Source organism: Poromitra crassiceps (genome assembly GCF_964638095.1).
Source record: "Poromitra crassiceps genome assembly, chromosome: 9".
In the NCBI taxonomy this organism is placed as follows: Eukaryota; Metazoa; Chordata; class Actinopteri; order Beryciformes; family Melamphaidae; genus Poromitra; species Poromitra crassiceps.
Genome location: NC_139630.1, coordinates 29,344,256 through 29,416,344, shown reverse-complemented (window position 1 = coordinate 29,416,344; position 72,089 = coordinate 29,344,256). Strand labels below are relative to the sequence as shown.

Genomic DNA, 72,089 nt, shown 5'->3' with positions numbered 1-72,089 from the left:
CCACACCTCCACAATGCTTTTGGGCATAAACACGCCAATACAGAGATGTGTGCCGAGATGACGTGAAGCGCAGCGGGCCGAAACGCCCACAATTAGGGCTTTGCACGGCGCTATTCCAGCGCAAAACGGGCACTAACGCAAAATTACCGCCGTTGGAAAGATAGAGCCCTTAGAGTCAGAAAATTACATCATGTTATTGTAATGCAGCCTTTAAAACCAGGAGAAGACAATATGTCATATCACCATATTACGATATTTAAAATCAAAGGTGATATCTAGATTCATATCATATCGATCGATTCACAGTAGGATGTGAATGTCACATACTGCTGTGTGAATGGACTTTCTATCTAAATAGTTGAATGTGTGTTGCTTTGTTCTCAAACTAAATACACACTTACATTTCTTCAGAGCTGGTCTCGTCCTCTGCACTCCACCATTGTCCACACTGGGGGAATCAACACAGTCAGAGTTGACAAGAGACACTGACCCACACTCGAACCTAAACCCAGGATAGAGTGGTTCAGTGAATGTGGAGTGGAAGATGTGGAGGAGGATCAGTGAGTCACAGGAAACTCTGTAGAAGGACAGAGATCCAGCAGGCCAGTCCAGATACACTGCTAATGTGTGAGAGGAGGAGGGGGAATGTATGACTTTTCCTGTGTTATTGTGGCTGGCAGTGTAACCATCATCAGTGCAGGTCAGACTCCAGGACATTTTATTACATCCAAGGAGACAGTCAGCATGCCTTCCTCTCCTACCAATTCCTCTGTAAGTCACTCCTATCTTAACTCTTCCTTCCCACTCGACCTCCCAGTAACAGTGACTAGTCAGACCATCTCTACACAGCAGCTGAGGCGTGTCGTCAAATCTCTCTGGGTGATCAGGAACTGGCTGCTCCTCTGTCACCCTCATCACCTTTCTGTTGTCTTCAGACAGGAGGAGCTCTCTGTGTGCTGTGTTTTCATCCAGTGTGAGTTCACAGGCATCTGATGGAGAGAACAAGACTCAATACAGCAGCAGTTTATCATCTAATAAACCTGTAGTCTCTCCCCAGACTCAAATATTACATTGAATCACTGCGCTCCGCATACTACATAGTGAGTCTGTGCCACTTCACAGCCACTGCTGGGGTTTGAGGGCACGTCTATAGGGGGTGAAATTGAATGAGTGACAGGTCATAGCACCAATGAGAGAGCGGTTCGAAAAATGCAGCAGAGCAGAGATGCCTTTGGATTTCAACTGTTGTACTTGATCCTCCATTATCGATAACAGCGGACAGACAACTATAAGTATTCCATCAACTGGCCATTTGTTCGAAAAGTAAAGCTTCTGCATTGGCTTAAAATATGTGATATTGTGAATCTGCAATGTTTCTACAAGAACTTCTAATAAAAAACTTTGTTTGGTACGTCCATATTTTGTTAATGACTGATGAGTCTCGTGTTGAGGCTAGTTGTTTGCCGTTTTATTTTCTTATTCGTTGTGTCTGATTCTCAAGTGAACGAGCTGTTTCCGCTGCTTGTTTCCTGTCTAGGGCGGGCTCTAGGCCGGAAACAGGCAGGGTGACAAAATCCCTTGTAAACGGAGGCCAGGCTCTTTCTCGCCGAGAAGAGCCTGGTGACGCGAGGTTAGGGCGAGTGCGAGTACATGCGAGTTGATCGTGTTTTGTGAGAAGGGCGTCTGAGAAAGAGAGAGGGAGCGCAATCGAGCGAGAGGGGGGAGAGAGAGCATGCACTCGTCTGCACACACTGTGGATCGAGAGATGTGGAGGATAACACGGTTAACTTCGCACAGTGCAACCTGAGATGCGTATTCCCAAATCCAACAAGGACAATCGCCTCCACCCCACCTCTCCCCCTCCCCCCGCGAGTTGGGAGCTGGTTCAATGCAACATGCCCAGACAATCTGCCAGAGAGCGTGAGGGGATAATTCTGCCTAGTTTCTCGATGTCTTTCAAACCTACATTTATATACTTTGCAACGTTCATCATCGTTTAAATTGGCTGGTGGCTTATTAACATAGGTTCCTGTAGTGTGATGAACTCAAAATGCTGTTATTTTAGATTTCCAGGGTCTTTAAGTGTATAAAGGCAAATAATAGAACACTTGGGGCCCTATCGTTGTACGGCGCTATCCTTTGCGCTGCGTTTGCGCGCCTCTTATTGCTATCTTCCCAGCGTCTAAGCTATCGTCTGCCTCCACCGTCCAGTTTTGTGCTGTGATGACACAGGTATAGGCGTGGCCCAGGCGTGTCGGTGGGCCTCTAGCCTATCATGTGTCTCGCGCAAGTGTCATTTAGCACTGTGGGGAAGATACCGTCGGTATGTGCCGAGCGCAAAGAGAGGTTTGGGAGTTGCCCGTTCCAAAATAGGCGTTGCAGCGCAATGTGTTCGAAAAAATCGCCTTGGGTGCTCTCAATTTTAACGGCAGGAAATAGCTGCTGGTCTTAGCGCAAACGCAGACGTACGCCTGAGCACAGACAGTCCTTGCTTGGATCCATTTACGCACGGCATGGATGTCACTCTCCACTCGCGCCTGCACACACCCTTCTCTCCTCGGAATGCCACGTTGATTTTCAACTTAGTCTACATTGCAGAAAAAACACACCTTGATTTAAAAATGAGAATTTGTTTCTGATGGGTTTATTAGGCTACATAATTCCCGACCATACAGGTTTGTGGTGTGAGGTAACAATAGATTGCTTTTGAGAAAGTTGTGACGGTGTTGTGCAAGCTGCCTCTCCCCACCCTGGCCGGCCCAAAACACCCAGGGCACCGACCCACACCCACCCCACCACCAAGCCTGCATACCCGTCCAGCTCCCACCTTCTCGGGGGAGACCCCCCTCCAGCACCCGACGCACACAGACTCCCGCCCCGCCAGATGTTCGTTCCCCTAATCCAATTCAAAACACATCCTTTTTTCGCACAACACCTGTGTCCGGCCAGTACAGTAGCCTAACCTCTCCACAGCGCGGATGGCAGCTGAAGTCCCTCTCACCATCAAGCAGACAGTGACGGAAGCATGTGTCTTTATGTGCGCCAAGGGGGAAATGACAGACTAAATTGGTGGGATTCGATGTATATACAGTATATTAATAGAAACGAATAGAAAATAGCTGATTAATAAAATGTGTGCTGGTGGAACGAAATTCAACTTCTTCAAATAGAGCAGCATCACTCATCGTGGCTCTCAGTAGGCTACGCTGCGTAATTACGGATGCAGTATATTACCACAGCGGAGATACGTAGAAGAGAGCCCGAAAAAGGATACAGACGTTTGGGCAGCAGCCCTTTTTCAGAGTGTGAAATGGCAATAATACACAGGTGATCTAGTCCCTCTCAGTGAAGGAGGAAGCTGCTGACGTGACGCTGTGGTTTTATGGGCATGACCACACCTCCACAATGCTTTTGGGCATAAACACGCCTATACAGAGATGTGCGCCGAGATGACGTGAAGCGCAGCGGGCCGAAACGCCCACAATTAGGGCTTTGCACGGCGCTATTCCAGCGCAAAACGGGCATTAACGCAAAATTACCGCCGTTGGAAAGATAGAGCCCTTAGAGTCAGAAAATGACATCATGTTATTGTAATGCAGCTTTGAAAACCAGGAGAAGACAACACTTATGTCATATCACCATATTAGGATATTTAAAATCAAAGGTGATATCTAGATTCATATCATATCCAGGCCCGTAGCCAGGGTTTGAGAAATACCGAGGTCATTTTAGCGCGCGTGGGGGGCCCCGTTAGAAAATTGTGTCTATATTAAAGTAAAATGCTTCAATCTGGTGCACTTTGAAAGCAAAATGAAGAGGCTAGATCTATAAAGAACTACAGACATCATGTTAGATTAATATCCTCTTTACTGTGCTGTTGCTTTAAAATTATACCAAAAATAAATGTCTCCCCATATAATATAATTTATATTCTGCATACAGGTCACATGGCAGAATACTGCTCAATTAAATATAATGGCCCATCTACACAAACATCACTTACAGGGGAGTTACTTACCCATTCACTTCAATAGAACTGTCCCCAAAGTCTAGCCCCAATCTAGCCTCAATGCAAAATCTGAATGTTGTGAGTTATCTCTCTTCCTTCTATAGCACACAGAGAGGAAGCAAATTGTTGCATTTCCGATCAACTGTCGCATTAAAACATCAATGACAGATGAATAGATCTGGGGACCGGAGCTATTTTTCAAAAAAAAAATTCATTTTTTTTTTTTTTGTGTGTGGAAAATACCGAGGTCATGACCTCGGTATCCTCAATGGTAGCTACGGGCCTGATCATATCGATCGATTCACAGTAGGATGTGAATGTCACATACTGCTGTGTGAATGGACTTTCTATCTAAATAGTTGAATGTGTGTTGCTTTGTTCTCAAACTAAATACACACTTACATTTCTTCAGAGCTGGTCTCGTCCTCTGCACTCCACCATGGTCCACACTGGGGGAATCAACACAGTCAGAGTTGACAAGAGACACTGACCCACACTCGAACCTAAACCCAGGATAGAGTGGTTCAGTGAATGTGGAGTGGAAGATGTGGAGGAGGATCAGTGAGTCAGAGGAAACTCTGTAGAAGGACAGAGATCCAGCAGGCCAGTCCAGATACACTGCTACTCTGTGAGAGGAGGAGGGGGAAGGTATCACTTTTCCTCTGATATTGTGGCTGGCAGTGTAACCATCATCAGTGCAGGTCAGACTCCAGGACATTTTATTACATCCAAGCAGACAGTCAGCACGCTCTCCTCTCCTACCAATTCCTCTGTAAGTCACTCCTATCTCAACTCTTCCTTCCCACTCGACCTCCCAGTAACAGCGACTAGTCAGACCATCTCTACACAGCAGCTGAGGCGTGTCGTCAAATCTCTCTGGGTGATCAGGAACTGGCTGCTCCTCTGTCACCCTCATCACCTTTCTGTTGTCTTCAGACAGGAGGAGCTCTCTGTGTGCTGTGTTTTCATCCAGTGTGAGATCACAGGCATCTGATGGAGAGAACAAGACTCAATACAGCAGCAGTTTATCATCTAATAAACCTGTAGTCTCTCCCCAGACTCAAATATTACATTGAATCACTGTGCTCCGCATACTACATAGTGAGTCTGTGCCACTTCACAGCCACTGCTGGGGTTTGAGGGCGCGTCTATAGGGGGTGAAATTGAATGAGTGACAGGTCATAGCACCAATGAGAGAGCGGTTCGAAAAATGCAGCAGAGCAGAGATGCCTTTGGATTTCAACTGTTGTACTTGATCATCCATTATCGATAACAGCGGACAGACAACTATAAGTATTCCATCAACTGGCCATTTGTTTGAAAAGTAAAGCTTCTGTATTGGCTTAAATATGTGATATTGTGAATCTGCAATGTTTCTACAAGAACTTCTAATAAAAAACTTTGTTTGGTACGTCCATATTTTGTTAATGTCTGATGAGTCTCGTGTTGAGGCTAGTTGTTTGCCGTTTTATTTTCTTATTCGTTGTGTCTGATTCTCAAGTTAACGAGCTGTTTCCGCTGCTTGTTTCCAGTCTAGGGCGGGCTCTAGGCCGGAAACAGGCAGGGTGACAAAATCACTTGTAAACGGAGGCCAGGCTCTTTGTCGCCGAGAAGAGCCTGGTGACGCGAGGTTAGGGCGAGTGCGAGTACATGCGAGTTGATCGCTTTCGGTGTGTAGGGGGTCTGAGAAAGAGAGAGGGAGCGCGATCGAGCGAGAGGGGGGAGAGAGAGCATGCACTCGTCTGCACACACTGTGGATCGAGAGATGTGGAGGATAGCACGGTTAACTTCACACAGTGCAACCTGAGATGCGTATTCCCAAAGCCAACAAGGACAATCGCCTCCACCCCACCTCTCCCCCTCCCCCCGCGAGTTGGGAGCTGGTTCAATGCAACATGCTCAGACAATCTGCCAGGGAGCGTGAGGGGATAATTCTGTCTAGTTTCTCCATGTCTTTCAAACCTACATTTATATACTTTGCAACGTTCATCATCGTTTAAATTTGGCTGGTGGCTTATTAACATAGGTTCCTGTGGTGTGATGAACTCAAAATGCTGTTATTTTAGATTTCCAGGGTCTTTACGTGTATAAAGGCAAATAATAGAACACTTGGGGCCCTATCGTTGTACGGCGCTATCGTTTGCGCTGCGTTTGCACGCCTCTTATTGCTATCTTCCCAGCGCCTAAGCTATCGTCTGACCAGTTTTGCGCTGTGATGACACAGGTGTAGGCGTGGCCCAGGCGTGTCGGTGGGCCTCTAGCCTATCATGTGTCTCGCGCAAATGTCATTTAGCGCTGTGGGGAAGATACCGTCGGAATGTGCCGAGCGCAAAGAGAGGTTTGGGAGTTGCCCGTTCCAAAATAGGCGTTGCAGCGCAATGTGTCAGAAAAAAATCACCTTGGGTGCTCTCAATTTTAACGCCAGGAAATAGCTGCTGGTCTTAGCGCAAACGCAGATGTACGCCTGAGCACAGACAGTCCTTGCTTGGATCCATTTACGCACGGCATGGATGGCACTCTCCACTCGCGCCTGCACACACCCTTCTCTCCTCGGAATGCCACGTTGATTTTCAACTATAGTCTACATTGCAAAAAAACACACCTTGATTTAAAAATGAGAATTTGTTTCTGATGGGTTTATTAGGCTACATAATTCCCGACCATACAGGTTTATGGTGTGAGGTAACAATAGATTGCTTTTGAGAAAGTTGTGACGGTGTTGTGCCAAGCTGCCTCTCCCCACCCTGGCCGGCCCAAAACACCCAGGGCACCGACCCACACCCACCCCACCACCAAGCCTGCATACCCGTCCAGCTCCCACCTTCTCGGGGGAGACCCCCCTCCAGCACCCGGCGCACACAGACTCCCGCCCCGCCAGATGTTCGTTCCCCTAATCCAATTCAAAACACATCATTTTTTCGCACAACACCTGTGTCCGGCCAGTACAGTAGCCTAACCTCTCCACAGCGCGGATGGCAGCTGAAGTCCCTCTCGCCATCAAGCAGACAGTGATGGAAGCATGTGTCTTTATGTGCGCCAAGGGGGAAATGACAGACTAAATTGGTGGGATTCGATGTATATACAGTATATTAATAGAAACGAATAGAAAATAGCTGATTAATAAAATGTGTGCTGGTGGAACGAAATTCAACTTCTTCAAATAGAGCACCATCACTCATCGCGGCTCTCAGTAGGCTACGCTGCGTAATTACGGATGCAGTATATTACCACAGGGGAGATACGTAGAAGAGAGCCCGAAAAAGGATACAGACGTTTGGGCAGCAGCCCTTTTTCAGAGTGTGAAATGGCAATAATACACAGGTGATCTAGTCCCTCTCAGTGAAGGAGGAAGCTGCTGACGTGACGCTGTGGTTTTATGGGCATGACCACACCTCCACAATGCTTTTGGGCATAAACACGCCTATACAGAGATGTGCGCCGAGATGACGTGAAGCGCAGCGGGCCGAAACGCCCACAATTAGGGCTTTGCACGGCGCTATTCCAGCGCAAAACGGGCATTAACGCAAAATTACCGCCGTTGGAAAGATAGAGCCCTTAGAGTCAGAAAATGACATCATGTTATTGTAATGCAGCTTTGAAAACCAGGAGAAGACAACACTTATGTCATATCACCATATTAGGATATTTAAAATCAAAGGTGATATCTAGATTCATATCATATCCAGGCCCGTAGCCAGGGTTTGAGAAATACCGAGGTCATTTTAGCGCGCGTGGGGGGCCCCGTTAGAAAATTGTGTCTATATTAAAGTAAAATGCTTCAATCTGGTGCACTTTGAAAGCAAAATGAAGAGGCTAGATCTATAAAGAACTACAGACATCATGTTAGATTAATATCCTCTTTACTGTGCTGTTGCTTTAAAATTATACCAAAAATAAATGTCTCCCCATATAATATAATTTATATTCTGCATACAGGTCACATGGCAGAATACTGCTCAATTAAATATAATGGCCCATCTACACAAACATCACTTACAGGGGAGTTACTTACCCATTCACTTCAATAGAACTGTCCCCAAAGTCTAGCCCCAATCTAGCCTCAATGCAAAATCTGAATGTTGTGAGTTATCTCTCTTCCTTCTATAGCACACAGAGAGGAAGCAAATTGTTGCATTTCCGATCAACTGTCGCATTAAAACATCAATGACAGATGAATAGATCTGGGGACCGGAGCTATTTTTCAAAAAAAAAATTCATTTTTTTTTTTTTTGTGTGTGGAAAATACCGAGGTCATGACCTCGGTATCCTCAATGGTAGCTACGGGCCTGATCATATCGATCGATTCACAGTAGGATGTGAATGTCACATACTGCTGTGTGAATGGACTTTCTATCTAAATAGTTGAATGTGTGTTGCTTTGTTCTCAAACTAAATACACACTTACATTTCTTCAGAGCTGGTCTCGTCCTCTGCACTCCACCATGGTCCACACTGGGGGAATCAACACAGTCAGAGTTGACAAGAGACACTGACCCACACTCGAACCTAAACCCAGGATAGAGTGGTTCAGTGAATGTGGAGTGGAAGATGTGGAGGAGGATCAGTGAGTCAGAGGAAACTCTGTAGAAGGACAGAGATCCAGCAGGCCAGTCCAGATACACTGCTACTCTGTGAGAGGAGGAGGGGGAAGGTATCACTTTTCCTCTGATATTGTGGCTGGCAGTGTAACCATCATCAGTGCAGGTCAGACTCCAGGACATTTTATTACATCCAAGCAGACAGTCAGCACGCTCTCCTCTCCTACCAATTCCTCTGTAAGTCACTCCTATCTCAACTCTTCCTTCCCACTCGACCTCCCAGTAACAGCGACTAGTCAGACCATCTCTACACAGCAGCTGAGGCGTGTCGTCAAATCTCTCTGGGTGATCAGGAACTGGCTGCTCCTCTGTCACCCTCATCACCTTTCTGTTGTCTTCAGACAGGAGGAGCTCTCTGTGTGCTGTGTTTTCATCCAGTGTGAGTTCACAGGCATCTGATGGAGAGAACAAGACTCAATACAGCAGCAGTTTATCATCTAATAAACCTGTAGTCTCTCCCCAGACTCAAATATTACATTGAATCACTGTGCTCCGCATACTACATAGTGAGTCTGTGCCACTTCACAGCCACTGCTGGGGTTTGAGGGCGCGTCTATAGGGGGTGAAATTGAATGAGTGACAGGTCATAGCACCAATGAGAGAGCGGTTCGAAAAATGCAGCAGAGCAGAGATGCCTTTGGATTTCAACTGTTGTACTTGATCATCCATTATCGATAACAGCGGACAGACAACTATAAGTATTCCATCAACTGGCCATTTGTTTGAAAAGTAAAGCTTCTGTATTGGCTTAAATATGTGATATTGTGAATCTGCAATGTTTCTACAAGAACTTCTAATAAAAAACTTTGTTTGGTACGTCCATATTTTGTTAATGTCTGATGAGTCTCGTGTTGAGGCTAGTTGTTTGCCGTTTTATTTTCTTATTCGTTGTGTCTGATTCTCAAGTTAACGAGCTGTTTCCGCTGCTTGTTTCCAGTCTAGGGCGGGCTCTAGGCCGGAAACAGGCAGGGTGACAAAATCACTTGTAAACGGAGGCCAGGCTCTTTGTCGCCGAGAAGAGCCTGGTGACGCGAGGTTAGGGCGAGTGCGAGTACATGCGAGTTGATCGCTTTCGGTGTGTAGGGGGTCTGAGAAAGAGAGAGGGAGCGCGATCGAGCGAGAGGGGGGAGAGAGAGCATGCACTCGTCTGCACACACTGTGGATCGAGAGATGTGGAGGATAGCACGGTTAACTTCACACAGTGCAACCTGAGATGCGTATTCCCAAAGCCAACAAGGACAATCGCCTCCACCCCACCTCTCCCCCTCCCCCCGCGAGTTGGGAGCTGGTTCAATGCAACATGCTCAGACAATCTGCCAGGGAGCGTGAGGGGATAATTCTGTCTAGTTTCTCCATGTCTTTCAAACCTACATTTATATACTTTGCAACGTTCATCATCGTTTAAATTTGGCTGGTGGCTTATTAACATAGGTTCCTGTGGTGTGATGAACTCAAAATGCTGTTATTTTAGATTTCCAGGGTCTTTACGTGTATAAAGGCAAATAATAGAACACTTGGGGCCCTATCGTTGTACGGCGCTATCGTTTGCGCTGCGTTTGCGCGCCTCTTATTGCTATCTTCCCAGCGCCTAAGCTATCGTCTGACCAGTTTTGCGCTGTGATGACACAGGTGTAGGCGTGGCCCAGGCGTGTCGGTGGGCCTCTAGCCTATCATGTGTCTCGCGCAAATGTCATTTAGCGCTGTGGGGAAGATACCGTCGGAATGTGCCGAGCGCAAAGAGAGGTTTGGGAGTTGCCCGTTCCAAAATAGGCGTTGCAGCGCAATGTGTCAGAAAAAAATCACCTTGGGTGCTCTCAATTTTAACGCCAGGAAATAGCTGCTGGTCTTAGCGCAAACGCAGATGTACGCCTGAGCACAGACAGTCCTTGCTTGGATCCATTTACGCACGGCATGGATGGCACTCTCCACTCGCGCCTGCACACACCCTTCTCTCCTCGGAATGCCACGTTGATTTTCAACTATAGTCTACATTGCAAAAAAACACACCTTGATTTAAAAATGAGAATTTGTTTCTGATGGGTTTATTAGGCTACATAATTCCCGACCATACAGGTTTATGGTGTGAGGTAACAATAGATTGCTTTTGAGAAAGTTGTGACGGTGTTGTGCCAAGCTGCCTCTCCCCACCCTGGCCGGCCCAAAACACCCAGGGCACCGACCCACACCCACCCCACCACCAAGCCTGCATACCCGTCCAGCTCCCACCTTCTCGGGGGAGACCCCCCTCCAGCACCCGGCGCACACAGACTCCCGCCCCGCCAGATGTTCGTTCCCCTAATCCAATTCAAAACACATCATTTTTTCGCACAACACCTGTGTCCGGCCAGTACAGTAGCCTAACCTCTCCACAGCGCGGATGGCAGCTGAAGTCCCTCTCGCCATCAAGCAGACAGTGATGGAAGCATGTGTCTTTATGTGCGCCAAGGGGGAAATGACAGACTAAATTGGTGGGATTCGATGTATATACAGTATATTAATAGAAACGAATAGAAAATAGCTGATTAATAAAATGTGTGCTGGTGCAACGAAATTCAACTTCTTCAAATAGAGCACCATCACTCATCGCGGCTCTCAGTAGGCTACGCTGCGTAATTACGGATGCAGTATATTACCACAGGGGAGATACGTAGAAGAGAGCCCGAAAAAGGATACAGACGTTTGGGCAGCAGCCCTTTTTCAGAGTGTGAAATGGCAATAATACACAGGTGATCTAGTCCCTCTCAGTGAAGGAGGAAGCTGCTGACGTGACGCTGTGGTTTTATGGGCATGACCACACCTCCACAATGCTTTTGGGCATAAACACGCCTATACAGAGATGTGCGCCGAGATGACGTGAAGCGCAGCGGGCCGAAACGCCCACAATTAGGGCTTTGCACGGCGCTATTCCAGCGCAAAACGGGCATTAACGCAAAATTACCGCCGTTGGAAAGATAGAGCCCTTAGAGTCAGAAAATGACATCATGTTATTGTAATGCAGCTTTGAAAACCAGGAGAAGACAACACTTATGTCATATCACCATATTAGGATATTTAAAATCAAAGGTGATATCTAGATTCATATCATATCCAGGCCCGTAGCCAGGGTTTGAGAAATACCGAGGTCATTTTAGCGCGCGTGGGGGGCCCCGTTAGAAAATTGTGTCTATATTAAAGTAAAATGCTTCAATCTGGTGCACTTTGAAAGCAAAATGAAGAGGCTAGATCTATAAAGAACTACAGACATCATGTTAGATTAATATCCTCTTTACTGTGCTGTTGCTTTAAAATTATACCAAAAATAAATGTCTCCCCATATAATATAATTTATATTCTGCATACAGGTCACATGGCAGAATACTGCTCAATTAAATATAATGGCCCATCTACACAAACATCACTTACAGGGGAGTTACTTACCCATTCACTTCAATAGAACTGTCCCCAAAGTCTAGCCCCAATCTAGCCTCAATGCAAAATCTGAATGTTGTGAGTTATCTCTCTTCCTTCTATAGCACACAGAGAGGAAGCAAATTGTTGCATTTCCGATCAACTGTCGCATTAAAACATCAATGACAGATGAATAGATCTGGGGACCGGAGCTATTTTTCAAAAAAAAAAATCATTTTTTTTTTTTTTGTGTGTGGAAAATACCGAGGTCATGACCTCGGTATCCTCAATGGTAGCTACGGGCCTGATCATATCGATCGATTCACAGTAGGATGTGAATGTCACATACTGCTGTGTGAATGGACTTTCTATCTAAATAGTTGAATGTGTGTTGCTTTGTTCTCAAACTAAATACACACTTACATTTCTTCAGAGCTGGTCTCGTCCTCTGCACTCCACCATGGTCCACACTGGGGGAATCAACACAGTCAGAGTTGACAAGAGACACTGACCCACACTCGAACCTAAACCCAGGATAGAGTGGTTCAGTGAATGTGGAGTGGAAGATGTGGAGGAGGATCAGTGAGTCAGAGGAAACTCTGTAGAAGGACAGAGATCCAGCAGGCCAGTCCAGATACACTGCTACTCTGTGAGAGGAGGAGGGGGAAGGTATCACTTTTCCTCTGATATTGTGGCTGGCAGTGTAACCATCATCAGTGCAGGTCAGACTCCAGGACATTTTATTACATCCAAGCAGACAGTCAGCACGCTCTCCTCTCCTACCAATTCCTCTGTAAGTCACTCCTATCTCAACTCTTCCTTCCCACTCGACCTCCCAGTAACAGCGACTAGTCAGACCATCTCTACACAGCAGCTGAGGCGTGTCGTCAAATCTCTCTGGGTGATCAGGAACTGGCTGCTCCTCTGTCACCCTCATCACCTTTCTGTTGTCTTCAGACAGGAGGAGCTCTCTGTGTGCTGTGTTTTCATCCAGTGTGAGTTCACAGGCATCTGATGGAGAGAACAAGACTCAATACAGCAGCAGTTTATCATCTAATAAACCTGTAGTCTCTCCCCAGACTCAAATATTACATTGAATCACTGTGCTCCGCATACTACATAGTGAGTCTGTGCCACTTCACAGCCACTGCTGGGGTTTGAGGGCGCGTCTATAGGGGGTGAAATTGAATGAGTGACAGGTCATAGCACCAATGAGAGAGCGGTTCGAAAAATGCAGCAGAGCAGAGATGCCTTTGGATTTCAACTGTTGTACTTGATCATCCATTATCGATAACAGCGGACAGACAACTATAAGTATTCCATCAACTGGCCATTTGTTTGAAAAGTAAAGCTTCTGTATTGGCTTAAATATGTGATATTGTGAATCTGCAATGTTTCTACAAGAACTTCTAATAAAAAACTTTGTTTGGTACGTCCATATTTTGTTAATGTCTGATGAGTCTCGTGTTGAGGCTAGTTGTTTGCCGTTTTATTTTCTTATTCGTTGTGTCTGATTCTCAAGTTAACGAGCTGTTTCCGCTGCTTGTTTCCAGTCTAGGGCGGGCTCTAGGCCGGAAACAGGCAGGGTGACAAAATCACTTGTAAACGGAGGCCAGGCTCTTTGTCGCCGAGAAGAGCCTGGTGACGCGAGGTTAGGGCGAGTGCGAGTACATGCGAGTTGATCGCTTTCGGTGTGTAGGGGGTCTGAGAAAGAGAGAGGGAGCGCGATCGAGCGAGAGGGGGGAGAGAGAGCATGCACTCGTCTGCACACACTGTGGATCGAGAGATGTGGAGGATAGCACGGTTAACTTCACACAGTGCAACCTGAGATGCGTATTCCCAAAGCCAACAAGGACAATCGCCTCCACCCCACCTCTCCCCCTCCCCCCGCGAGTTGGGAGCTGGTTCAATGCAACATGCTCAGACAATCTGCCAGGGAGCGTGAGGGGATAATTCTGTCTAGTTTCTCCATGTCTTTCAAACCTACATTTATATACTTTGCAACGTTCATCATCGTTTAAATTTGGCTGGTGGCTTATTAACATAGGTTCCTGTGGTGTGATGAACTCAAAATGCTGTTATTTTAGATTTCCAGGGTCTTTACGTGTATAAAGGCAAATAATAGAACACTTGGGGCCCTATCGTTGTACGGCGCTATCGTTTGCGCTGCGTTTGCGCGCCTCTTATTGCTATCTTCCCAGCGCCTAAGCTATCGTCTGACCAGTTTTGCGCTGTGATGACACAGGTGTAGGCGTGGCCCAGGCGTGTCGGTGGGCCTCTAGCCTATCATGTGTCTCGCGCAAATGTCATTTAGCGCTGTGGGGAAGATACCGTCGGAATGTGCCGAGCGCAAAGAGAGGTTTGGGAGTTGCCCGTTCCAAAATAGGCGTTGCAGCGCAATGTGTCAGAAAAAAATCACCTTGGGTGCTCTCAATTTTAACGCCAGGAAATAGCTGCTGGTCTTAGCGCAAACGCAGATGTACGCCTGAGCACAGACAGTCCTTGCTTGGATCCATTTACGCACGGCATGGATGGCACTCTCCACTCGCGCCTGCACACACCCTTCTCTCCTCGGAATGCCACGTTGATTTTCAACTATAGTCTACATTGCAAAAAAACACACCTTGATTTAAAAATGAGAATTTGTTTCTGATGGGTTTATTAGGCTACATAATTCCCGACCATACAGGTTTATGGTGTGAGGTAACAATAGATTGCTTTTGAGAAAGTTGTGACGGTGTTGTGCCAAGCTGCCTCTCCCCACCCTGGCCGGCCCAAAACACCCAGGGCACCGACCCACACCCACCCCACCACCAAGCCTGCATACCCGTCCAGCTCCCACCTTCTCGGGGGAGACCCCCCTCCAGCACCCGGCGCACACAGACTCCCGCCCCGCCAGATGTTCGTTCCCCTAATCCAATTCAAAACACATCATTTTTTCGCACAACACCTGTGTCCGGCCAGTACAGTAGCCTAACCTCTCCACAGCGCGGATGGCAGCTGAAGTCCCTCTCGCCATCAAGCAGACAGTGATGGAAGCATGTGTCTTTATGTGCGCCAAGGGGGAAATGACAGACTAAATTGGTGGGATTCGATGTATATACAGTATATTAATAGAAACGAATAGAAAATAGCTGATTAATAAAATGTGTGCTGGTGGAACGAAATTCAACTTCTTCAAATAGAGCACCATCACTCATCGCGGCTCTCAGTAGGCTACGCTGCGTAATTACGGATGCAGTATATTACCACAGGGGAGATACGTAGAAGAGAGCCCGAAAAAGGATACAGACGTTTGGGCAGCAGCCCTTTTTCAGAGTGTGAAATGGCAATAATACACAGGTGATCTAGTCCCTCTCAGTGAAGGAGGAAGCTGCTGACGTGACGCTGTGGTTTTATGGGCATGACCACACCTCCACAATGCTTTTGGGCATAAACACGCCTATACAGAGATGTGCGCCGAGATGACGTGAAGCGCAGCGGGCCGAAACGCCCACAATTAGGGCTTTGCACGGCGCTATTCCAGTGCAAAACGGGCACTAACGCAAATTTACCGCCGTTGGAAAGATAGAGCCCTTAGAGTCAGAAAATGACATCATGTTATTGTAATGCAGCCTTTAAAACCAGGAGAAGACAACACTTATGTCATATCACCATATTACGATATTTAAAATCAAAGGTGATATCTAGATTCATATCATATCGATCGATTCACAGTAGGATGTGAATGTCACATACTGCTGTGTGAATGGACTTTCTATCTAAATAGTTGAATGTGTGTTGCTTTGTTCTAAAACTAAATACACACTTACATTTCTTCAGAGCTGGTCTCGTCCTCTGCACTCCACCATGGTCCACACTGGGGGAATCAACACAGTCAGAGTTGACAAGAGACACTGACCCACACCACAACCCAACCCCAGGATAGAGTGGTTCAGTGAATGTGGAGTGGAAGATGTGGAGGAGGATCAGTGAGTCAGAGGACACTCTGTAGAAGGACAGAGATCCAGCAGGCCAGTCCAGATACACTGCTACTCTGTGAGAGGAGGAGGGGGAATGTATTATGTCTTCTCCTCTGTTATTGTGGCCGGCAGTGTAACCATCATCAGTGCAGATCAGACTCCAGGACTTTTTATTACATCCAAGCAGACAGTCTTCACCCTCTCCTCTCCTACCAATTCCTCTGTAAGTCACTCCTATCTTAACTCTTCCTTCCCACTCGACCTCCCAGTAACAGCGACTAGTCAGACCATCTCTACACAGCAGCTGAGGCGTGTCATCAAATCTCTCTGGGTGATCAGGAAATGGCTGCGCCTCTGTCACCTTCATCACCGTTCTGTTGTCTTCAGACAGGAGGAGCTCTCTGTGTGCTGTGTTTTCATCCAGTGTGAGTTCACAGGCATCTGATGGAGAGAACAAGACTCAATACAGCAGCAGTTTATCATCTAATAAACCTGTAGTCTCTCCCCAGACTCAAATATTACGTTGAACTGCGCTCTGCATACTACATAGTGAGTCTGTGCCACTTCACAGCCACTGCTGGGGTTTGAGGGCGCGTCTATAGGGGGTGAAATTGAATGAGTGACAGGTCATAGCACCAATGAGAGAGCGGTTGGAAAAATGGGCTGCGCCTCCCATGCCGTCACTAATCGCAAAGTCGTGACTGATTGGTGAAGACTGAATCCACCACTGGCCAAGTGAACAGTTCACCTCCGACCCCAGCCGGCTGAGGGCAAGCGTCCCAGACCCAGAGAGAGATCTGCAGCATGCAGTAACGTAGTGCATCAGTGTAAGAACTCTCATGAGTCTGGCATTGAGACTAATAAACCTGTAATGTTTATATTATTTGTTGATTAATTAACAGGTTCACTGTTAATTATTGAACAGTTTAATATGTGTGATTAATATATATTCATTTATTGATCTAAATAAGAGTAGGGCTGGTTGATATGGACCAAGAATCATATCTCGGTATCTTTAGGCTGAATGGTGATACACAATATACAGGTATATCTTGGCATTTTCTATGAAGTGGGCTAAATGTTCAGTTGTAAGAAAGCCACATTTGTATTGCACTTTGCTTGGTAGCAGTGTATTTTGTACTTGTTGTCTCTATACTTTTATTGTTTTTATCTGTGAAGCACTTTGGTCGGCTACTGGTCGTTGTAAATGTGCTCTAAAAATAAAGTTGACTTGACTTGACTTGACATGTAGCCTAGGGTTGGGCAATATGGACAAAATCAAATATCACAAGATTTTTGACCAAATACCTCGAGGAACGTGTTTCGGCTAACGTTAATTAGTCCTTGCAGCCGTGGGCTTCATGTCATTATCACATCCAGGTTCAATTTGGTGACACAGGGCCCTATCTTCATACAGACGATATCCCCTATTAGCGCTTGCGCACCTGTTTGCGCGTGCCTTAACGCAGGCAAGATAACAGTCCGCCTTGCGCATTTGTCCAGGTGGTATGCCGAGTTTTGCACCCCCACCCAGCAGCAAAAAAAACCATCCCCACCTCACGGGAGCCTAATCGTAATGATTCATACAGAAATGTAACTGTTTAAAAGTGAGATAATTGTCTGGTAGACGTGACCTCCCTGATTTCTAAGTTAAAACAGCCCCGAAATATGTTGCGGATGCAATTCTCGGCGGGGATGCGGAAACGTTCACGGCACGTGTCGCAGGCGCAAATTAGAGCCATGCCAAAATCATCTGCGACCCAAAATGCCTGCGCAAACGGGATTTGGGCGGTCTTAACTACCAGACTTATTCACAGGTGTGGCCAGGCAATGCTGGGCATTACGTCAATCAAAACCGATCAGGTTCCCGTCTCGCAATGGCTGTTTGCACGAGGCATGCAATATGCTGTAATTCTCTCCATGCGTAATAGAGTACTCACTCGTGCGAGGACAGAGGGAGCTTATTGACAGATCGTCTGTGGTGCCAACGACCCTCCGGGTTATGAAGCCTATGTCCATTGTCCAACAAGTTTTCTCAATTCATTTCCCTCTTTGCGATGTGATAAACGTTTCTCAGTGAGTTATAGTTGATTGCCTCACTGAATTATCTGCTAATACCCAATTTTAGCAGCATAATTTGATGTTCTGGCGTGGCAAGGCTGTGTGTAATGACATATCCAAAAGTAATTTTACTTTGCACTGCGCTGCGTTGCACGGAGACTATGGTGCGCTCCAGCGCAGCGAGGTATTTAGCGTGTAAGAGGTCCTTTTCAAAGCTCTTAGCGCAAAGTAATTGCGCGCTGCTGACGATAGGATAATGCCATCTATCCCCACATTTTAGCGCTGAAACGCCTGCTTTGGCATGTGGCACGCCTATGCCCAGTACAATTATAACAGGCACGCGCTTGTGCCCGCCCCCAATTTGCATTGCGCACGGCGTTAAACGAGCGCAAACGCTAAATTAGCGTTTTGGGAAGATAAGGCCCACAGTCTTTCACCAGTGCAGGGACATGGTTCAGTCTTCTTGCTGGCCACATTGCACCACAGATTAAGCTGAAAATGAGCTTTCTAACTGCAGGTTGTTTACAGGTAGGCTGCAGTGTAACGTTAGTTTAATGATCTAGAAAATACCGCAAATGCCTCCCGCCCACTTAAAGCCGTGCTATACATGACAGAGAGAGGCTTCACAGCGAATCAGCTGACAATGACTGACACTCGGAAGTCTCAGCACTGCTAAACAATGCTACCTTACAATGCTTACAGTTGTCCATTCTACAAAACCTTCCCCACACTCAGCCCCAAGGCCCCCTCCCCCTGCACCTACCCCTCCCCCTGCCCCTCCCACTCCCCCTCCCCCTCGCCCTCCCCTGCACTCAGCCCGCTGGGACGCTGTCTGAATGGGGCCGGCCGTGTCAGAGTGCTGCTCTGCCAGGCAGCATTTGAGGTCATGACCTCAGGGAGACACATCGCTTTTCTTTAAATGAGTCTGTACATTAAACACATATGCTCATGTTTTTGTATCTGTTGTGAGCTATTTTCGATTTATTTTACATTTATAAAACAGTCAGAATGACGGGCCCTACACACCACACCGCACGCGATAAACTCGCATGTACTCGCACTCGCCCAGTCAGCCCTGCCCCGCTGCTACAGCGTGGTTGGCTGCCTTGCTGTATTTCCGTCTTCAAATGCCCCTCATTCCCTCGCTGCCATCTTGTCGCTCACCAGCTTGCAAAGCATGCTGGGTTACCTGGCGTCAGGACATCGCAGGCGACAACACGAGAGGAGGGGCCAAAACCGAAATAGATCAATTGAAGATGGAAATACAGCAAGGCAGCCAACCAAGCTGCAGCAGCGGGGCAGGGCTGACTGGGCGAGTGCGAGTACATGCGAGTTTATCGCGTATGCTCGCGTTTGGTGAGTAGGGGGTCTGAGGCCATGTTCAGACTAGGAGGCCAAATCTGATTTGTGAACTTTAGTGACCTATTAATGATTCTATCCAGATTGGTTTTATGAGTCTGGACTCTCCAAGTCTGATTTGTGTCACTTGTCCCAAACCACATATGAAGGTCTGGACACACAGATCTGACTTGAAAATCAGATTTGTGGCAGTGCGGACACACTCCCAAATCAGATTTGGGAAACCAATCAAGATAATGATGATTAATGACTTCATCAGCAAATCAGATTTGCCTGTAATGTGAACATGGCCTGAGTCTTTGAGCGAGCGCACTCCACTTTCACTTTTACTGATCAGGGGCTCAGCAGAGCTGGAGAGACCAGGAGAGAAATCAAATTAAATGAAAAGTAGGCGAGTAGCTACACTGACCCATGTTTTGACCACATTTCTTGACCCATGTGGTAAAACTTTGATTTCTAACTTTTCGGTCCCAGTGCAGAGTGCGCACACGATCTGCTGCGGTTTGCCCCGCTCATGATTCAGCCATAATTAGAGGAAGTAGTCAAGCCAGCGAGCCAGCACGGCTTTCAAACATGCTAGGGTGACCAGATGTCCCACTTTGTGCAGGACAGCACAGCATTTTCATAATTTTTCATGCGTCCCACAAATTGAGGATATGTCCTGCATTTTGGGCGAGAGAGAGAGAGAGAGAGAGAGAGAGAGGGCGTGCGATCAGACCGAGGCAGAGAGAGACGGGCCCTGCACACCAACATGGGCGGTGAGCGATGTACTCGCTATCACCCAGTCAGCCCTGCCCCGCTGCTACAGCGTGGTTGGCTGCCTTGCTGTATTTCCGTCTTCAATTGGTCGATTTCTAAATGCCCCTCCTTCCCTCGCTGCCAACTGTCGCTCACCAGCTTGCAAAGCATGCTGGGATACCCAAGGACATCGCAAGCGACAAGACGAGAGGAGGGGCCAAAACCCGAAATAGATCAATTGAAGACGGAAATACAGCAAGGCAGCCAACCAAGCTGCAGCAGCGGGGCAGGGCTTGACAGGGCGAGTGCGAGTACATGCGAGTTTATCGCGTTTGGTGAGAAGGGGGTGACAGACAGATGGAGAGCGGCGGAGAGAGAGACAGAGAAAGAGCGAGCGAGCGAAACAGTGACGGGCCCTACACACCTTCAAGTGATGTGGACGATAAAAAGTCAGCCCTGCCCCGCTGCTACAGCGTGGTTGGCTGCCCTTTGCGTTATTTCTGTCTTCAATTGGTCGATTTTGAAATGGCCCCTCCTTCCCTTGCTGCCGTCTGTCGCTCACCACCTTGCAAAGCATGCTGGGATACCTGGCGTCAGGACACCACAAACGACAACACGAGAGGAGGGGCCAAAATCGAAATCGACCAATTGGAGACGGAAATACAGCAAGGCAGCCAACCAAGCTGAAGCAGCGGGGCAGGGCGAGTGCGAGTACATGCGAGTTGATCGTGTTTTGTGAGAAGGGGGTCTGAAGCATTTGGCATACTCTTCGCGCCCAGCCAAGCGCATAGGGTGCGTGGCGATTTTGACGTCATCGCACGGGGTGTGTCGGGGGGCGAGGCCTGAGCGCCGCGCGGCACGTCCATGGAGATTTTTCTATCAGCGCGTCGGGTTTTGCTGCCTGTGCCTGTGAGATCTCCGTGGTAGACTATCAGCGGATATCTGCTGTGATTGAGTCCTCACCGTCCTCATCGTCGTAAAGTCGCCTTCGAAGCATGACGTTAGATTATAACAAACTAGTTGTGTGGCTTAGCCTTCCCAAATGTTGAGGGTCGTTTTTTAGAAATGCACTCGTCTGCACACACTGTGGATCGAGAGATGTGGAGGATAGCACGGTTAACTTCACACAGTGCAACCTGAGATGCGTATTCCCAAAGCCAACAAGGACAATCGCCTCCACCCCACCTCTCCCCCTCCCCCCGCGAGTTGGGAGCTGGTTCAATGCAACATGCCCAGACAATCTGCCAGGGAGCGTGAGGGGATAATTCTGCCTAGTTTTTCCATGACTTTCAAACCTACATTTATATACTTTGCAACGTTCATCATCGTTTAAATTTGGCTGGTGGCTTATTAACATAGGTTCCTGTGGTGTGATGAACTCAAAATGCTGTTATTTTAGATTTCCAGGGTCTTTAAGTGTATAAAGGCAAATAATAGAACACTTAGTCAGAAAATGACATCATGTTATTGTAATGCAGCCTTTAAAACCAGGAGAAGACAACACTTATGTCATATAAAAGAAAGACATTCTGATGTGGCTTACATAAGATTTAAAATCCATTTGTTCACAGTAGGATGTGAATGTCACATACTGCTGTGTGAATGGACTTGCTATCTAAATAGTTGAATGTGTGTTGCTTTGTTCTCAAACTAAATACACACTTACATTTCTTCAGAGCTGGTCTCGTCCTCTGCACTCCATCATGGTCCACACTGGGGGAATAAACACAGTCAGAGCTGACAAGAGACACTGACCCACACCCGAACCAAAATCCAGGATAGAGTGGTTCAGCGAATGTGGAGTGGAAGATGTGGAGGAGGATCAGTGAGTCAGAGGAAACTCTGTAGAAGGACAGAGATCCAGCAGGCCAGTCCAGATACACTGCTACTCTGTGAGAGTCAGAGGAGGAGGGGGAATGTATGTCTTCTCCTGTGTTATTGTGCCAGGCAATGTAACCATCATCAGAGCAGATCAGACTCCAGGACTTTTTATTACATCCAAGCGCACAGTCTTCACCCTCTCCTCTCCTACCAATCCCTCTGTAAGTGACTCCTATCTCAAGTCTTCCTTCCCACTCGACCTCCCAGTAACAGCGACTAGTCAGACCATCTCTACACAGCAGCTGAGGCATGTCATCAAATCTCTCTGGGTGATCAGGAAATGGCTGCTCCTCTGTCACCTTCATCACCTTTCTGTTGTCTTCAGACAGGAGGAGCTGTCTGTGTGCTGTGTTTTCATCCAGTGTGAGTTCACAGGCATCTGTCAAATCATCAAATCATCATCAAATACATAGTGTAAATTCTACCGGCATTTATACATCTCAAGGTGCACAAATTCAATCCGTCTCAACGTTTAAATATCTTTTTACTGGATGACAGCTTGTCTTTTAAACCTCACATCGATAGCCTTGCTAGAAAGCTAAAAGTGAGGTTGGGGTTCTATTTCAGGAACAAATCATGCTTTTCTTTTTATGTTAAAAAGAAGCTTGTGGCAGCTACATTTTTACCAGTTTTAGATTATGGCGATGTTCTTTACATGAATGCCTGCTCCACCTCACTTCATATACTGGACACTACCTACCATGGAGCTTTAAGATTCATCACTGGCTGTAGATCACTCACCCATCACTGCACTCTGTATTCTAAGGTAAACTGGCCATCCCTCACTGCCCGCAGGCTGCATCATTGGTATATCTTCATTTATAAAGCAATCACCGGTAAGCTCCCCCTTTATCTCTGCTCCTACATCTCCATCACATCAAACCCATCTTATAGTTTACGCTCCCAGGACTTCCTCCATGCCTCAGTACCCAAAACTCGCACAGAGTTTGGGAAAAGGGCCTTCATGTTTTCTGCTCCCTCTGCCTGGAATGAACTGCAAAAAACCCTAAAACTAGCTAACCTCATCACCTTTCCTGATTTTAAAACTCACGTCGCAGACTTTTTAAAGAATGTGATGGGTCAATGTCACTGCTTTTCTGTATAAAGTGTTTTTAATATCTTGTATACAACCCCTCCCCACCCAACCCCCTTTTCCTCATTCCTACCTTTTACCCTAACCCCCTCTACCCCCCCCCCCCCCCCCCCCGATTTATAAAATAAATCTAATGGAGAGAACAAGACTCAATACAGCAGCAGTTTATCATCTAATAAACCTGTAGTCTCTCCCCAGACTCAAATATTACGTTGAATCACTGCGCTCCGCATACTACATAGTGAGTCTGTGCCACTTCCCAGGCACTGCTGGGGTTTGAGGGCGCGTCTATAGGGGGTGAAATTGAATGAGTGACAGGTCATAGCACCAATGAGAGAGCGGTTCGAAAAATGGGCTGCACCTCCCATGCGTCACTAATCGCAAAGTCGTTACTGATTGGTGAAGACTGAATCCACCACTGGCCAAGTGAACAGTTCACTTCCGAACCCAGCCGGCTGAGGGGAAGCGTCCCAGACCCAAAGAGAGATCTGCAGCATGCAGTAACATAGTGCATCAGTGTAAGAACTCTCATGAGTCTGGCGTTGAGACTAATAAACCTGTAATGTTTATATTATTTGTTATAATATTAACTAGCAAAGAGCGTTCCCATCTGCAATGAAAATTACTTCCTCGTTTACATGAGGCGCATGTGACCACATGCGTACACATGCACACACATGCGCCTCAGGCAAACGAGGAAGTGAGTTTCGTTGCAGAGAGGTAACCCTCTTGCTCGCTCCTCTCGCTATGGATTTAATTGAAGATGACTGTTTCCCGTACTTTTGGATTATTATTCGATGATCGCATGGTGAGTACACAAGTCACAACATGTATGTGATTGTTTCTAGTGCTGTTGTGTGTGTTTTTGGGCAAAGGAACGGCGGTAGCATAGAGAGACTGCCACTGTACTATCTAACTAGCGTTAGGCAGCATCAACCAGGGGAGAATGCTATAACGTTAGTTAATAAAGATGCACAAAATTTAATTTGATATACAACTTGTAGCAGTTAACGAACAACTTTGACGTCAACACCACTAGTCTCTGCCTCGGTATTTCTCGGATCTGAATGGAGCCGGGTCTCACATTTGTAATAATAGACGGGTCCACTCCGGGTCCGGGTCCGACATTTATCGACGGGTCCACTCCGGGTCCGGGTCCGACATTTATCGGTTCTGAATGGGGCCGGGTCTCAGATGATCTAATAATAGACACCCGTCTATTATTAGACATCTGAGACCCGGCCATTACGGGTTCGGGCACAAATTCCCCGGGTCCATTAGGGTCTGGGTCCTGTGATTTTGGACCCGTGAAGACCTCTACAATGGACAACAGACAGTCACAATGGAGAATAGTGGCCAAGAGACATGGATGAAGTCATATCAACTTTATTGGTGTACAGAAGATTGCAGACAGCAAACATCAAAACATCAAAGATGATGGAACATGTATTATACAGGTTTGCTATAAAAGCACCATTTCTCCATCTCAAATATCATAATCGTGGGTCCACTTGTTTTCTATCTTGACTATCGTCAGCTCTTCTGGATGACTGGAAATCAGACAAATGGAAATGTGTTTAGTATTCATTTGAATCATCTATTTTGTAGCTGCTAGATATCAAGGCAGGGTTCCTCCACATTGTCATGAATTAGATACTTTTACCAAACCTTGATTTGTTTGGACGGTGTTACAGCTATTTTCTAATGTAACGTTGCTTAGTGAGACAGAATATAACTGCTAACATTAGCGAAGCTAGCTTTTCTCCATGGCCTTTCTAAGTGTTTACACATTACTATACCGTTCTGCGTCATAGTGACAGCAACTGGACATAAATATAACAGAAAATGCATGCAAAATTTGTAATGGGAAGTAAAGTTATGTCATGCATGTCAACTTGTCACCAGAATGTCTGTGTATAAGTTATACACGAACGACAAGCTAATCAAATCCAGCAACAGGCCACACTAGCAGTGTAAAGTCATTTGAATAGCCGTGAAAAGCAACAGTTAGCCAAGTGATTACAACATTCCCAGAACAAATTCACAATATCGATAACAACTTGTACATTTCGCTATCATGCGTAACGATACTGAAATGGGACATGCAAAAGCTATAACGTTACTTACACATGAGGAGAAGACGCCAGCTCCGAGTCACTTTGCAGGCCAGATATAGCTGCTCGTAGGGCTCTCCATCTAGTGAAAGCCAGACCGGCAAGGTTGACTCTGGTCTGAGATCTTTCTTTTCGGTGGCGATTTGGCTAAAGTATGCGGTTTCTAAGGTGGATCAGAGTCCCTGGAATCAGGGGTCTGCCATCTTGGTCTACAAAATTCTGTTTTGGGCTGTGGGGTGGGAGGGGCTCACTAGCTCGGCCTCTCCAGGGAGGGATTTCAATGTAAACAGATCACACCCATTCGGGATCCTGGGAGAAAGGATTGCTGGCTATCGCAACACAGGGAGGGGGCGTGGCTTAGTTGTAAACACAGAAATGAATCACTGTAAGTCCTCAACATATACAAGGTAATGGTTTGGTGATATTTAATAGTGCAGAATCCTACACATAGTGCCTTTAAATGAGTCATTCAAAAGTCTGTACATTAAACACATATGCTCATGTTTTTGTATCTGTTGTGAGCTATTTTCCATTTATTTTCCATTTATAAAACAGTCAGACTGACGGGCCCTACACACCACACCGCACGCGATAAACTTGCATGTACTCGCACTTGCCCAGTCAGCCCTGCCCCGCTGCTACAGCGTGGTTGGCTGCCTTGCTGTATTTCCGTCTTCAATTGGTCGATTTCGACATGCCCCTCCTTCCCTCACTGCCATCTTGTCGCTCACCAGCTTGCAAAGAATGCTGGGACACCTGGCGTCAGGACATCGCAGGCGACAAGACAAGAAGAGGGGCCAGAACCAAAATAGACCAATTGAAGACGAAAATACAGCAAGGCAGCCAACCAAGCTGCAGCAGCGGGGCAGGGTGAGTGCGAGTACATGCGAGTTTATCGCGTATGCTCGCGTTTGGTGAGTAGGGGTCTGAGGCCATGTTCAGACTAGCAGGCCAAATCTGATTTGTGAACTTTAGTGACCTATTAATGATTCTATCCAGATTGGTTTTATGATTCTGGACGCTCCAAGTCTGATTTGTGTCACTTAAAATACTGAACCAAACGTCATCAAAGTTGGCACATATCTTAATTATAGTTAGTTTCCCGCTGAATGTGTCATTACTGTATTAATATCTTACCTGGATAAGCTCAAATGATGTTGTTTATATTATCAGTCCGACTTGGAAGCACTCTCTCCCGGCCAGTCAGGCGGGAGAGAGTCATATGCTCATGCACGAGCCCCAAGCTCCGGGCCGCGGGGGCGCGCGCAGGAGCAGCAGCATTGCCCCTCGCCTCTCATGGCTGAGGCGGGGGCTTTCGCATGGGGTGAGAATAGTCTGACATAACGTTAACGTTACTTTATTCTCGTCAGAAAACACTCCGATTTGCATGTTAAAACAAGTTTGCAGCCTAGGAATAACTGGAAAACATTTGATTGATATATTAACGTCAGAGGAAGCCAGGATTAGTCAAAACGATAATGAGAAATACACAGCACGTCTGCCGTGTGACTTTTCCGGGTTTATTGTCCTGCGTGGGGGGGTACAGACGTAGGTAGGGGACGAATTTCGATGTTTGACTGACAGATTGAGGGCGAATGGCGTTACGAGATTTACTCACAAGCTCGTTTTAATGCTTTTCCATTGGTTGCATTTGTTAAAAACCACACAGAGACGTGAAGGGTGACCAATGGCACTGATTTATGACAAAAAGTAAAAAAGTGAAAAAAGGGACATTCGAGGTCCTGGCACAACAGCGACGATATGAAGGTCTGGACACACAGATCCGACTTGAAAATTAGATTTGTGGCAGTGCGGACACACTCCCAAATCAGATTTGGGAAACCAATCAAGATAATGATGATTAATGACTTTATCAGCAAATCAGATTAGCCTGTAATGTGAACATGGCCTGAGTCTCTGAGCGAGCGCACTCCACTTTCACTTTTACTGATCAGGGGCTCAGCAGACCTGGAGAGACCGGGAGAGAAATTAAATTAAATGAAAAGTAGGCGAGTAGCTACACTGACCCGTGTTTTGACCACATTTCTTGACCCATGTGGTAAAACTTTGATTTCTAACTTTTCGGTCCCAGTGCACACGATCTGCTGCGGTCTGCCCCGCTCATGATTCAGCCAGAATTAGAGGAATTAGTCAAGCCAGCGAGCCAGCACGGCTTTCAAACATGCTAGGGTGATCAGATGTCCCGCTTTGTGCAGGACAGCACAGCATTTTCATGATTTTTCATGCGTCCCACAAATTGAGGAGATGTCCTGCATTTTGAGCGAGAGAGAGAGAGAGAGAGAGAGGGCGTGCGATCAGACCGAGGCAGAGAGAGACGGGCCCTGCACACCAACATGGGCGGTGAGCGATGTACTCGCTATCGCCCAGTCAGCCCTGCCCCGCTGCTACAGCGTGGTTGGCTGCCTTGCTGTATTTCCGTCTTCAATTGGTCGATTTCTAAATGCCCCTCCTTCCCTCGCTGCCATCTGTCGCTCACCAGCTTGCAAAGCATGCTGGGATACCCCAGGACATCGCAAGTGACAAGACGAGAGGAGGGGCCAAAACCCGAAATAGATCAATTGAAGACGGAAATACAGCAAGGCAGCCAACCAAGCTGAAGCAGCGGGGCAGGGCTTGACAGGGCGAGTGCGAGTACATGCGAGTTGATCGTGTTTTGTGAGAAGGGGGTCTGAGAAAGAGAGAGGGAGCGCGAGCGAGCGAGAGGGGGGAGAGAGAGCATGCACTCGTCTGCACACACTGTGGATCGAGAGATGTGGAGGATAGCACGGTTAACTTCACACAATGCAACCTGAGATGTGTATTCCCAAAGCCAACAAGGACAATCGCCTCCACCCCACCTCTCTCCCTCCCCCCGCGAGTTGGGAGCTGGTTCAATGCAACATGCCCAGACAATCTGCCAGGGAGCGTGAGGGGATCATTCTGTCTACTTTCTCCATGTCTTTCAAACCTACATTTATATACTTTGCAACGTTCATCATCGTTTAAATTTGGCTGGTGGCTTATTAACATAGGTTCCTGTGGTGTGATGAACTCAAAATGCTGTTATTTTAGATTTCCACGGTCTTTAACTCATTGAGTGCCAGCCACTTTTGGAGAACGGACGCTCCCAGTGCCAGATTTTCAGAGCGTTTTCAGTGATTTCTCGAGGCCCACAGAATATTGTGTGATATTACTATGTAAACACCGAACATGCAGAAAGAACGATGAGACTCTCTTCTATCATCTGCAAAAAAAAGTTTATTGATACCATTTTCCGTTCTTTAGTTATGAGCCGGAGAAGATAGGTTGTTTTGAGCAAAAAGACACGTTTCAAATTAGAAGCTGAGTTATTCAGCCTTTTGTGAAATTAAGCATTTCAAGCACATTCACTGAGTCTGAAGCTAATATTTTCTGATGTAGTGACGTGGTGTAGTTGTGTGGTGCCCTGCGTGCCCCACCCCCCTCTTCCCCCCTCAGCTGCAAACTCCTCCCCACACTAACACACAGCCTAACACGCACCCAGTCTATTTTCGGAGCGCTCCATTTTTGTGCGCCGGCTCCCAGCGCGACACGGAAATGCCAAACCGGACTGCAGGGAAAGGTTTGGCCCTTCGGCGTCGGGTGCTGCCTTTCTGGCGGCTAATTGCGTGGAGAAACTATACAGACAGACAGACAGAGGCAGAGGGCTCAGTTGTGGGCGCGGATTGACTGCTGTTCGCAGCCAACGTCAGCTGCAGACAGAGCAATCTATATGGCTCTGGCTGCAGCATGAGCGGTTTCTCTTTGATCACGGGGCTTTTTCCTGCTGTTTTCCGGACCTTTCTCTAATCTGGAGAGCACTGTCGCCACCTAATGAGTCCGTAAAATAGGTTATACACCTTCAATAGCTACAATATTTGTACAGGAGATGCCTGAGGCTTTGATCCACGTCCCACCGTCAAAAAACGCAATTGACGAACATACTCGTCCTTGGCACTCTACGTTACTAAACCAATTGACGAACATACTCGTCCTTGGCACTCAATGAGTTAAGTGTGTAAAGGCAAATAATAAACACTTAGTCAGAAAATGACATCATGTTTGTAATGCAGCCTTTAAAACCAGGAGAAGACAACACTTATGTCATAAAAGAAAGACATTCTGATGTGGCTTACATAAGATTTAAAATCCATTTGTTCACAGTAGGATGTGAATGTCACATACTGCTGTGTGAATGGACTTGCTATCTAAATAGTTGAATGTGTGTTGCTTTGTTCTCAAACTAAATACACACTTACATTTCCTCAGAGCTGGTCTCGTCCTCTGCACTCCACCATGGTCCACACTGGGGGAATCAACACAGTCAGAGCTGACAAGAGACACTGACCCACACCAGAACCCAAACCCAGGATAGAGTGGTTCAGCGAATGTGGAGTGGAAGATGTGGAGGAGGATCAGTGAGTCAGAGGAAACTCTGTAGAAGGACAGAGATCCAGCAGGCCAGTCCAGATACACTGCTACTCTGTGAGAGGAGCAGGGGGAACGTATGACTTCTTCTGTGTTATTGTGCCAGGCAGTGTAACAATCATCAGAGCAGATCAGACTCCAGGACTTTTTATTACTTCCAAGCTGACAGTCAGCATGCCCTCCTCTCCTACCAATTCCTCTGTAAGTCACTCCTATCTCAACTTTTCCTTCCCACTCGACCTCCCAGTAACAGCGACTAGTCAGACCATCTCTACACAGCAGCTGAGGCGTGTCGTCAAATCTCTCTGGGTGATCAGGAAATGGCTGCTCCTCTGTCACCTTCATCACCTTTCTGTTGTCTTCAGACAGGAGGAGCTCTCTGTGTGCTGTGTTTTCATCCAGTGTAAGTTCACAGGCATCTAATGGAGAGAACAAGAGTCAATACAGCAGCAGCTTCTCATCTAATACACCAGTTGTCTTTATTTACATCGTCCTAACAAATTAATTCCAATTACGATTCAAAATTGATTTATCGTGGAGCCCTTGTGTGTGTGTGTATGTGTGTGTGTGTGTGTGTGTGTGTGTGTGTGTGTGTGTGTGTGTGTGTGTGTGTGTGTGTGTGTAAGGAAAAAAGGCTTAACAGTCCATGGGCCAAGGCTGAAATTTTGACATATCGGTACCACCTGAGGTGCCCGCACGATTTTGTTATTTATGTCTTCCTACATGTCTCTAGTTTATATTTTGGTATGATAACCCTTCCGATTTGGTAGCTTAAGGATAGTTAAACCTACAAACCTACCCCCATATAAATGACAAAACCCTCATTTCATCATATCTCCTGAACCACACATGATAACACAGAAAATGTGATGTCTACCCCTATGTTTTCATGGGCAAGGATTACAATGACACCATATACAACATCATAAACTGTTCACATGAATAGTTAATGGTGAATTCAGTGGTGTTTTGGTGAATTCAGTGGTGTTTTGAGAAGGATACAATGCAATTAGTCCATGGGCCAATGGTGAAATCGGTACCACCTAATGGGAACGCGCAATTTTTTTATTTTTGTCTTCTTACATGTCTCTAGTTTATATTTTGGTATGATAACCCTGCCAATCTGGTAGCTTATTGATAAGTATCACTCTGTAAAAACTACTCCCATATAAATGACAAAACCCTGATTTCTGTGTATTAGTCCAGATGATATGTGAAAATCATGTTAACTTTTTCATAAAAGCATGAAACTTGGTACGCATATAGTTTGGGGCCCCGTAAATCTTCAGAAATGAAGCCATCACAAAAATGCCTCGTGGTGGCCATTTTAATTCCGCCATAAGCGGATTATGTAGTTTGCATCATATCTCCTGAACCACACATGATAACACAGAAAAGGTGATGTCTATCCCTATGTTTTCATGGTCAATGTTTACAATGATACCATATAGAACATCATAAACTGTTAAAGTAACTAATCAATGGTGAATTTAATGACGTGATAAGGAAATCATAGTTTCTGATAACTGATGCTATAACCTCAATTCCATGACCACTCTCTGGCTAACATTTTTTGATGAGTAATTTGACTTCTATGGGCCTTTTGTTAAAATAGCCCCCAGGTCCCTCCCAAACATCCTGGGACTTTCTGCCAGATGGCCAAATCCAAGATGGCCACTGGTGCAATCTTGAAAAATTTACTTTTGAACCAGAGCACCTAGAATAATGTATGAAGACACTTTTTGGTGTAAGCCAACCGCAAAGAATCTGATACATTGGTTAATTTTGACCCAGAATTCCAAGATGGCTGCCATCCAGTAGCATGAAAACTTAACTTGTGAATCAACATATACGTATGTGGTGTTTGGGGTTTACCATTTTTAGAGTAAGGAAGGAGATTAACAATGGTGAATTATAGCTATTTTAATTGCAAATCCATGCCTACCAAACATGGTTTAGTAATGACAATTATTGTGTTTTGAGGGCAATTTCATAATTTAGTTAGTCTCGCTGGCCAGCCTCCCCTCCCTACCGGGAGAGGAGTCTGGCGCCATGGAAACAGGCAACTGGGATAAGCCCTCCCCTGCTCTACAGCTGCTCTCCCATTGGAGCGACTGTTTCAGTGGCTGCCGGATGTCCGCTCCCGGCTTATTACAAACTCTGTCATTGGCTCCGACCACGTCAATCAGAGCAGCTTCCACTCCCTCCTCCCTGTATGTCGCTGTAAATAGTGCCCTGCCGCCTCAGTGAAAACAACAACGCTAACTAGCTAGCAAGCTAACGGCAGAAACCTACACGCTAGCTCGTTGCTACACGCTGAAAAGGGCAAGTTGGATTGTTGGAAACTATTTTCCAAGGGCACTGCCGCTAAGCGCCCCCCATCGCAATCCCACTATGGAGACCTGCGGCGCCAGACTCTCATGGAAGGGAAGGGAGGCTGGCCAGCGAGACTATGGGATAGGTGAAGGTGAATAGCCTATGTCCATTGTCCAACAAGTTTTCTCAATTAATTTCCCTCTTTGCGATGTGATAAAAGTTTCTCAGTGAGTTATAGTTGATTGCCTCACTGAATTATCTGCTAATACCCAATTTTAGCAGCAGCCGGCTCGCCCCATGCAGAGATTGTTTCAGTGTCTGATCTATTTTTGTGTGAGACCCGCGAGTGATTGTGTGAAGCCAGATAGGAAGTCAGTACAAGTTGTCACCGGCATGGAGCAAAGCAGTGCATCTGGTGTGAATGGCCAGGGTCCTGCTCAAGCTGAATTTACACACAGCGGCACTTTGCGTCTGCAGCATCACAATCATCTTCCACCCTCCTCCCTGCATGCATGCTCCAACCCGCTCTGACTGACTGGTGGCGACCATTTATGGATTTCGTTTTCACTCCCTCCGTGTCGAATCTGTCTATCTCCAATACCTGTGCCACTGTGAAACAACAACATCAACAATGCTAGCTCGTTGCTACATGCTGAAAACGGTTGGATCTGGATTGTGCAATAAAGCAGGCCTGCTTGATACTTTTGGTGGATAGTTGTAAAGGTAAACAGAGCCTTTTTCCACCAGGGTGGAGGTATTAGCAGCCAGACTCTGCCGTTGTAGGGAGGGAGTCTGGCAAGCAAGACTACCTGGGGAGGAACTCAAGGTAGGAGCTGCTGAGATGGAGTGGAGCACTCCAAGGCAGTGATTGACCTGGTTGTGGTCAACTTGTAAACCTCCACGAGTTGCTGGAACATTGTCTTTTTGATGAATGTGTGGCCTTATTCAACTCCAACAGCACATACAGGAAGACGCAGAAGAGCAAGCTCATCTAGAAGCTCTATCTCCAATCTGAGAACCCTACATCACTCTCGTTGACATGGGCATGATCTAGAGGATGGCAACTCCATCTGCAAGAGATCGGCAGACACAAGATGGCACCCCATACAAGTGGTCGGACTATGTCCACAAGGTGTCATCCATTATCCTTGCCCGCCATGGTGATGTTGACATATCATCTGTGTGATCGACCGGTATGACACAGCATAGCCTACTTGGCTAAAGATGATGAGCGGAATCTAATGATTCAGAATCTATAGCGAGGCAGAATTCAATCTGATCATATGCCATGTTTTAAGTGGTTTCATTATTCAATTATTCAAGTTACAGCTAATAAAAAGAGCTTATTTTAGTTCTCTTGTCATACATTCATTAAATATTGTACTGCAAGAAATCCTGGGGGTAGTTGGTACAGCAGTACCAAGGTAAAATGGGTGTTGACATTAACATCTTTTCAGTTAACATAATTCTGAAATGACTCCCAAAACATCCACCATTGTTAATCTCCTTCCTTGTGGTAAACCCCAAACGCACAGTATACCTTCCCATTCAAAAGTTACATTTCCACAATACTGGATGGCAGCCATCTTGGAATTCTGGTTCAAAATGTTGCCATAATGTCAAACTGATGTCAGAATCGGATTCCTCGTGGTTGACTTACACCGAAAAGTGTCTTCATACATTATTCTATGTGCTTCAATTTTTCAACATGGTGCCAGTGGCCATCTTGGATTTGGCCATCTGGTAAAGAAAATCCCAGGATCTTTAGGAGGGACCTGGGCGCTATTTTAACAAAAGGTCTATAATAAGTCAAATCACTCATCAAAACATCTTAGCCAGATAATGGTCATGGCTTTGAAGTTATAGCATCGTTATCAGATACTGTCATTTCCTTCTCACAACGTCATCGAATTCACCATTGATTAGTCACTTTAACAGTTTATGATGTTCTATATGGTATCATTGTAATCCTTGACCATGAAAACGTTGGGATAGACATCTCCTTTTCAGTGTTAGCATGTGTGGTTCAGGAGATATGATGCAAACTACAGAATTTGCTTATGGCAGAATTAAAATGGCCGCCACAAGGCATTTTTGCGATGGCTCAATTTCTGAAAATGTACATGGGCCCAAACTATAAGCCTACCAAGTTTCATGCTTTTACGAAAAAGGGAACATCATTTTCACATATCATCTGTACTAATACACAGAAATCAGGGTTTTGTCATTTAATGTATATGGGGGTAGGTTTGTTTACAGAGTGATAACTATCCTTAAGCTACCAAATCGGCAGGGTTATCATACCAAAATATAAACTAGAGACATGTAGGAAGACAAAAATAACAAAATCGTGCGGTCACCTCAGGTGGTACCGATTTTTGCCTTGGCCCATGGACTATAAATAATTGTTAGTTTTTATAACTTATTGAGAGACTGGGGCAGAGGGCTTCTCTTTACTGGGTGATAGGTATAAATTCCCCGACCATTATTTTCAAAAGTTCAAGTAAGATCCTATTTGGCCAAGGAGGCAGTGCACTACAAAATCTGCACCACAGAGGCAGCTGGGCTGCACTAAAGGTAGCCAAACGCTTTTGGATGCCTGGTATGATCAACTGTGTGACTGTATTCACTCATCATCATCATCATCATCATCATCATCATCATCATCATCATTATCATATCATCATCAAAGGGAGTAAGTGTGCTCTGTGTCTCTGTTTCCATTTTTTTTTTAAGGGAAAAAACCTACCTACTAATTGAATAGATTAAATTACTAATGAGGTGTCGCCAAGGTTGTAACATTTTATTTTAGTTATTTCAGTTTTGTTTCGATAGTGGTACCATTCCGGCACAGTGGCACCCCTTTTGTTGGACTCCTTTTTACATTTTCAATTTTCTGTTCTGTAAATTTTATTTCCATAATAAACCATTTACAGAGTTTCATTATCGGAAAACTCTGTACATGGTTTAGCCCGGCATCTCTCGGCCTGTCTCGGAGGGGAGTCCCCGGATGGGGGTCCACTGCTGGGCCCCTACAGCACAACAACCTCACAAGGTTCCTCCTCAGCCAAGTCACTGAGGCAATCCATGTGGCGATCCATGTGTGGATTGCCACCATATGGTGGAGAGGTTTTCTTGCGTTCACTGGGGGTGAGGGGGCGCCGCTGTGTCCCGGCCTGGCCTTCTCTCCCACGCCTTATGTGGGCGGGGGCATCGGTGCTCTTCATCACTGGTCGAGGGCTGCCGGTTGGTTTAGAATAGCTTAGGTAGGCGATAGATTAGCTACAGCCTAAGGCTGACCTGTTATAGTGTTCAGGCAAAGATCAGACTAGAGCAGAGTAGGATAGGCCAGATTAGGCTGTAGATTAGCTAGATCCCCTATGTCTCAGTTAGCTCTGGTTAATGTTTAGAGTAGTCAGTTTGTCTGATCTTCTCCCCCCCCCCTCTCTTTCTCTTTCCCCCTTCCCCCACTCCTCCCCTTCTTCCCCTTTCCCTTTTTCCCCTCTCCCACATTTCCCATTCCCCCCCCACCTCCTCTCTTTCCATGCTCTTTCCTCCCCCACATCCCACTGCTTCCCCCTCCCTTCTCCTGCTCTCTCCTCCTTCTCCCCTCCTCTGCTCCTTCTCCTTCTCCTTTTCTCCCCTATTTTCCCGAATCCCTGCTACCTCCTGCTCTCCCCTCTCTCCCATTCCCCCTGCTCTCCCTCCCCTGCTCTCCCTCCCCTGCACCCTCCCACCTCTCCTTCCCTGTTCTCTCCTCCTCCACATTTCTCATTTTCTCCCCACCTCCTCCCTCTCCTCCCCCACATCCCCCCACTCTCCCTCCCTCCTCCACTCTCCTGCTTTCTCCTCTTCACCCCTTCCCCCACTACTCTAAAGCATAGTACACATTCTACTCCAAAGCATGGCACCCACTCTATCCCCTCCAATATTTCGCCACTATTTAAAGCATGGCACCCCTACTCTTAGTATTTCGCCACTGTTTGGGGCATGGCACCCATTCTTCCCTGAAGCAAGGCACCCACAAGCTCTGTATGTGAGCATGTGTTTGTTTGGCGGGGGGACTCACTACTAAAGGCTTGCAGCCAATTAAATTAGGCATAGCTTGGTTGCTAAGAAATTGACATATGTCCGTTTGCAAGATGTGTGTCTATATTTCTCTATCATATAATTGCTCGATATGCTATTACTACTATTGCACTTTGTTAATGTTGTGTCAGTTAGCCCTCCCTTCCCTGTTCTCTCCGTATAGTCTCCCACACTCCTCTATACTCCCATACTCTTCCTTACGCTCTCTCCTCCCCCACATTTCCCTTTCTCTCCCCACCTCCTCCCTCCCCCTGCTCTCTTCTCCCCCACACCCCCCCCCTCCCCCCCTTACCCCTCTCCTGCTCTCTCCTCTTGCTCCTTCCCCACCTCCTATACCCTCCAACATCTCCCATTCCCTCCCCACCCCATCACTCTCTCACATTCCCCCTGCTCTTCCCCCTTCTCCTGCTCTCTCCTCTGCTCTCTCTTCATTTCTATATTTTCTATATTTCCCCATCAATTGTTCAAATGTTATCTTTATTCTGTATATTCTTGCTATTGTTGTGTCAGCTAGAATTAGCTAGACATACTTTCTGTGAAGCCCTCTGAGACATGCTTGTGAATTAGGGCTATATAAATAAACTTGACTTGACTTGGCACAAAAGTGTTATTCACCCCATTCCGAAATCTTCAAAAAATGACCCCAAGCTACCACTCGGCTATACAAGGGATCAGCCGAGCAGCATTTTGTTAAACAAACCGCGTCACTGGGTGGCAATGGCAATGGAACCCTATGGAGCGTGAGCTTTGGGAGGCTTGAGTGTCTGACTCTAGCCGGCTGACCGTGTTTACAATTTCTGTTCACACAACTTTAACACGACATGCATAATATTATACATCAAACTCTCTCAGAATGTCAAAATATAAGTGATGTGATGTATACTGTTTGAGATATTAACGTTTGTTTGCCACAACTCATACTAGTTAACTGCCATGGGGTTACGCATTTTTGGGTGGCAGTGACGTCAGGCTGATTCGCCCTATAGGGGTATAAGTTATTAGTTATGTAATAACTTATACCCCCCTGCGCGCGCTTACTCTCTCTCGCACGAGGACCCGTCTATTCACCTCCTGTTGCACCAGCATTGCACTGCGGCGTGAGTTTATAATCTTTTTCTATGCCAAGAAGATGAATTCCCGGAAATAATTTGCTATTTAAGTTGTTAACGTTAGCCTACTGTGAATACAACTGGGTTTCTGAGACTAGCAGATTAGCTGTACCCAGAGGATAGACCATATAAAAATATGGACGAGTCACGGTGGCTTCACCCACTGGTTTGTGGATTAGCGTTTTGAAGCCTCTATTTTGACGTTTTGGCCGCTGCCATCTTGGTTCTTGCGCAGCTCAAGCGAGATCACGGGTTTCCCACAGAGCTGCTAAAGAGCTGCCTGCTCAATAGCAGTGATGTTGGTGAAGTGTTTAGGGAAGTGTTCAAGTGACTGGTTTAAGTGTTCATCAGAGTGATGAGAGTGCCTCTGGGAAGAAACAGTTCTTGTGTCGTGTCGGTTGTTTTGGCGTGCAGAATTATGTACCACGTACCAGGTAAAGGAGTTGGAACAGCTTAAAACAGTACTTGAATGTGTGTGATAATTGCATATTCATTTATTGATTTAAATTACAAGAAGAAGCAACCAATCTCTGATGTGGCATACATAAGGTTTAACATCAATTAATTCACAGTAGGCTGTGAATGATGTCACATACTGTGCTGTGTGAAAGGACTTTCTATCTAAATAGTTCAATGTGTGTTCCTTTGTTTTCATGAATCAAACTAAATACACACTTACATTTCGTCAGACCTGGTTTCAACCACTGCTCTCCACCATGGTCCACACTGGGGAGGTAAACAAAGTCATATCAGCAGATTTTCTTTGATGATGGAAACATGGACATTTAATAACCTTCAATTAGGGATGCACGATATGGATTTATTTCAGCCGATACGCTAACCGATAAATATCTGCTTCTCCTGGCCGATAACCGATAAATATCTGCTTCTCCTGGCTGATAACTGATATGATAACCGGTAATAATTTCACATTTTTGTATTTAAGGAAGTAGTTTGTAACCTGTAGTTTATGCACACCATGGGGTAAGAAAGGCACATGTAGTGAGAAAAGATGGATGATTTAATATCGCATAGCTTTGACCTAACCAAATCTAACTGACATCACTATTGTGAACACAAAGCACACTTCTTATATAATATGATATGAGTGTTTTAAAACACTTTACTAAATAGTAAAGTGACTCAATACAAAAAATAAACAAAGGCTTTTATAGAACCGAAAGCATGGCTGCTTATTCTGCAGATAACACACAATGGCAAAAGGCATAGTAATTTAGATTCTTATTGTCATGTTACTGACAACTAAACCCGAGCTGTCTGTTCAATTTTTTGGGGGCCAGTTCTATTGAAGTTAATGGGGCAGGCATGGAAGTCCCACTATAAACCATCATATCGGTGTTGTTTCACCTTTTATTGAAGAATGCTTCCACCAGATTAAATAAAAGACATTATGTGATGTTGACTGATGTTTTTTTATGTAAATGTATGTGTAATATGTAAATGCATTTGTTTTTCTTATTATTGGTCTCCAAACAGATAACTCAACTCAAGCCCCTGTTTGGTCCAAAATAGAGCTAGATTAGCTAACTAATACATTACTAATACATACTAATACATGACCGAATGGGGCATCAGTCAAAATCACATAATGTGTTTTCTTTAATCTGGTGGAAGCATTTTTCAATCAAAGGTGAAACGACACAGATATGATGGTTTATAGTGGGACTTACCCTGCCCGCTCCATTCACTTTAATATTAGCTCCGGGTTCATCTCTCGAGACAGACTTTCGACTTACATCGAAAATCTGTCAGCAGGCTCCGTCAAAAGGGGTGCAACAGTGCGCTCGCACACATGCTGCGCTTTACCCGATCAAAATGAAGTGAACGTGACCGGTGTGTAGTCAAAACTGACCATTTTCAGCATATACTGTAGCAAGTTTTTACTTGCTACTTTTTTTTTCTTTTCCTTTTTCTTTATTTATACAGGGGGAGTCTCACTGAGAGCAATGCTCTCTTTTTCAGGAGCGCCCTGTTCACATTCACACACACATTCATACCTGGAAGCTGATCAGTACAACCACAGTCTGATCTGTTGGCCACTGAGCAGCTCCATTGGAGCAGTTGGGGTTAAGGGCCTTGCTCAAGGGCACCTCAGTGGTGGTAATGAGGGAGGGGCAAGCGCTGCCTTTTCACTTTCCTCACCCAGATTTATCCTGCCGGTCCCGGGGATTGAACCGATGACCTTCCAGTCACAAGCTTGCTTCTCTAACCATTGGGCCACCACTGCCCACTGCACCACTGCCCTACTAGTGTAACGGCGTTGTGTAGGTGGTACTTGCAGCAACCCATGTTAAGGGCTTGTCCAGGGGTGGGTACGAACCGCTGACCTTCGGCTTGGGAGTCCAACATGTTAACCGCAACGCCAAGAGAGCTAGCTCCCTTGGCAGAGCTGATTAACATGCCTTTATACTGGGGAGTGAGTTTTACCAATCCACTCGCTACCACTCAGGACTCACAAGGAATCTGCGCTGATTCACCTCGGTTACACTAGCAACGAGCTAGAGTTGTTATTGTTGTTTCATAGCGACGGACGGATTTGAGAGCGACACACAGGGAGCGGAAAATAAATCCTTAATCGGAAGAGCCAGACCGCGCCTCTTGAGTTCCTGTTGCACCACATTGAAACGGGGCTGCCCCCACAGGTTAGAGAAAAAACAACTTTCTTTGTTTGTTTAACCGATGGGTTCCCAGATTGGCTCCGGGTTAGTTAAATATTTTATTTAGCATTTTTTCAGAATAGGAAAAAACAAAAACAGGCTCACACACAGAAAAATAAAAAAGATAATTATATTTGCTGCGCAGCAATGAGTCGTGGCCGGGCCGCCGCCCTTTGTGCACCTCCGGGTTTGCCACAGCTGCGCCCTCGTTGCTGAACGGCGCCCAGGTGACACAGCTCTGAATTTTCATGCGTCACTGCACTAAGGAGTTAGATGTTACTTCCTGTGTCCACTATGTGGCGCTAGAGAAGACGAAATAATTATGCGTCATGTTGCTGTATATCATGTGTCGAGCAGACCATGTTTGCCACATAAGGTTCAATTTGTGTTGCCAGTAGGTGGCGCTACCCAAGTGGGGCATTAATGCAGCAATACATTTAGTGGTAGGATGTAGGAGGAGCCCGGCCTGGAGTCACCCACACAGGGCCTAGACCCTCCATGCACCGAAGGGCCTTACAATACTGCGGTGTACCACTAACTCTATTGCAGCAGATTGGGCGTGATCAACCCTTCCGCAGGCAATGTTGCAGACAGAGTAGAAAGGCTGATCCGTGAGCAGCTGCTTCTGGGACGCGGGTCAGGGTCTTATTCGGCCTCGGCTGGGTCTACTGGGCGAGGGTGTATGATGTCGAGAGACCCGAAACACCTTACGACCCCAGCTAACATCACTGATGACACGTCCCAGCGCATGCTGTAGCATGTATTTTAAATCTAGAATCCTGGCTCCCCTGGCCAGTAACACTTAGGAATAGACGAGACAGTTGACGGTCGGAGAGACGACATCCGGTACGGGATGGGATTAGCACCCCATCCTGGCTCTCTCGTGAGGGAGAAATCCACAAACGCTACGGATTAGCCTTCTGAAAATCTGTGCAAAGATCGGCGCGGCCTGGGGTCCTTCAGGCTAGACCGAGGTGCTCGCCGCAGGTGAATGACGTGCAGCGCACAGGCCTTCTTGAGGGGTCCTCTCTGCCCATGGTAGGATTGCCCCGAGGAGGATTACCCCGGGAGGGTCTGGTGAGACGTAGGCGTAGATGTAGACAGGGCGGCTTTAGCTCAGGAGGTAGAGCGGGTCGGCCAATAACGCAAGGGTTGGCGGCTCGATCCCTGCTCCCTCCCAGCTGCTGTCGTTGTGTCCTTGGGCAAGACACCTAACCCTCCTTGCTCCCGATGGTGTGTAGGCACCCTGCGTGGTAGCCTGCCGCCATTGGTGTATGAATGGGTGAATGTAGACTATCTACTGATTGTAAAGCGCTTTGGATAAAAGCGCTATATAAATGCAGGCCATTTACCATTTACCATTACGTAGGAGGGGCCCGGCCTGGAGTCACCCACACAGGGCCTAGACCCTCCATGCACCGAAGGGCCTTACAATTGCGGTGTAGCACTAACTCTATTGCAGCGGATTGTGCGTGATCAACCCTTCCGCAGGCAACGTTGCAGACAGAGCACTGGCGTAGCCAGACTTGGCACATTGGGTGTGCCACAGAAAGAAAGGGTGTGCCAGGGGGTGACAATTCAAAAACAATTTGGGCTTTTTTAAGCCAGATTTAGAGGAATATTGAGATAGGACCATATGACCATAACCATCAATGTTTGCTCCTTTTCGCACTCATTATTAGCAGATAGAAGCAGTCAATTAAATTGTATTTTTTGGCAACATGTACAAACCACTTTGGTATCTCAAAAAAGTCTCACCTACTTTTTCCAAAGAGTGTTCTAGTCGGGAAAGAACGCAAGTTTGGTTGGCATGCAGGTTCGTCTACTGCAGAGAGATCTGTAGTGCAGCGACCAAAGCGCTCCGCCCCCACCCCACCTCATCTCTCTCTCTCTTTCCCTCTCTTTCATGCCTGGCCGCCTGTCTCGCATATGCTCCCCAAATCTCACGGCAGTTTAAACATAGCAAGCGTGTAAACAACGCGACTCTATAGCAAGATTGTCTGGACAAGTGAGAACACAAACACATCGGCTACCAAAATATATTTCCCTGCTGCATGTCATGATGAGATCAGATTGGCAAAAGTTTGGATAGACTGGATTGCTTCCCGCAGCAGCAATGCCTTTTCCCCACACTGCCTGATAGATAGGTAGGAGATTACAGCCTCTGACTGGCAGGGGCTCAAAACTATGGTATAACAACTTTTTATTCATTGGTCATTCATTGTGATATAAATTAGTGACATTTTCCCCAAAATACTCATGGTTATGTGCTGTTCGTATTTGGTAGCCTATCTGATGCCTGCAGTGCTCTATAGGAGCAGAAATTGACGTGCATCAAAGGAGCCGCGTCAATTAACGATAATGACGGGAGTCTTGCGCAGCAGCAGGATGATGTATTCGTGCCTAAATATCAAACATGTTTGATATGATCGGGACGGCCCCGATGAGGCTGTGAGCAGATCGGGAGGGTTAAGATTGATCTGTAAACCGCTCACATTACAAGATAATCTGTGCCGAACATCGGGCCCGACTAAGCTTGGCAAGCTGCCAGGCCAGATTTCTCCTCAGATTCTCAGGAGGGGTAAATCGGGCATAAATCTGGCCAAAAATCCTGTAGTCTGAGCCAGCCTACGCATGACAGGCTGTGCATGACAGCTGATGTGTTTTGCAGACAAACAAACAAAAAACCTTATTTTTCCCCCCTTTGTTTTTGGGTGTGCCAGCTGCCTGTGTGGGTGGCATTGGCACACCCAGGTGCACCCGTAGCTACGCCAATGAGACAGAGTAGGAAGGCTGATCCGTGAGCGGCTGCTTCTGGGACGCGGGTCGGGGTCTTAATCGGCCTTGGCTGGGTCTACTGGGCGAGGGTGTATGATGTTGAGAGACCCGAAACACCTTACAACCCCAGCTAACATCACTGATGACACGTCCCAGCGCATGCTGTAGCATGTATTTTAAATCTAGAGGAGGACACCTGACCTGCATAATGTCGCTGTCCAATGAAAACCACTTAACTCATTTTTTTTAAGATTTTTACTTTTTACTATCGATGGAATATATCCATTCTCATATCTACTGGTAGGTTTTGACATCTAAATGACCAATGGAAACATGTTCTAGTGTGTTATCTAACACGTACAGTACCACCATTGTATGCTCGACCCGCCCATCATTGGATTTTATCTGTTCATTTGTATTTTTGACAACTGTCTTAATAAATTCATTCATCCATTCATATATATTTTGGTCTGAAAATTCTGGGAACCCTTGGCCTAGGGATTTTATAATAGGATATATCGGCTGATAATGTATCGGTTTGATATATATTGTGCAGCAGGGATGCACAATATATATCAAAAAGTTGTGACTAATACGTATGGAAACTCATATTAACTCATTGAGTGCCAATGACGACTTTAGTCGTCAATTCATTTAGTGACGTAGAGTGCCATTGACGACTAAAGTCGTCAATTGCGTTTTTTGACGGGGGGATGTCGATCTAAGCCTCTTACATCGCCTCTTACAATATGGGAGCTATTGAATGTGTCTAACCTATTTTACAGAACCCTTAGGTGGCGACAGTGCTCTCCAGATTACAGAAATGTCAGGAATACAGCCTGAAAAAGCCGTGATCAAAGAGAAACGCTCATGCTGCAGCCCAGAGCCATGTAGATTGCTCTGGCTGCTGCTTGACGGTGCCTGCCAACAGCAATCAATCCGCGCACACAACTGAGCTCCTCTGCCTCTGTCTGTCTGTCTGCATATAGTTTCTCCACACGATTACCCACCAGAAAGGCAGCACCCGACGCCGAAGGGCCAAACCTTTACCTGCAGTCCCGTTTGGCATTTCCTTGTCGCGCTGTGAGCCGCCCGGGAGCCGCCCGGCGCAAAAACGGAGGCTCCGAAAATAGACTGGGTGCGTGTGGGGAGGAGTTTGCAGCTGAGTGGGGGAGAGGGGGGTGGGGCACGCAGGCTCCACAGAACTACACCAGGTCACTACATCAGAAAATATTAGCTAGAGTCAGTGAATGTGCTTGAAATGCTGCATTTCACAAAAGGCTGAATATCTCAGCTTCTAGATAGAAATGAATGTTTTTGCTGTTTTTGACCTATCTTCTCCGGCTGATAACTAAAGAACGGAAAATGGTATCAATAAACTTTTTTTTGCTGATGATACAATAGAGTCTCCTTGTTCTTTTTGCGTGTTCGGTGTTTACATAGTAATATCACACAATATTCTGTGGGCCTCGAGAAATCACTGAAAACGCTCTGAAACTCTGGCACTGGGAGCATCCGTTCTCCAAAAGTGGCTGGCACTCAAAGTTTAATATGAGTTTCCATACAGTATTAGTCACAACTTATGTCCAACATTAATCAATATTCCTCAGCTCCTCAGTGTGACAGAGAAAATGTGTGTGACTCTTAAGGCTGTTTTATAAGACAAGTGTAATACTCATGTCTTAAAAACATGTCTTAAGACATTGTTGCTGTAATACTCATGTCTTAAAAACATGTCTTAACATTGTTGCAGACACTTGTCTTACAACCATTAAACAGCCTTTAGCCTTCTAACAGATGGTAATTCTCCATACCTGAGAGTCTCCACTCTTGCAGAAAGCAGTTTCACTGAGGCTCCTGGATGATTGTAGCTCAGGTCCAGTTGTTTCAGATGGGAGGAGGGGTTGGAGCTCAGAGCTGAGGCCAGGGAAGCACAGCCTTCCTCTGTGAGCAGACAGCCTGACAGCCTGCACCCCCACCCACACACACACGCACGCACGCACGCACGCACACGCACACGCACACGCACACGCACACGCACACACACACACACACACACACACACACAGGACAGGGGAGTGATGAATGGTTGGGTTTTGGCATGAAGAGTGATGATTGGTTAACGTAAAATATCAGGGCCAATCAGAGGCAGAGTAGAGCAGGTCATCGGTCATCAGCGCTTATCGTTTTCAAGACACGTGATCGATGAAATTCATCATAATTCGTTGAGATGCACATCGGGGACACAGCTGCGTCTACTCAGGACCACAGGACAATCACAGTGAGAAGCGTGGGCACAGTCACATCTACTTCAAAAACACGTCAGCACAGCAGACTGCTTGGACAAAACAGCTTGGTGAGCCTGTGGAGCACTGGGGAGCAGGGCTGCATGTGTGACCGGGTTAAAGACCGCTGATATCAGCCAGCCGCCATTCACTAATGTTACACATCAACCGTCATCAAAACAAGTCCACTTCTGCTTGCTTTGACTGCCTGTCCCACGAACGATTCAACTGTGTGCATTATGCTGAACAAGTGTTTTAACTTTTAACAGCCATAGCACACTCACTGTAATGACTGAGCAGCCCTTCACTGCATATGAGATAGTGATGTGACGTTCGCGAACGATCCGAATCTATTGAACGGCTCTTTGCTATGAACGAAAGGAACCGAGTCCTACTTGAGAGCCGTTCGTTTTAATGTTGTGCCCAAATTTCACTGCTTGCCGCTCCCCACAACACAAACAAGGTAGACTTCCCTCCCTGTAGTCCGCTGAGCAGGGAGCATGGGGCAGGGAGGATAGCTCGGGTGCACTCATTAATTGCTACCGGCGCATGCTGTAGCTGGCCTGGGTGGGCGGACTGAGCTTAATATCAAAACGGGCTAAACAGGCCGCGGAGTGCATCTGCCGACTTTCTGGGTATGTTGCATGAATTGCAACTTTCAGCTTAGTCAGTAAATTCACTGACTAAATAAGAAGATGATATGGTGTCACCGTGTGTTGCAATGCAGATCATTGACATTAGGTCTGGAAATACTGTATGAGTAATTTAATGCTGCTGCAGTCCACTGATGAAAAATGAAATAGTGGTGGGTCTAAGATCAAATCTGATCCAAATCATACCATATCATTATATTAGTGGTTTTGCAGAGAAACAGTAGTGCGCACCCCATTAAAAAAAAGGAATGAGGAGCCGCTATTTTGAACGGCTCTTGGAAAGGAACGGAGCCATAAGATCCGGTTCCCTTCAAAGAGCCGTAATACCCATCACTAATATGAGATGACGTTCCCTCCTTTTAAGGGATTTTTAAGGAAAACTTTTTGGGAGTTTCCGCAAACATGACCAAATACACACTGCCTTTAGCATCACTCACCGTACAGTATACAGTGAGCTACAGTCGTCCAGTTAGTTAGTATCGCCAATTAATTGGAGGAAACGGTACAGCTGTTCAAAGTCACCAAAAACACACATTTCTAACAGTGCCAAAAAGCTCTATGTACATATTGTGACTCGGGTATTCCCCACGCGATAATAATAATCCATAGTTATGTGAAACGCCATTTTCGTAGTAAATCCCCACACCGAATTGCTTCCTTGTTTGCCTGTACAGTTATCACTTGATTAAATTTTAGAAAACATACTGTGCACTTATTCAGGAAGAAGCACGCACACGACTAGGTTTGCCAAGTCCTTGAATTGGAAATAAGGAATGGTGGCGGTCCGGGGAAAGGCATGAATAAACAGAAAATACATTTTTACAAGCAAGCGCAGACATGAATAACAAAATCGTAGCACTATAAAGATAGAAAATAGAGAACAAATGGTCATGTTCAGCAGATTGAGGAATCCTGACCTGAGAGTTTCCAGTCGACAGTGTGGACTCTCCAGTCCAACAGAGAGAAGCTTCACTGCGGAATCTTGAAGGTCGTTGTTACTCATGTCCAGCTCTCTCAGACTAGAGGACTGGGAGCTGAGAACTGAGGCCAGAGCTTCACAGCTTCTCTCTGACAGCTGGCAGACACTCAGCCTGTAGGATCATTAGTAATGATGCCAAACAACTTTAACATGTTTTCAAGTTTGTACTATTTGAATAAAGGTATACTCAAGTTATCCTAATATATTAAGTTATCGTTTCACTTACCGAGCTTTATTGGAGGCTTTGACCACTGGCAGCAGCCCCAGAAGAGCCTCTTCTGAAGCAGAGTATTTCTTCAGGTCAAACACTTCCAGCTTCTCTTCTGATGAGAGTAAGATGAAGGTCAGAGCTGACCAATGACCAGCAGAGAGTTTGACTGTGGAGATATTTCCTGATCTCAGGTACAGTTGTATCTCCTCCACTAGTGAATGGTCATTCAGCTCATTCAGACAGTGGAACAGATTGATGCTTCTCTCTGGAGACAGGTCCATCTTTATCTTCTTCTTGATGTACTGGACTGTTTTCTCATTGGTCTCTGAGCTCATTGGTGTCTGAGCTCTCAGCCAGCAACTACCTCTCTGTGTCAGCAGATCTTCGAGGAGAGCCTGATTGTTCTGCAGTGAAAGACCCAGGAGGAAGCGGAGGAACAAGTCAAGGTGTCCATTTGGATTCTGTAAGGCCTTGTCAATAGCGATCCTGTGGACTTTTGTTGTAGTTGTTTTGCTGAAAAACATCCGCAGATTTGTGAAAGTCAGTCTTGGCATGGGCATTACATTCTTGTTGCTGTTGATGAGTGACAGGACCACATGAACAGCAGCCAGGAACTCCTGGATGCTCAGATGTACAAAGCTGAACATCTTGTCTTTGTCCTTCTTCCGACCACGTTCCTCTTTAAATATCTCTGTGAACACTCCAGAGTACTGTGAGGCTTCAGTGAAGTTAATGCCACTCTTTTTTAGGTCTTTCTCATAGAAGATCGGGTTGCCTTTCTCCAGCTGGTGAAAAGCCAGTTTTGCAAGTGACTGAATGTACTGAAGGCAGTTTTCTGCGCCATACTTTTTTTTTGTCTGAACTACCTGAAACTTCAAGAATTCTGCGTACATCTCAGTCAGAGTCTTGGGCAGGTCTACTCTGTCACTGGTTTCCAACAGGACTGTAGCAGCAATCCAGCAGAAGACTGGGATGTGGCACATGATGTGGAGGATTCGTGAAGTCTTGATGTGGGAGATGATTCTACTGGCCTGCTCACTGCATCTCTTCCTGAAGTAGTCCTCCTTCTGGGGGTCAGTGAAGCCTCTCACCTCTGTCACCACATCAACAAACTTCCCAGGGATCTGTTTGGCTGCTGCAGGTCGTGTGGTTATCAAGAGGCGAGAAGAGGGAAGCAGTTCCCCCTTTATTAGGTTTGTCAGCAGGACATCCACTGTGGTTGGTTCGGTCACAAGTCTCACATCATTAGAGCACTTTTCATTGGCTTCAAAGTCTAGTTGAAGGCGGCTCTCATCCAGTCCATCTAACACAAACAGGATTTTGAATTTACTCTTTTCGAAGCTTTTGTTTCCTGACTTCTGTAGTTCTGTGAAGATGTAATTAAGAGCCTCCAATGTGATGTCTTTGGTTTCCCAGATGCATCTGTGAATTAGTTCTGCAAAACGAAAGCTTTCTCCCTTCAGTAAATTCAGCTGGCGGAAGGTGAAGGGCAATATGAGATCTACATCTTGATTGGCTCTTTTCTTTGTCCAGTCCAGGATGAACTTGCGCACAAGGAATGTTTTGCCGATTCCTGCAACCCCAATGGTCAGCACTGTTCTTATAGATCTGTGTTTTTCAGAATGGTGTTTGAAGATGTCGCTGGGTTTGATTGTTTTCTCTGTGTCTGTTGGCTTTCTTGATGCCATCTCAATCTGCCAGACCTCATGCTGGCTGTTGATGTGTACGACACCCCCGTCTGTGAAGTCGAGCTCTGTGTAGATAACATCCAGATCTGTCTCATCCTTCTTCTCTAACCATCCTTCTTCTACCCACTGATAACTGTCCTCAAGGTTACATTGGAATGCTTGTTGATGCCATGTGATGAAATCTGTTTAGAACAAAGTAACATGCAATAAAAAACTCAACTAAAACTACAAGGCTCTTTTGCAGGTACTGGCACCAAACAGATGCCTGTGAGACCATGGAAAGTCATTTGAAGCTAATTATATTTATTTATTTATTTATTTATAAAAGTTTGTGCTCTGTAAATAACATGTTGTCATTGTCAACATCAATACATCCTTTCTTTTGAAATAGCAAAGAAGGAAGGTGACATTGGGTGCGTTTGTGAATCCAATCTTTTGATTTAATTATTTTGAGATTTTTGGATCGGCACCCAGTGACCTTCTTTAAAACATTGGGTTGACCACGCCAGTTCGTTGATTGGTGAATCCAATCTGACCCTCTACACTGAAATGAGAGCACAGATGTACAGTACAATGCCGCTCCTAATTTACGGTCGAGTGCGCTCTGGCGCTCGGAGTGGCTATTTACAAATGCACTTATTGTGCACAAAGGCTTCCTGATTACATAGTGGAACAGACAGGTTGTGATATCAGATATCAGGCAGAGCAGACTGTGGATAATTCTCATATTCAGATATTCCATTACAAGTGTGCAAGTTTATTATCGTTAATGAAAACAAAATAACGAAATCTAAAAACATTTTTGTTTACTGAAATAAAAACAAAGGTGAGGCTTTACAAAAAACAACTAACAAACTGTATTGTGAGCAAAACTAACTAAAATAAATTAAAATATGGCAGTTTATTTCACACATAACCCTAGTAATTTGGTGGACATCAAGTCTATTTTTCTATACTGTATATCTTCCTTCTACCTTTAGTCTGACTGCTGTCAGAGGGAAGCTGAGGAGGAGCAGACTGTGGCCGACTGGAGGAAGCTCCTCTGTTTTCTGAAGTCTCCCCGCCATCAGTGATGTCAGCATCTGCTGAGAGAGAGGGACAGACAGATGCAGGGAGAGAGAGAGAGAGAGAGAGAGAGAGAGAGAGAGAGAGAGAGAGAGAGAAATTTTGGTGGAACGATTGGCGGAACTACAAATTAAGGTCAAATTATGTCCATACACACACTCTAAATCAGGGATGTGCAATCATTTTTCCTGGGGGAGGGGGGGGGGGGGACACATGAGAAATAGAGATTGTTAATTGTTGTTAATTGTTAAAAAATACTATCATGCCGTAACCTCTCATATCACTAGATTAAATGATAGAAAACATACTGTGCACTTATTCTTCCAGATTTATTATATTGAACATAACTCAAAACTGCCAATTTAGGTCATCTCATTAGATTTGTTTTGTGGGGGTCCCTACATGAATACAATACAATAAACACGATTAGACAAAACATTTAACATAACAGCATAAGACCAAGTGTGACAAAACTAAAAACAAAAAAAACAAAAAAAACAAAAAAACAAAAATAACAATAAATATATACATAAATAAGTATCAGGTAATAGGACATTCAGAATAGGAGATCAAGTCAAGTCAAGTCAAGTCAAGTTTATTTATATAGCCCTAATTCACAAGCATGTCTCAGAGGGCTTCACAGAAAATATGTCTAGCTAATTCTAGCTGACACAACAGTAGCAAATTACAGAATAAAGATAACATTTTAAACAATTGATAGAGAAATATAGATATAGATAGAAGATATAGATCATACTCAAGACAGAGTATTAAGATGGATCTATATATATTGCTGATAATATATCATATATCTAATACAACATATATGCTATTCTGCTGAAGGCTTCTCTTAACCCATTTAATCCCACATTCCTTATAATATCCGAATCATGTGTCATTAGTAACCATTTGAAATAATCAATCATCTTTTTTTTTAATTTTCATGGAAAAGTAGGTGAAAAGGTAAGTTTTTATGGCCGGCAACAATTGTGACTGGTGGGATAACCCAGTGCATCTAATGTGTATACTTAATTAACATATGCCTCTCATGCAGTCATCAAATTTCTTATCCCAGCCCAGCTATTAACACATGGGGGCAGGGGCGCCGAAACCGTGGGTGCCGGGTCGCCCGAGCACCCACGGAAAGAGCCGAGCACCCACCGGGAAATGAAGGGAGAGAGAGAGAGAGATAGATGCCATCTGACTGTGCCACAGGCAGATAGGCATCCTCTCTCCACCCGCCTGGCGGCCCCGGGTTGCAAAACGAGTTGATCAAAACATAGCCCGTTAATCTGATTGGCTGCATGAGTCAGTGCACTCTACGTGACCCTGCTGACGTAGTGACGTAAAGACACTTGAGCGGTATCTCAGACAGAGAGTGATAGACTGACAGTATCTCAACAACTAGCCAAAACAAAATGAGGAGATTTTTGATCACAAAACCTAGTGCGGTTTCCACCACCACCAGTGCAACCGTGACGAGTACGACTTCCAGTTCCACCACAGTTGCACATTCGAGTCCGACGACAATAACCAGCGTAGTTTCCATTGCCAGTGCGACTGGGACTTCTACTACGACCGCGGCCGCGCCGAGGCCAAGTACTTCGTGAGTGAAATGAGTGTGTGGTTTACAGTGCTTCGGTCGCTTGTTCCTATTCTGTCGAACTGGAGTGGTGTGTGAAGTGTGTGTGTGTGTAGGTCGCTGTTAAATCTCCTATGGTGCTGAAATGTGTGCGTTTGCGTCACTGCAGCTTTATCACGTTTGTGTCGGCTCGGCTAGGGGGGAGGGGGGGGGGGGGGTTGGGCGACGGGCGACGGGCGCAAGCATGGGCACCCACTGGCACAGACATAAATCGGCGCCCCTGCATGGGGGGGCTGTCTTGGAGGGTGGAGCCTATGTGCTAGTGGCCGGAGCCTCGATACTGGAGGGTACCGCCCCTCCTCCTCTTCCTCCACCACCTCCTCACCAGTGGGGGACTGGAAGCTGCTGTCATCATGCAGCAGTGGGGGGAAGTCCAGCGTGACGTCTGGGGGACTCTGTGGTGCGGGCACGCCCCCTGGCGACATCTCTGTAGCTGCCTCCTGGTTGGTGGGTGGGAGTTCCTCCTCTGCCGCTGGCTTTCCTCTCCCTGCAGGGCATCATCTACTTTTTCTAGTGTGCTTCTTGTAGCACATTCACCCACTGATGGGATTGCTGGTTCTGTTCTCACTCTGGCTTGGCTGTTCTCATCCTCCCCTTTCTCCTCGCCACCCTGCACGATTCACCAGGAAGAACTCGGGAGTCCTACACCTGGATCATGGGCACCACCTGCTTCATGCTCCTCCTCCTCTGGGACTCCTCGCCCTCTGACACCTCCCTGACTCTGTCCACCTCCTCCTGGGCTCTGTGTACTTCCTGGCCCAGTCAATGGACGGGTTTTCACCCAGAAGGTGGAGGTTGGAGTCGCTGCTGGTGAGGATGCTGCTGTCCCTGTGTACAGTGTACAGGTTGTGTCTCCACTGGGCCACTGCCTCCTTCACAGTCATCATGATGACCATGATGGAAAAGCAAAAGTGAAAAAAGGAGCTTACTGGTAACTTTTTTTATGATAAATTTAATCCAGAAGTGTTGGTACACAGGTAACCTCGGGTTTACATACAATGTACAACTTCATACATAATAAGAGACACCGGCAGGAAAACGCAACGCGTTTCAACCATGATGGAAAAGCACCACCTCCTTGAAAATGTTCTCCAAAGATCAGCTCCTGCACACGGCAGCTGTGAGGTGCAGGCTGAGTTGCTCAGCATGTATTGGATGAAGATCTGCAGGAGGAGAGCCTCGTGGAACAAACACTTCCTCACCATGTTGCTGTCATAGTCACATTTCTTGATGAATCGGTTCTGGCAGCGCTGGATGGTCTTACAGAGCCCTCTGAAACCCGGACACTCCAGTCATTGGTGAATTATCTACTCAAAGGTGTACAGTGCTCTCTCATGATGAGCTTTGCCCTCTGGATGAACATGGATGGGCTGGAGACTTCGAAACTCTGCTGCAGACCCTCCAGGCTCAGCTGCTCCACGTTCTCGTAGCAGCTCTGCATCTTCACCAGGTGGAAGGCCAACATATTGATATTCTCCATGTGGCTCACCACATTCTTCTTGGTGACATGCTCGTTGGTGGTGATGATCTGGTCCATGTCTGTTCATATTGAGGCCTGCATCATGGGATGTCCCGCCTCACTGCACCACAGCCTTGTACTGGGTTTGGGCCTGGTGCTGCAACAGGTTGTACACCGTATCAGTATGGAGACACAACCTGTACACTGTACACAGGGACAGCATCATCCTCACCAGCAGCGACTCCAACCTCCACCTTCTGGGTGAAAACTTCTCAAGAAACCGTCCCTCGACCCCTCCGCCATCAACAACTACCGCCCCGTCTCCCTCCTCTCCTTCATCTCCAAATCACTCGAACGCACAGTATCTGGTCAATTATCTTCTTATCTCTCCCTTCACAACCTCTCCGACCCCCTTCAATCTGGCTTCAAACTGCACACTCCACTGAAACAGCTCTTCTCTCTGTCACCTCCGCCCTTCACTCTGCCAAATCTCTTTCCTCCATCCTCATTCTTCTTGATCTGTCCGCCGTTTTTGATACCATCAACCACCAAATTCTACTGTCCACCCTATCCGACCTTGGCATCACCGGCTCTGCACTTTCCTGGTTCTCCTCTTACTTATCTAACCGCTCTTTTCAGGTCCTCTGGAGAGGAACTCTTTCGGACCCCTGCACTCTCACCACGGGTGTCCCCCAGGGTTCTGTCTTAGGTCCTTTCGTCTTTCTTCTCTACATGAGATCTTTGGGTCACGTCATTTCCTCTCACGGGTTCTCCTATCACTCAAGTTTCAAGTTTATTTGGATCCCCATTAGCTACAGCAAAGCTGCAACTATTCTTCCTGGGGTCCACCAGCAAAGCCTCCTACGCAGACGACACACAGCTCTATCTCTCCTTCCCCCCATCGGACTCTCATATCTCTTCCCGTATCTCTGCCTGCCTCAAAGATATTAGCAACTGGATGTCTTCTCACCATCTCAAACTCAACCCAGACAAAACCGAACTTCTCTTCTTCCCCTGCAACGACTCCCCCCTATCCGATCTGTTCCTATCCATTGACAAAACCACCGTCCTCCCCTCTCAATCTGCCCAAAATCTCGGAATCACCATTGACAACCAACTATCCTTCTCTGCCCACATTACAGCAACGGCACGTTCCTGTAGATTCTCCCTCTTCAACATCAGAAAGATCCACCCTTTTTTAACCTCAGAAGCAACCCAAATTTTAGTTCAGGCCATGGTTTTATCTCGTCTTGATTATTGTAATGTTCTTTTAGCCGGTCTCCCCTCCTCTGCCATCCAACCCCTTCAACTCATCCAGAATTCTGCTGCCCGCCTTGTATTCAACCAACCCAAATTCTCCCAGGTCACCCCTCTCCTCCATGACCTCCACTGGCTCCCCATCCTGTCACGCATCAAATTCAAAACCCTTGTCCTCACATACAGAGCTGTCCACTCAACTGCCCCCCAATACCTTCAACCCTTGGTCACGTTCCAACCCTCCCTCCGCCCCTCCACTAGCACAAGCCGTCTCCCCCCCCCTTGCTTCGCGGGCTCAAGGGCCGCTCTCAAGCTCATCTTTTTTCCTGTCTCGCCCCCAAATGGTGGAACGAACTCCCCCCCTTGGTCAGGACATCAGAATCTCTCCCCATCTTCCGCAATCGGCTAAAAACTCATCTCTTTTTTCTCCATTTTACCCCCCCTAACCTTACTTCTCCATCTCCATTACATGCTGCCCACGGACCTTCGACTGTCTGTTTGTTTTTTGGTTCTTTATTTTATTTATCTTTTTCATTATCTCTGCTTTCCACTATGTATGTTACATGATCTATGCTTGTTATTTTCTGTATGTACGTCGCTTTGGAGAAAGGCGTCTGCCAAATGAAATAAAGTAAAGTAAGTAAAGTATCACTGATCAACATCCAGTTCCTCTGCCGCTCGTGCATCTTCCTTTGAGTCAAGTGCGATGAGCTGCCTCAATTTGGGCAGAAGGCCCTCCATCACCAGGTTAGACAGTATCTGCGACAGTATGCCACATGTCATGTCCAAGGTGCTGTAGTGCCCATGAGCCTGGCGGTAGAGTCGCACTGCATTGGTGAAGGTCTGAACCAGGTATGGGCAACAACACAAAATTCCTCGCTACCAGAGGGCCAGATTGTGACCGTGCACTTCCACCAGTAGCCTACTGTAACACCATCACTCCCAATTATAGCTACAAATTTGATGAAAAGGACTGGTAATCAAAGTTTATGATACCAACATTTATATTTTCATATTCAAATTTAGTAATTCTTCCATTCAGATGACACCAGAAACTTTGCTCTAGCTTTAAAATAGCCCGCTACAGCAATTTGATGGGGTACATCCAAATATGTCATATTAATCAGATTAGTAATGTTGCATGTGCAATGTGCATTCTGGTTTGTTACAATAGCGTTAGCTCAAATGCTAACATTAAACAGTATGTGGATGGACAATGCTAACACCATTAGCACCATGTTCTGGGATGTACAGTAAAATAAAAACAGATTTGGGCGGTCTAACCTAACCTAATCAAAAGCGTCCACAAAAAACAGGCCACACTGAGTGAGGTCGGGGGCCGCATGTGTCCCACGGGCCGCCAGTTGCCCACCCCTGGTCTGAACCTTGTTCTCCTGTGACAAACCATTGTTGGCGTGGCTGACATACATTTGAAAATCATGACCCATCACTAATGTATGTGTATAAGTATGTGTATACCTAGAGGCACTGTGGGCTCTATCGTTGCATCGGCCTATAAACTGAGCTTAGTGCCAGGCGAAGCGCAGAGTAGTGGGTGTGGACCAGTGCACTCGATATTTTGGTGTCAGCGCTACAGGCGGCCTTAAGCATTATAACCATGCCTTTTAAGCGTAAAATTATGCACTACCTGCTCATTGGAGAAGTGCAGTAAACGCATCACAAGCTTCCCTTTTAAGCTCCAATTCCACGGAGCGATCCAGTCCGGTCAGAAAAGCCGACTGAAGCGCTCTGACCTCCCCCCTCCCTGTTTCATTCCCGTCTGTCTCATAATATTCCATATTATTATGCTTCTCAAACCAATCTGACTGCATTTTAAATACTGCAAGCATGTAAATACGCTACACTATAGCAAGATCAAAGTGAAAAGAATGTTCTAAACGCATCAGCTAGAAAAATATAGCCTATCCCTATGTCATGATGAGATTAGATTGGTGAAAGTTTGTCCAGAATGATATCGTTTTGCTACCTTTTCTTCTCCCCTGCTGCACAGGTAGGATGAGCTACACTATAGCAAGATCAAAGTGAAAAGAATGTTCTAAACGCATCAGCTAGAAAAATATAGCCTATCCCTATGTCATGATGAGATTAGATTGGTGAAAGTTTGTCCAGAATGATATCGTTTTGCTACCTTTTCTTCTCCCCTGCTGCACAGGTAGGATGATGCACATAAATATAGCCTACATTATGTAAAGTCATTGCGTAAATGTGAAGTAGGGCCAATTTGTTGGAGCGGACATCACAGTAGGACATGACAGTATAACCGCGTTACGCTGTCACTCATCTAAATCACGTTAAATCTGCGAGGGATATATATAGCCCCAGGATGACATATATGGTTCACATAGGGTTGTGTTTTGATTTCGATGTTTTATTTGGTCCAATATTGTCATGTTCTACAATTGCATGTTGTGTTAACATTAAACATCATTTCTATCTACCTTTCTATCTATTTAGGCTCATTTGGTTGCTATTTATTGTCAAAATGTAATAACCTCAATGCATGCTGGGAGATTTGGTGAACATTTGTTTGGGCAGAATGATGTCGCTTTCTTCTCCCCCACTGCACAGGGAGGAGGATGCAACAGCCTCTGAATGACAGGGGCTCAAAACTGTCATGTTATAAAAACTGTCATCTTGTTAAAACTGTCATGTTGTTCTACTATGTATGGTATAACAACTTTTTTTTCATCGGTCTTTGTGCCTGTCTGAGCGCAAGAGAGAGGGAGTGAGAGAGAAAGAGAGAGAGAGAGAGAGGGGGAGAAAGTGTGAGATCAGCAGAGGAGAAGCTGTGCGTGGAATATCCGCGGCGCACTGAATAAGGCCTGGTTTTCAAAGGCGCAAAGCGCTAAATTAACGGCAGGGGGGAAGATATCGTTAGGCCGGTATATAAGGCCGAAACGCCCATTCTGGCCTATTCTGGCACTGCGCCACGCCTCTTTGGCATAAAGCGCATTTCGGGGCCTAAAACCATGTTGCTATCTTCCCGAGGCAGGTGCAAGTAGGGCTGGGCGATAAAACGATGTCGAAAATTTTCACAAAAAAAACGGCCACGATAACGATGATAAATTTATGAGCTGTAATTTCGATAAAAAATATTTTCAGTGTTGCGTTCAAAACCCCTCAGAAACATGACCGCAGCTTAGCACAGCAATGCTTATTGTGAATAACGTGTCGTTTTTGGGGGGTATTTGAAGGCAACACTGAGTGGAACCAATGGCATCAATGGAAAATAAACCATGTGATGCACGCGTTTGCGGAAGAATCCCTTCTGCTCAGAGCCTCGCAGTCGGCTGGCTGAGTTGAGTTGCTGTTACTAACCAGTTAGAGCCTGGCCTGGCAAGAGTAACATAAACAGATGGAATTGATTTGGACACGGGAGATAAAGCTGCAGCAGACAGTAGTTCTGGTTATGGGTAGCGGTAGCTGGCTGTCATGAATGCTATCAAATTAGCAACTACATCGCGTTAGCTAACGCTAACGTTAGCTTACGCGCTAACGTTAATATCTTCATACTTGACAATCTTGCTAACGTTATGCTATCTGTTAGACCATCTATAGCAGCTATCCGAATAACATTACACATCTATGGTTTAAACAGTCTTTGCTTCCTTTATCAAACCAACAGCAGCTAACTATAGCTGCATAATCAACACCTAGCCTTGGACCAAGACGTTAATTGCATTAATTTAATGCAATGAACGTAATTAATGCAATGAACGTAACGTTGCATTATGTTGTTTTAATGATTAAAACAACATAATGCAATAGGGGAGAGTGGGGTGAGTTGTGCCACTTTTTACTTGAGGTGTCTTTAAAGTGAGGGCATGACAGTAATGCCTCCAACTACAATATGTAAATATATTTCAGGATGTTGTGCACCACTGGGAACACTCCCTTTGGATCTTAAATAAACTGTTAAAAAAATATGGCTATTCTTAAAAAAGTGGTCTCTTGGCACAACTTGCCCCCGGTGCGGGGTAAGTTGTGCCTTTGGAGAGAATACGTTGGGGTAAATTGTGCCATTGATTACTGAAGTAAAACAGAACATTTTCATCTCATATACTGCAATGCTATATCAAAGCAAGACAAAATAAAGATAACACTAAAGTCCAGTGTACTATAACAGGGTTAAACAAGGCTAAACGGTAGCAGCAGTTGACCTACATATTTAACATTTTCAGAAATAAAAATTATGTTCAAAATGAACTAAATCAACTATCACAGAGCCAGGCTACACTTGCCAATACTGCAATATTCTTCAACAAGGTCTATTTAAACATTTAAGAACAAAATTAAATAAAATTTCACTAAATCAACTGCAACTGCACTGGCACAACTTAACCCAGGCCTTTTGGCACAAATCACCCCATCCCCACCATTTTAACAAACTTGTATCATATAGCTGGTTTGGAGCTAATATCATGCTAACAGTATAGCCTCATATTGTAGCTTACTAAAACACTAACACATGTGTGAAATGTTTTCAAGCTTGTCTATAATTGTTCAGACACAACAATCAATAAACCTTGATCATAAAAAAATTACTTTGAGAGGCAAAAAACAGTTTTTTGAACTTAAATGTGCTTAGCTCTTGTGCCATCTGCCTCCCTTCTTTGCAGAGTGAGTAAAATGGATGCCTCTTCAAAAATGTGTGGTCAGATGACCAATTTCTTCTATGGTTTTCTAGATACAAGGGGTGGCACAACTTCCCCACTGGCACAACTCACCCCACTCTCCCCTACACACAACAGAATAAGCACACCAAAGACCAGCAGCCTGTTGCACCAGCTGAACGTAAGTTCTGTCTTAAGTTAGGGTGTAAAGTCCACACTAACTGCTACGTTCAAACTAGTTAGTTTGACACTAAAGTTGTGTCTTTGTTGAGTTACACCACGGAGACGTAAGATACATCTTAACTAGTAGTCCTTAAACCTCACACTAGCCAAAATAGTGTCGCAGAAAATGACGTGTACAGTATCTGTGACCAATCAGTGAAAAGCACGGTGGAAACGGTGTTTATTTACCGTTGTTTAAGTAAGTGGAGTGAAAACAGGACATGTTGCAAACCGCAAATTAGTGCTTTCATAATATTTCATCAACACTAATCAAATGAGAACGTTATTGAGTAACGTTCGTTTAGGTTCATATTACTGTTAACGTTTATCTGTGAGCTCTTCATCAGTAGGCTATTGTAGGCTAATTTACCACCATCCTGCCTCGCTAAATTGTTGCGGTTATTTTAATTTGTATGCAGTGCTGCAGCTTGTGGGCAACAAAAGCCTGAGTCATAAATATCAAAGGGTGTAATTACTGTAACAATTGATCACGGAGAGCGCGTTGCGGACGCAAAACAACGATGCGCCACGGTGCCAATACCCAGCTGGCACACAACGTCATTAGACGTTGATCTTTGGTTGGATGGAGGTCGTGACGTCCGTGACCATAATCCAATGTCAGTCCAACGTCTAATGTCAACGTCAGGTTGACGGTTAATACTGACGACATCTGACGTTGATATTATGTTGGTTTTAAGTTGTGTTTTTAAATAACCAAAATCCAACGTCTGGTAAACGTTGTAATATTAACATCCACACAACGTTAAATTCTAACATCATCAGACGTTGATATTTAGTCGATTTTAAGTTGTGTTATAAAGTAACTAAAATCCAACGTCTTCTAAACATCCCAATATTAACGTCATTATAACGTAAAATCCCAACATCATTAGACGTTGAGATTATGTTGATTTTAAGTTGTGTTATAAAGTACCTAAAATCCAACGTCTTCTAAACATCCCAATATTAACGTCAATATAACGTAAAATCCCAACATCATTAGACGTTGATATTATGTTGGTTTCAAGTTGTGTTTTTAAATAACCAAAATCCAACGTCTGTTAAACGTTGTAATATTAACATCCACACAACGTCAAATTCTAACATCATCAGACGTTGATATTTAGTCGATTTTAAGTTATGTTATAAAGTAACTAAAATCCAACGTCTTCTAAACATCCCAATATTAACGTCATTATAACGTAAAATCCCAACATCATTAGACGTTGATAATATGTTGGTTTTAAGTTGTGTTTTTAAATAACAAAAATCTAACGTCTGTTAAACGTTGTAATATTAACGTCCCCACAACGTTAAATTCTAACATCATCAGACGTGGATATTTAGTCGATTTTTAGTTATGTTATAAAGTAACTAAAATCCAACGTCTTCTAAACATCCCAATATTAACGTCATTATAACGTAAAATTCCAACATCATTAGACGTTGAGATTATGTTGATTTTAAGTTGTGTTATAAAGTAACTAAAATCCAACGTTTTCTAAACATCCCAATATTAACGTCAATATAACGTAAAATCCCAACATCATTAGACGTTGATATTATGTTGGTTTTAAGTTGTGTTTTTAAATAACAAAAATCTAACATCTGTTAAACGTTGTAATATTAACGTCCCCACAACGTTAAATTCTAACATCATCAGACGTGGATATTTAGTCGATTTTAAGTTGTGTTTTAAAGAAACTGAAATCCTACGTCTTTAAACGTTCCAATATTAACATCAATATAACGTAAAAACCCAACATCATTAGACGTTTATATTATGTTGGTTTTACATTGTGTTTTTAAGTAACCAAAATCCAACGTCTGGTAAACGTTGTAATGTTACTGTCCACACAACGTTAAATTCTAACATCATCAGACGTTGACATTTAGTCGATTTTAAGTTGTGTTATAAAGAAACTAAAATCCAACGTCTTCTAAACGTTCCAATATTAACGTCAATATAACGTAAAATCCCAACATCATTAGACGTTGATATTTTATTGGTTTTAAGTTGTGTCTTTAATTAACCAAAATCCAACGTCTGTTAAACATTGTAATATTAACATCCACACAACGTTAAATTCGAACATCATCAGACGTTGATATTTAGTCGATTTTAAGTTGTGTTTTAAAGAAACTAAAATCCTACGTCTTCTAAACGTCCCAATATTAACGTCAATATAACATAAAATCCCAACATCATTAGACGTTGAAATTCTGATGGTTTTAAGTTGTGATTTTAAGTAACCAAAAATCCAACGTCTGTTAAACTTTGTAATATTACCGTCCACACAACGTTAAATTAGAACATCATCAGACGTTGATATTTAGTCGATTTTAAGTTGTGTTATAAAGTAACTAAAATCCAACGTCTTCTAAACATCCCAATATTAATGTCAATATAACGTAAAATCCAAACATCATTAGACGTTGAGATTATGTTGATTTTAAGTTGTGTTTTTAAGTAACCAAAATCCAACGTTTGTTAAACGTTTTAACATTAACGTCCACATAACGTTAAATTCTAACATCATTAGACGTTGATATTTAGTTGATTTTAAGTTGTGTTTTAAAGAAACTAAAATCCAACGTCTTCTAAACGTCCCAGTATTAACGTCAATATAACGTAAAATCCCAACATCATTAGACGTTCATATTTTGTTGGTTTTAAGATATGTTTTTAAGTAACCAAAATCCTACGTTTGTTAAACATTGCAATATTAACGTCCACACAACGTTAAATTCTAACATCATCAGACGTTGATATTTAGTCGATTTTAAGTTGTGTTATAAAGTAACTGAAATCCAACGTCTGTTAAACGTAGTAATATTACCGTCCACACAACGTTAAATTCTAACATCATCAGACGTTGATATTTAGTCGATTTTAAGTTGTGTTATAAAGTAACTAAAATCCAACGTCTTCTAAACATCCCAATATAAATGTCAATATAACGTAAAATCCCAACATCATTAGACGTTGAGATTATGTTGATTTTAAGCTGTGTTGTTAAGTAACCAAAATCCAACGTTTGTTAAATGTTTTAACATTAACGTCCACATAACGTTAAATTCTAACATCATTAGACGTTGATATATAGTTGATTTTAAGTTGTGTTTTAAAGAAACTAAAATCCAACGTCTTCTAAACGTCCCAGTATTAACGTCAATATAACGTAAAATCCCAACATTATTAGACGTTTATATTTTGTTGGTTTTAAAATATGTTTTTAAGTAACCACAATCCTACGTCTGTTAAACATTGCAATATTAACGTCCACACAACGTTAAATTCTAACATCATCAGACGTTGATATTTAGTCGATTTTAAGTTGTGTTATAAAATAACTAAAATCCAACGTCTTCTAAACATCCCAATGTTAATGTCAATATGACGTAAAATCCAAACATCATGAGATGTTGAGATTATGTTGATTTTATGTTGTGTTGTTAAGTAACCAAAATCCAACGTTTGTTAAACGTTTTAACATTAACGTCCACACAATGTTAAATTCTAATATCATTAGACATTGATATTTAGTTGATTTTAAGTTGTGTTGTAAAGGCTCTCTGCGTGCGATAGGTCTGCTCTGGGCAAATTGCCGGCGAGACGATGAGGGAGACGGCCGCCCTGTGAAGCATCTGGGGCTCCTGCCTCACCGTCCGCAAAGGCATGTCCTCTGGCTGGCCTGTAAGGGCCAGCTGCTGTGCTGCTGGGTGTAGGAGCACGGTCCACTCTGAGCGGTCGTCCATTATGGCGTATGTGTCCAGCCTCTGGTCCCCATGTTGGGTCACCACTTTGCAGACCTTACGGAGGGCATGACGGTTTCCCCATGGAGGTTTCCCAGTGTAGTCGCCCCCCCCCCCCCCCCCCCCCCCGGTTCCCCCTGGGGGAGCAGGGTGGCTTGATCCGTCAGGGGGAGCCGGGTGGCCGCTTCTTTCTGGGGGAACGGGCTTGGGGCCCGTTCTTGGCTTCCTCTGCTCGGACTTCTTGGCATCCCTAGAGGCCTTGGCTGGAGTTGTCTCCATGAGCCCGGGCAGGGCCAGGAGGTGAATTCCGGGAATAGGTAATCGTGATGGCTGGTCCCGCCCTCTGGGGGGGTCCCAGCTGTCGTGTCCGGCTATCTTGTGGGAATGGTTGACGCCGGCCGGCTGACTGTGCCCCGTGCTGTTGGTCCCAACGTTCGCCATGCCTACCTGAGTGTGGTGTATCCCAGTGGCGGGCTCGGCGGAGCCGTGCCCGTTGCACTCTATTGCATGCTCAGGGTCGGCGACCTTTGTTGGCGGATGTGTCCTGGGTGCGGGTGTTGGTGGCATTGGCAATGGCCGTTGCCCTTGTCTGGGCAGTGGAACCGGGGGTTGCGTAGTTTGGGTCATTGGCTCTGGGGCTGCCGTGCTGACCTGACCCTGGTCGTGGGAGGTGCGAGGCACGGGTGAAATGTTGAGCCGGGGTGCGGGCACCGGGAAAGTGGGTGGCGCCCTCCGGGGTGCTAACCCTGAGGCCGGTACGCACGCCGGCTCGAAGGACCAGTTTGTAAGGAAGTTTATGTGCTTGCCTTGTGTGAAGTTGCCGGATCTTAGGTAAGGGCTCACGGGCAGTGGTCGATTAGAACCACAGAGATGTCTTTTCAGGCTTTAATGAAATATCAGGCAGATAGGAGCAAGGCAGAAGCCACGTATAGAGCTTACAGATTGCAGAAAGGGGAATAGGACCAAGAAGCATATCATAACAGAACAACACCTTTTTATACCCCCCCACATTCGGGGTATGACACCGTTGGTGATGTCACAACGTCCGGGGAGGTATGACATCATCGGTGACCTCATAAAGTCACGTCTGCCATCACAGTCAGCCTAGACCGTCTGCCATCGCTGATGACCTCACAGGTGAACTCTGACATCATCATCGCTGATGTCACGGCGGTGTCATCATCATTACGTCGTTGGCTCTGGAGCTGCCGTGCTGACCTGACCCCGGTCATGGGAGGTGCGAGGCACGGGTGAAATGTTGAGCCGGGGTGCGGGCACCGGTGAAGTGGGTGGCGCCCTCCGGGGTGCTAACCCTGAGGCCGGGACGCACGCCTGCCTCTGGTCTTGGGAGGCGGGAGGCACAGGTGGAACTGCCTGCTAGCCTGAGTCGTTTTTGAGATATAAGCTTTTACATATTACATGATAAAGCATGCGCGGTGTACACCAACATATGCAGGGTGAACACGGCTGTTTCTCAAGAGAGGTGAGGGCTAGAAGGCTGATCTTTTGGTATGTTTGTGGCACCCCCTGCTACTCTACGACCACCAAGTGTCAGCCTTCTAGCCCACACACAGCCCGCCCACATGCCACCAGGGCTACTTACTATCTAAATTGATCTCAGAAGGGTGGGGGGTGACGCCCCTTGGCCTCGCCCACTTCCATTTAAGGTTATCATTGTAGTTCAGGACCTCCGGCTGAACAGACGTGCAAAGAATTTAGTCATTCTATCCATCCGTTGCAATGCTATGGCAAATTAGCTGTTCCCCGGTCTTCTGAGCGACCCTGATTGGCTCTCATCTTGGCATGGCTTAACGGAATGAAGCGATATTCGCTACACCAGTTCAGGACCTCCGGCTGAACACACGTGCAAAAATTTTAGTCATTCTATCCATCCGCTGCAATGTTATGGCAAATTAGCTGTTCCCCGGCCTTCTGAGCGACCCTGATTGGCTCTCATCTTGGCATGGCTTAACGGAATGAGGCGATATTCGCTACACTAGTTCAGGACCTCAGGCTGAACACACGTGCAAAAAATTTAGTCATACTCTCCATCCGCTGCAATGTTATGGCAAATTAGCTCTTCCCCGGCCTTCTGAGCGACCCTGATTGGCTCTCATCTTGGCATGGCTTAACGGAATGAAGCGATATTCGCTACACCAGTTCAGGACCTCCGGCTGAACACACGTGCAAAAAATTTAGTCATTCTATCCATCCGCTGCAATGTTATGGCAAATTAGCTGTTCCCCGGCCTTCTGAGCGACCCTGATTGGCTCTCATCTTGGCATGGCTTAACGGAATGAGGCGATATTCGCTACACTAGTTCAATACCTCCAGCTGAACACACGTGCAAAAAATTTAGTCATTCTATCTATCCGTTGCAATGCTATGGCAAATTAGCTGTTCCCCGGCCTTCTGAGCGACCCTGATTGGCTCTCATCTTGGCATGGCTTAACGGAATGAGGCGATATTCTCTACACTAGTTCAGGACCTCCCCCTGAACACACGTGCAAAAAAATTAGTCATTCTATCCATCCGTTGCAATGCTATGGCAAATTAGCTGTTCCCCGGCCTTCTGAGCGACCCTGATTGGATCTCATCTTGGCATGGCTTAACGGAATGAGGCGATATTCGCTACACTAGTTCAGGACCTCCGGCTGAACACACGTGCAAAAAATTTAGTCATTCTTTCCATCCGCTGCAATGTTATGGCAAATTAGCTGTTCCCCAGCCTTCTGAGCGACCCTGATTGGCTCTCATCTTGTGCATCTAGTCTTGTAGCGAAGCTTGTGGGCTTGCCTCGTGAAGTGTGCTGGATCGAAGTTGAGGGCTCACGGGCAGTGGTCGATCAGAACCACAGAGATGTCGGTCCTCGGATGCGGTTGAAGGAATACCACTCGTGACCTGGCTGGTTGTAGGCAGTCGGTCACCAGGCCTGGCTGGTTGTAAGACAGCCAGGGTTCAGCTCAGGTTCGGATTTGGTCGTGGTAAGGGTAGACATTATGAAGTAGAAAAGAAGTATATAAGAAGTAAGTATACCGGATACAGCGTCACAGAACACCTTGTATATATATATATGTTATGTCTGACATCGCCGATGACCTCACAGGTGAACTCTATGCTATGACATCATCGGTGACCCCGTAAAGTCCCGTCTGCCATCACAGTCAGCCTAGACCGCCTGACGTCGCCGATGACCTCACAGGTGACCTCTGACGTCATCATTGATGATGTCACGGCAGTGTCATCGTCATTACGTCATTGGCGCGCCGGTTCGCGAGCATCGACTGCCCCAAGAACAGGCCTAACGGTGGGCCATTATGGACCCTTTTCTACAAGTCTATTGAGGGTAATCTTCAGCCACATCAATCACATGGTTTCCTCCCGGTGTGCAGGGACCATATTTTCCATTGGGTAATGTGGGACGTGCACACGGTGACCTTGGAACTTTGACCCCACATGCCTGTCACTCTACTGAGGGATGGTACGCTCATGTGTATATTACAAGTCTTTGGTGTCTAAACATGATTATGAAACAATAAACTCCCCAAGTCCTTCAGGAAAAAAAGTTCCTTTGATCAACCTCTGCCCTGGGGGCCTGACAGCCCTTATGCCGCTGAGTCCAATGTTAGCAAAACGTTCTCTGAACATGGTAGCACTCCAATCTTTTAATATGTTGTATATGGGTCCCATATGAGTAGATTTGTGTTGTTTGGTGCCAATCGCTTTTCTCGTTTCAAGATTGCGGGCGCTGGAACATACACAGTCGTGCCAAAATGAAATGGCCGCCATTCAACCAAAAATGGATGAAACGACTTGAAACTTGACATAACACCTCATTTCTATGGGTGAAGTAAACCGCAGGACAACACACTGCGGCCCCCACGGACCCCGCCCGCAGCAAAGCACCCCCGACGTTCACTTCACATCAAAGATGCCTTGCCACAAGCAGAAACCGCAGGAGCTACGACATGCCGCCCCCACGGCGGTATTCCTTGGTGAGAGTGTGGCCAGAGCACTCACACCGTTGGAAACCCTTCTACATCCTCAGCAGGTATCTCAGGGTCACCAGCGTTTCGCCCCCCCAGCCTGTACGCCTCGCCTGAGTGGGGCTGCGAAGATTAATCTTCGTCTGTAGAAGGGCTCCAACTGCGAGCTCTAGTCAGCCACACCCATCTTGCACCCCTTCTTCTTGTGCTCTGAGCAGGTTGAGCAAAGAGGTCCAGGGCACTGTGGTTTAACTCCTGACCCCGGTCCTCCGCCGACTAACAAGCAGTACTAATAAACCCAGAGATAACTCTCTGGATAGTATCAGGTACTTTGCGTTGCTGTAGCTGCTCTTTGCACTTGGTCTTGTACTTGTAGCTAGCTTGCGCAGTGCCTCAGGGTGCCAGCCCTAACACTGTTGCGTGCCGTCTTTCCGAGCTGTCATCCGTTCTTTCACAGATGTCCGTGGGTCTTCCCCCACCGCCAATCTATACATATATTATGAATATATACTATAGTCAGATTTACATTCAAACATAAGTTGCTGCTATTTGGGCTACTTGGTGTTGGTGTGTGCTGTCTGGGCTACTTAATAATATATAATAATAATGATAAAAAAGGTATTCTGAACAAAGTAGCGCTCCGCCCTTTTAACCCACATTTTTTCTTCAAACGACACGAAACGTCAGCATCTGCATCGTTAGACTGTCCTACACAAAAGTATCAAACAGCTTTTCGATTGGTCAAAAATTGAGCCCACAGTGCATCAAAATGCACTGCCTAAACAGCATCTTAATTACCCTAATTACCTAGGGTAATTAGGTTGTATTTGTGATGTCATCAGTCACTCGAGCAATTGTGATGCCATCAGTGATGTCACTCGAGCAATTGTGATGTCATAAATCCTTCCTGGCTCACCCTATATAAGTGGAAGCAGTGTGTCCGTCCTGGCTCACCCTATATAAGTGGAAGCAATGTGTGTTTTTACATGCAAGCATCCAGTCCCATAAAACACCACTATTATGTTTAGGTAGAGGCTAAATAATCACACCATGTTGCTTGTTTCATGCTCTTTACTTCCCTGCCGTAAACCCACGCTTTTACAACAATGCCGTACATCGGGTGCAGTAACTCTTAAAGGCACAGTAACATGTACCTAAGTTAACAAGGCCAACCAGGCCGTAACATAACGTTATCAGACAACATTTTCTCCCCCCACCCCCCTTTTAAAGAACATAACATTCAGTCCACAACCCCCCGTGTCCCTTATCACCCAGTCACATAGTCTCCATGCCAGGCGGGCGGGACCCTCACTCTCTGAGGGCGCGCAGGCTGGGGAACAGCCTCTGGCTGTGGCGGTAGGTTACCCCCCACCCGATTTGCTCCTGGTCTGGGCTGCCAGCCGAGCGCCGTCGCTGCAGACAGGGGTGGTGCAGGTGCTGTTGGAGCTGCGACTCTGTGCAGGCGGTTTGCGTGCCAGCGGCTCCCGTTGTCCAGTCTGTACGTGGCCAGACACAGCTGCTGAGTCACCTGGAGGGGTTCAGACCAGAATGACTTCAGCTTGTTCTGGCGGTGGGGATGTTTAATCCTGACCCAGTCCCCTGCAGACAGTGTGGGGGTCTGTACTCTGCGAGAGGCATCAAACCTCCTTTTCATCTGGGCCTGTGAACCTTGGACCCGGGCTCTGACTTTCTGGAGCCCTGGCCTCTCTTGTGCAGGAGCTGGCTCAGCTCTCAAACAGTCCAGTGGTTGCTTTAGCTCGCGCCCGATCATGAGCAGTGCAGGTGACACCCCCGTGGTGGAGTGCTTGGATGCCCGGATGGTCAGGAGAGTTTGGTTGAGTGCGGCACTGAAGGTTTTCCCTTCCTCCAGGCAGGCTCGGATTCCATTTTTGAGGGTTTTATTTAGTCTTTCCACCCCCCCATTACACTCCGGGTGATACACTGCTGTCCTGATGTGTCTGATGGACCGCAGTGCCAGGAACTCTGATAACTCTGCTGATGCAAATTGGGGCCCATTGTCCGTTGTGATGACACTGGGTAGGCCCCATCGCCCAAACAGGTTGGTGAGGCGGTCGATGACTGTGTGTGTGGTGATGGAGCTCAGTTCGACAGCCTCCGGCCACTTCAAATGCAGGTCATGCACCACCAGCAGGTAGCGCGCATGTGCGGGCGCCCCATGGAGCTCCCCACAGAGGTCAACCTGGATATGTTCCCATGGTGCAGATGGCCAAGGGATTGGAGTGAGGGGTGCTGTAGCCGGCTGGCCTGTCTTCCCGCTCAGAAGGCAGCAGGCGCAGTTACGCACCAGCTCCTCTATGTCAGAGTCTATATGGGGCCACCACACTGTATCTCTGCAACGTTGCTTCACCTTGACCACCCCCAGATGCCCCTCGTGCGCCATGTGCAGTATTCCGGCCCTCAGAGTCTCCGGTACAATGGTGCGGTGGCCGTGAGCGAGGCACACAGCCCCCCAGCAGGAGAGCTCATCACGGACCCGGTGGTAGGGAAGCAGATTGTCGTCCACCGTGGCAGGCCAGCCATCTTGGACATAAGCCCGGAGGGTTTTGAGAGTCTCGTCTTCAGCTGAGGCCTGCTGCAGCTCTGCCAGGGTGACTACCGTGCTGAGGGGCCCATGCAGAATGTTGACCCAGTCTTCGTCGTCCTCCAAATCGGGTGTCACCCCACCCGTCTCCTTCGTCACGGAGACCGCTCTGGATAGGAGGTCAGCCGCTGTATTAGCACGCCCCGGCACAAACTTAAGGCTGAAGTTGTACTGATTCAGCCTATCAGCCCACCTCAGCAGTCTGATGGGCCTGTGCCCCGAGCCCCGGGTTGCCAGCAGTGCCGTCAGCGCCTGATGGTCCGTGCGGATGGTGAAAGCCCTGCCGTACAGGTAGACGTGCCAGCGTTCGCACGCCCACAGACAGGCCAGGGCCTCCCTCTCCCCCACAGAGTACTTCTGCTCCGCCGGAGAGAGTGCCCATGAGGCGAAAGCTACAGGGCGTTCCACCCCCTCCTGGACCTGGGAGAGCACCGCACCAAGCGCCACCCCAGAAGCATCACAGGTGACCAAGGTGGGCGCGCTCAGACTGAAATGCGTCAATGTGGGTGGGGACGTAAGCTGCTGCTTGATGGCATGCACGGCCTCATGGCAGGCAGGGGTCCACTCCCACACAGCATCCTTTCTGAGCAGCTGGCGCAGGGGGGCAGTTGAGTCAGAGTAGTGTGGTATGAACCGCAGATAGTAGGTGGCCATCCCCAGGAAAGAGGAGAGATGGGATGGCGACTGCGGGTCTGGCAGGGACAGAATGGCTTCAGTGTGGGACATGATCGGGGCAATACCGTCCTTGGAGAGCCTGAAGCCGAGGAACTCGACCTCCGCAACTCCAAACACGCACTTTTCAGCATTAAGTGTGACCCCCTGCTGTTCAAAACGTTGAAAAACCTGCTCCAGGCGAGCATCGTGCAGCACGGTGGAGGGTGCGTGTACCACTACGTCGTCCAGGTAGATGGAGACCCCCTGGATTCCGGCCAGGATGAGTGACATCTTCTGAAAGCAACTTGGGGCCGATGACAGTCCAAACGCCATGCGTTTATATCTGAAAACCCCCACGTGCGTGACAAACGCTGTGAGGCTCATGCTGGCAGGTGCCAGGCGAGTCTGCAGGTAGCCGTGACGTAAATCCATCTTACTGAAGACAATGGAGCCGTGGAAATGACTAGTAAGCTCCTCGGCCGTGGGTAGAGGGTACTTATCCGGGATGATGGCTTTGTTTACATCCGTCAGGTCGACACAGAGGCGCAGCCCGCCCCCCCGTTTCTTGGCTATCACCAAGTTGGACACCCACGGTGATGCGTTGATTGGTTCAATGACATCCCCCTCCACCAGGCAGCGTAGCTCCGCCTCCACTGCATCACGGAGGGCGAGGGGAATGCACAGCAGTGGCTGGATAACGGGGCGGACAGACAGGTCAACAGTAGGCCGGTGAACAAATCCAGACATGCAGCCCAGCCCTTTAAACAGATGTGGGAAACGGTCGGGCCAGGAAATGGCGACCTGCAGGACATGCAGGCCCCTCGCATCAGTCATAGTAAAGCCCAGGGCGAGGAACAGATCAAGACCCATGATGTTGGCTCCCCTCTGTGTGATGTAGAACTTGGTGTCAGGGGCAAATTGTTGGTCATATCTGACAGGAAGGCGGGCCACACCCAAAGTGGAGATGGGGGAGTGGCCATAACCCGACAGAGCGTTACCTGCTGCTTCCAAAGGCATGTGTTTGAAGAGTCAATCATACGTGCATTTGTTCAGTATTGACACTTTTGCCCCCGTGTCCACCAGGAGCGGTACGCTTGCTCCACCCACACGACATGTGCAATGCTTGAGTGAGGTCTGTGGGCTCTGTATTGTGTTGATTGGAACAACAGCTGTATCTGAGTGGGCAGGAGGGGAGCGACAGCAGCTTGCAAAATGATTCATCATGTTGCAGTTACGACAGCGCTTGCCCACAGCAGGGCATGACTGATCTCTGGTTGCATGTCTAGAGGAGCCACAGTTATTACAGCACTTGGGCCCGCCCTCTCTAAGGCCTCTGTCCACTCTCTGTACATCCCAACTGTCACTCACCACGTCTGCAGCAGCGGTCCCTGCCGTCTCCTGAGCCACAGTCTGAACTGACGGGGCGAATGACGTCACAGGCTCGTGCACAGCGCGGCCCAACTTGCGCACCTCCGATAGAGCCGTTTCCAACTGCTTCCCAATCACTAACGCATCCGCCAGTGTCATGGAGTCTGGCTCCAGTAACAGCCTCTCTCTCAGCTGGTTACAGGACGTTTTCTCTATCAGTTGGTCCACTATAAGTCCATTCTCTAAAACCCCAAAGTCACAAAGCCTAGCCAGCTCGCGCAAGGCAGACACAAAGTGCGCGACCATCTCACCCGGCTTCTGAGCCCTCTGACGAAACTCAAAGCGGTGCATGCGTCGGCTCCTTCCCGTGCTGAAGTGAGACTTTAGGGCCGCGGTAGCTGTAGCATACGAGCCATCCGTTAACGTGAGTGTGGCGAAGATCCGCTGTCCCTCCTGGCCGAGGCAGTGGCGGAGGAGCGCGCACTTCCTATCCTCTTCCAAATCGAGTGCCCCAAAGCCAGCAAATAATCCTCAAACGACCTCTGCCATCGATCCCAGGGAACAGCTGGGTCACTGGGGACGGGTAAAAAAGGTGGCGGCGGCGGCAAAATCAAGTCAGCCATCCTCGCTAAATAGGCTAAATAATCACACCATGTTGCTTGTTTCATGCTCTTTACTTCCCTGCCGTAAACCCACGCTTTTACAACAATGCCGTACATCGGGTGCAGTAACTCTTAAAGGCACAGTAACATGTACCTAAGTTAACAAGGCCAACCAGGCCGTAACATAACGTTATCAGACATAACAACCACCACCAAGCATCCAGTCAGGGTCGTGCCCAGCCACAACCCATTGCTGCGCAGCAGCTATAATTTTAATTATATTTTATTGGGGATACTGTAATCCTTTAAGGGACCACTCTCATTTGTTTTGAAACCATGCAGTAGCTATAGTAAAGATAAATTAAAATGTGCAATGTGTATACAGTGTTCCTGGCCATGGCATAAGGG

At 46.3% G+C, this 72,089-nt stretch overlaps 1 protein-coding gene across 1 annotated transcript; it reads right to left on the bottom strand.

Annotated features, from left to right (window-relative positions):
• Positions 1-21,786: 21,786 nt before the first annotated feature.
• Positions 21,787-51,566, bottom strand: LOC310782245 (protein NLRC3-like; the record flags this gene model as incomplete). Its single annotated transcript, XM_083642926.1, has 6 exons — positions 21,787-21,827; positions 29,480-29,526; positions 44,433-44,585; positions 46,474-46,647; positions 46,762-48,567; positions 51,433-51,566. The coding sequence occupies 6 exons, from the start codon at positions 51,564-51,566 to the stop codon at positions 21,787-21,789; spliced, it is 2,355 nt and encodes a 784-aa protein (XP_083499052.1).
• Positions 51,567-72,089: the final 20,523 nt, after the last annotated feature.